At 43.0% G+C, this 72,089-nt stretch overlaps 1 protein-coding gene across 1 annotated transcript; it reads left to right on the plus strand.

The window, feature by feature from the left end:
- The first annotated feature begins 4,798 nt into the window (after positions 1–4,798).
- Positions 4,799–43,884, plus strand: LOC124616465 (cytochrome P450 6k1-like). The gene is made up of 4 exons (XM_047144774.1): positions 4,799–5,393; positions 13,913–14,149; positions 39,294–39,545; positions 43,640–43,884. The coding sequence occupies exons 1-4, from the start codon at positions 4,799–4,801 to the stop codon at positions 43,816–43,818; spliced, it is 1,263 nt and encodes a 420-aa protein (XP_047000730.1). The 3' UTR covers positions 43,819–43,884.
- The last annotated feature ends 28,205 nt before the right edge of the window (positions 43,885–72,089 follow it).

Here is a 72,089-nt window from a genome sequence, read left to right on the forward strand (position 1 = left end):
TCATTGTTTTATCTTGTATGTACAATCATTCCTAATGTACAGGGTGACACAAAAGGTCGTTAACATTTGAAAATGCAGTGATTCAAATAATGTAGGTGGACAGGCAAAAATTGACGCACATACCTGAAATGACATGAAGTTTTATTGAAACCGCGAGTGCAAAAACTGGCCAGCAGATAACTCTGGACACCAATATGTCAGTGGGGCCCCATGAGAATCGCGTTGCCGGCCGTTGTGGCCGAGCGGTACTAGGCGCCTCAGTCCGGAACCGCGTTGCTGCTACGGTCACAGGTTCGAATCCTCCCTCGGGCATGGATGTGTGTGCTGTCCTTAGGTTGGTTAGGTTTAAGTAGTTCTGAGTCTAGGGGACTGATGACCCGAGATGTTAAGTCCCATAGTGCTCAGAGCCATTTGAACCATTTGAATAGAATCGCGTATAAAATGAGCTGTAGTGAGAGAGGGAGTCAGCTGCGCCAGCAATCGCAGCGTGTTGACTGTGCCAGAAAAGATACCGTTAGTGAAGGTTTACTATCAGAACTGCAGCTTGACGACCCTGTCGCCATAAGAAGGGTATGAAGAGGTTGAAGGTCCTGTGGCAAGTGTCGCTGTGAAGAAGATGATCACGAAGTTCGAAGCCACGGGTTGTTTAGACGATCGGCTCTATAGCGGGCCACCAGACACCAAGTCCTACTACTGCTCGAACAGTTCAGGAAGAAATGGACAGCTTAGCGGTTTCATTTTCGCATGGTGAAATCAGCTCGTTAAGTCGCCCGTCGTACTGGCATTCCAAACCCTACTGTCTGGAGAGCAGTATGGTGTACCCTCCAAAACAACACGTAGAAAATCCAGTTTCACCATGAACTGTTGGCCACCGAATCTGCGAGGCGGCCTGGGCACTTCAAAAGACGGGCGAAAATGACGATTGGTTACCTAACGTATTCTGGATCGACGAAGCCCATTTCACACTCCGAGGGTGTGTCATACCCCACAATTGCAGAATTTGAGCTGCCGAAAACCCTAGAACTGTCGTGAAAACCCACTGAATGACAGAAAAATCACGGTATGGTGTGGAATTACCACGTCAGTCGTGTTCAGACCCTTTTTTTTCGAGGAAATGCGGGGAGCTGAGCTGCTTTTCACTCTGTCAGCGTGAAGTGTGCGAGGTACGCCGATATGTTACAGACTCGCATCATCCCTAGCCAGACAGAAAAACACCTCCTCGAACGTACGACTTTTATGCAGCATGGCGCTCCACCTCGTATTGCTACATTTGTCAATGTTCTCTTGTGCACATTGTTTGGTGAAGGTTGCATCCCAAGGCGCCACTTCCGCCGTGCTTGGCCTCCCAGATCCCCAGACCTCAATCCGTGGGATTTTTGGTTGTGCGTTTACCTGAAGTCACAAGTCTACCGCATACGGTAAGAAAAAAGGAATAAAAGTGAGATAGTGTTAAAACTTTCATCCTTCTTTATCTCCTCTGCATTACTGCAGGTGACGTGTCACTGAGCACATTTGTACTGTGCATGTAGTATACGTGAGGTGCCTAGGTGTTTCCACTGCCCTGTGCGGAATACATAAGCTCTTGTACACTTCACTAACCTGCTGTCTTCATGATGATGATGTCCCCAGTGCAGAAAACAGCACGCAGCTCGTAGATTCTTTTTCTTGAGGTTGAAATTAACTTCGCAAGGAACTGCTGCTACGAATAAATTATAACTCATTTGGGATGCCACTCGCGTTTTTATTGATATAGACACGAGAAACTATTCTTGATCACAACGTATTGAACATATCTTTCCACATTCATTATAACTGGCTAAAATAACATGAAATACATCCTGCCACAGACAACATGTCTGTCTACTGGAACCCTCAGAACTGGAGAATAAAATTACATGAATCAAATACTATTATTACAGACAACATGTCTGTACCTAGCGACGGTCAGAACTGTAGTAAATAAAATTGCATGAAACAAATACTGCTATAACAGAAAACATGTCTGTCTATTGGAGCGGTCAGAAATGGAGAGCCGGACTGCCCGAGACACTTCACGCGCCAAGCCAGCAAGGCGTGACCCGAACGCCACCGAAGTACATCGGCAGTAATATCGTCAGTCTTTTGTTTTAGTAATACTTTGATTTTAATAATTTTGAAATGACTGATTGATAGCTGGATGTTGAGAGATGTTTATTTAAAAAAATGAAGTAATTTGGATGACAGGTTTAATTAATAATAGCAACTACAGTTTAACGTTTTGGCGCCCTACCGCCGAACACAGCAGCCAATCACAGAGCAGCAGCATCATGCAGGCGGTCTTTCTCAATGGAATGTTACCGAATTTAACATCTGTCACCGATACCTCATCCCGCATTGCGTCATCTCTATGCTTCTTGCATCTTCACTGCCCTGGGAATAGCTTCCTGGAGCTAATATGATGGCTGAATAAGCCAGAAATATTACACGCGACCTGCCTCATTAGGGATTCTAAAAGACAACATCTGAGGCAGTTTATCACAGTACATGCCGATATGATGTACACTCCTGTTCACAACATTGTCTCTCGACTACATGTGCTGTTGATGAATTACGCCCGAAGTGCTGACCATAAGATGTAAGGAATATCGTCTTTGCTAAAAATCAATTGTTATTGTAATTAATGCTTATGTATCATATGAAGCACCATCTGTTGGTAATTTGTGCACTTTTTTGGTATCAGTAAGATCCTGTGTCATTTCAAGTATGTGCGTCAATATTTCGCTCTCCACCTTGATTATTCCGTCAAGTATTGAATTTTCAAATGGTAACGGACTTCTGGCTCATTTTGTACGTCAAGGAATAGACTCACTGAAGGAGCCACAAGTAAAATATATTTTAAATTAGTAAGTACAAATCAATATGGTTATTCAGTCACTGGAATACGACTATAGTCCTCTTCACTGTTACTACTAATAAGGAAACGTCACCAGCTCGACCTCACATGTTAAGGAGGAAAAAAGCACGCTTTCATCAGCCTCAGCAATCAATTCCGCCCGAAGATTTGGGGGCGTAATGTTAACAATACGCAGTTAAGAACTTCTGGAAGTACAACTTTTAAACTTTCACGTGGACCGGTTGTTTGTCACTCGCTCCGCCCCACTGCAACCGCCTAATTCCTGAACAACTTGTTCTGTACAGTGGAGTGAGTAACAGGTGTGCTTTGACTTTGGTAACATTGTTCATTGTATCAAAGTGCACGGTGTCTAACCCGCAGCTGGTGCCAGAGATCTCTTTGCTTTGAACATTTTCATGTTGCGACTCACAAGCACAGTGTAAATGAATTAAACGGATTAGAGTGTCATTAAAACAGTAGGGTAACGCTATTTCATTATTAACCTAGCTGTTGTGCGTCATTTTCTTAGGATTTTAAAGATGGTTCTCAGAAAGTGAAGCACATTGCGGGAGATGTGCTGTTCATAAACGTGATTTGTATGACTAAACTGTAAATCTAAAAACATTAACTCCGTTTCATAGTAATTCTTCATTTGCTTAGGTTAATTCATTTTGATTTTGAGGCGTATTTATAGCTGCAGAATATCGGTACGAGAACAATGTTAAACTAATATTGAGCATGTACTGTATAGGCGTGAGGTTGATATATTGTCTGCACATATAACTTACTGTTTTTCGCATAGAACAAGACTTCAAATCAGGTTGGGCAGGTGGCTCACCTGCCCTTATCGCATCCCTCACCGTCAACATCCCGTGAACAGGACTCCGGTTGTCACTCTGCTGCACAACACTTCGTGCGCGGGCATTAGGCGTCTGCAGCGGGGCGGAGCGAGTAACACTCAAGTAATGCTCGCAAAAGTTTAAAAGCTGTACTTTCAGAAGATCATAACTACATACTGTCAGAATTGTGGCCCAAATGTCCGCGCAGGATCGAGTGCTGGGACTGATATCTTGCAATTGTGCTTTTTTTCCTCCTTACAGTATCAGGTCAAGTTCGTAATGTTTCCTTGTAAGTTGTGGTAGACAAGTGCTTGAACACACTGGCTGGCTTATAAATGGTAATAGATTGTGATGGATATAGTCCAGTTATACTAATTTTGAAATTAATTATAAAACAATCTGGATCGCAAGGACGTTTAATAAGAGGCGACCGGTTTCGAACGTCTAATGATCATCTTCAGACCTTCAGACCAAGTATTTACAATGTCTGTGCATGGAACAGGTACTGCTAAATGACGACTGCAAATTGCAGGAGCATAGAGTAGTTGACTATCATCATTCAGCGGTTGCTGTTCCATGCAGAGTCACTGTCCTTCAATATGGTTGAAGGTTTCGAGATGACCATAACACATTGAATGTCGGTCACCTTTTAATAAACGTGCCTTGCGAGTTAGACTGTTTTACAATTAATTTCAATTATTACATTGTGATCACTCATTTCCTCCAACAATGTTTTCAAAACAGTTATACTAATTTTCCATTCCTCCTTTTTGTTTCCTTAGGAACCAAAATGGCTATCTTCTTTGACTCGTGGGTGACTGAAATGTTGGCACCCCTATCAACACTATTAGCGATACTATACGTTACATTTAAAATCAATTACTCTTACTGGAAGAAGAAAGGTCTACCATATATGGAGCCGTCTTTTCCGTTGGGAAATGTCTGGAACACGACACTAATGAGGAAATGCCCTGGCGAGGATATGAAGGACATATATTTTGCAGCAGAAGGCAAGGATGTCGTCGGTATTTACTCGCTAAACAATCCGCTTCTCGTCTTACGGGATCCAGAGCTGATCAAAACGATCATGGTGAAGGATTTCAACTACTTTCCCGACCGGGGGATCTATGTAGACGAGGAGAAAGATTACCTGTCGGCTCACCTCTTCTTACTTGGAGGCACCAAGTGGAAGTCTCTGCGCCAGAAGCTGACGCCCACGTTCACATCGGGAAAAATGCGCGCAATGTTCAGCATAGTGCGCGACTGCGCGCGCGTTCTGGCTGACGTCACTCCTGCGGGCAGTGTCGTCGAAGTCCGCGAGCTGGTTGCCCGCTACTCCACTGACGCCATCGCTTCCTGCGCCTTCGGCATCGACGTGGACAGCCAGCACAACCCTGACGCGGAGTTTCGCCAGTGGAGGCGGCGCTTCTTCAAGTCGTCGCTGCGCATTTATCTTAGTCAGGCTCTGGGGTTCTCTAATCCGAAACTGCGCACCCTGCTGCCGGTAGCCTTCACGCCAAAGGACTTCACAGAGTATTTCACACGTGTCGTCGACGAGACAGTCAAACACCGAGAGGAGACAGGCGTCATTAGGAAGGACTTCCTGCAGCTGATGATTCAGCTGAAGAACAATGGATACGTCGATGACAGCTTCTCAATCACTGGCCAGCCGAAAACTGAACGTAAGCACTGTTCTTCATTGTATATGATTTTTACAAAAGCATCAAAGGAGAAAAGAATAAAATTTTCAGTCTGCAGTGGAGTGTGTGCTGATATGAAATTTCCTGGCAGATTAAAAGTATGTGGCGGATCGAGACTCGAACGGGGCACCTTTGATTTTGACAAACAAGTGCTCTACCGATTAAGCTCCCACGGAATACTCACGACCTGCCCTCATAGCTTTACTCCCGCCGTTACCATGTGTCCTATCCTCCAAATTTCATGCAAGTTTCACTCTGCAAGGAAGTCTGCTCTGATATGTTTGGATAGTTCAGTCGGTAGAGTACTTGCTCTGGAAAAATCCCCCAGACTGTGGTTAAGCTACGTGTCCGCAATAGCCTTTCTTCCAAGAGTGTTAGTCTTGTAAGTTTCACAGGAGAGCTTCTGTGAAGTTTGGAAGGTGGGAGACGAGGATGTCAAGAGAGAGGGCGGGTCATCAATCGTGCTTGGGTAGCTCAGTTGGTAGTTCACTTGCCTGGGAAAGGCAGATGTCCCAAGTTCGAGTGTTAGTGCAGTACACGGTTTTAATCTGTCAGAAAATTTCATAGAAGTTCAAATGTTAAATGGTTCAAATGGCTCTTAGCACTATGGGACAACTTCTGAGGTCATCAGTCCCCTAGAACTTAGAACTACTTAAACCTAACTAACCTAAGGACAACACACACATCCATGTCGGAGGCAGCATTCGAACCTGCGACCGTAGCGGTAGCGCGGTTCCAGACTGCAGCGTCTAGAACCGCTCTGCCACTCCGGCCGGCCTTCAAATGTTAATTTAGGGTATTGTCTAGGGTGTCAACATTAAATGTCTCTATATTAAGATATAGTTGTTCTGGTTTCATCTTCGTGGGGGATGTAATGTTATACATAACTAAGACATTACTTATTGTACTATTCAAGTAAAACTGTAATGATTATCTCTCTTAATTTAGAAGCTGTCAATCAAATTAATTTAACCATTTACCCGTCTCTGAGATGTGGCAATACACTGGTGTGCGAGTCTTAAGGATGACAGTAACTTTCGCATGATATGTCAGTACCATGAAACCTAGCTCGATGAAACATGGACTATACATAGAAAGAACTGCTACAGTACTGGTATTGTAGAGAAGGCAACCGCAAGAAATACGCAATGAAACGAACAAAAATGGCACTTTTATTCATAGACAATATACAAAATGAAGTTACCGTGATTTATGATGGTCCTCTGGGCGTTACAAAGGGCGGGACATCGTTCTTAAAGGGTATGTATGTGATCACCATGGACAGCAATGGATGCTCATGCTAGCCACAAGATTGGTTAGATTTCTTGTGGTGGGGGGTGTTCCATTTCTCCATCAGCGTGGCTGACAACTGCTTGATGGCCGTTGGTGCATGTAGACGTGCTACAGTTAAGTCTGCTCAATGCATCCCACACGTGCTGGATGGGATTTAACTTGGGGGAACGCGCACAACTTCCATTCGCCGAATATTCTCTCGTCCCAAGAGCTTCTCCAAGTGCGCTCTTCGACGCGGTTGCACATTGTCTTCCGTAAAAAGTGAAGTCAGAGTCGAATAGACTCATGAAAAGATGCACAAGGGGAAGGTGTATAATGTCACAATAATGATGGTCGGTGAGCGATCAGTGTTTAAAGATCTGGAGGTCAGTACGCCCACGCAGCATTATGCCTCCTCACACCATAACACTTGGACAAGAAAAACGGTCATGTTCGATCATTTTCCTGGGTGCATTACGTGTTACAACCACTCCCCATATGAGGGTACATCCAGAATCACTACCCAGGAAAGCACGCGACCACGCGCTCTGTCAGGCCAACTGTTATGCTCTTGGCAGCATTGCAAATGGTGCAGTCGCTGTGCGGGTGTCAACGGAATGCTGTGTACTGGTCGTCTGGCAAAGAGACCACCCTCATGCAGTCGCCACACCGGTATGGAGCGTGAGACTAATGAGACTGCGTGCCTTGCAGTGGTGTTACATGTGGTTGCAATTGCAACCTTCTTACCTCTTGCACAATTCAGCGATCTTATGTTGCTGTAGTTGATCGTCGTAGACCACTTCCTCTCCTTTGATTTCCAAATGGTTAAAATGGCTCTGAGCACTAAGGGACTTAACATCTCAGGTCATCAGTCCCCTAGAACTTAGAACTACTTAAACTAACCTAAAGACATCACACACATCCATGCCCGAGGCAGGACTCGAACCTGCGACCGTAGCGGTGGCGCGGTTCCAGACTGAAGCGCCTCGAACCGCTCGGCCACCTGCGGCCGGCTCTCTCCTGTGGGCAGAAGTGCCTGTGGTTCGGAATAATCCCCATGCACGTGAAACAATACTGTCAGCAAAGCCAAACTATTGGATTACACTCGTCATACCTCATCCAGCTTCCCGATGATTCTTCTCCTTATGGAGCCATCAAAATGTCGTCTCTGGGTCATCTTCTGATGAAGAATACCACAACAGTGCACTGTAATCACTCGCCGATTGACAAACACTGTCTTTTCCCGGTCCTTCAGCAACCTCATGTTGCTGGGCCAGTCCCATTGGGCGCAATAATCGCGCTGACCTCATGCCACGTGACGTCCAGTTTTCCGCGCTAGAGTCACACTCGCCTATTGTCATGTGACATTCAGCTTTCTGTGCACGACTGGGAGATCTCTGGCAACATACTTTCACTCATTTGTACCCAGTCATTACTTTATCTACAGGGTGTTTCAAAAATGACCGGTATATTTGAAACGGCAATAAAAACTAAACGAGCAGCGATAGAAATATACCGTTTGTTGCAATATGCTTGGGACAACAGTACATTTTCAGGCAGACAAACTTTCGAAATTACAGTAGTTACAATTTTCAACAACAGATGGCGCTGCGGTCTGGGAAACTCTATAGTACGATATTTTCCACATATCCACCATGCGTAGCAATAATATGGCGTAGTCTCTGAATGAAATTATCCGAAACCTTTGACAACGTGTCTGGCGGAATGGCTTCACATGCAGATGAGATGTACTGCTTCAGCTGTTCAATTGTTTCTGGATTCTGGCGGTACACCTGGTCTTCTAAGTGTCTCCACAGAAAGAAGTCACAGGGGTTCATGTCTGGCGAATAGGGAGGCCAATCCACGCCGCCTCCTGTGTGTTTCGGATAGCCCAAAGCAATCACACGATCATCGAAATATTCATTCAGGAAATTAAAGACGTCGGCCGTGCGATGTGGCCGGGCACCATCTTGCATAAACCACGAGGTGTTCGCAGTGTCGTCTAAGGCAGTTTGTACCGCCACAAATTCACGAAGAATGTCCAGATAGCGTGATGCAGTAATCGTTTCGGATCTGAAAAATGGGCCAATGATTCCTTTGGAAGAAATGGCGGCCCAGACCAGTACTTTTTGAGGCTGCAGGGACGATGGGACTGCAACATGGGGCTTTTCGGTTCCCCATATGCGCCAGTTCTGTTTATTGACGAAGCCGTCCAGGTAAAAATAAGCTTCGTCAGTAAACCAAATGCTGCCCACATGCATATCGCCGTCATCAGTCCTGTGCACTATATCGTTAGCGAATGTCTCTCGTGCAGCAATGGTAGCGGCGCTGAGGGGTTGCCGCGTTTGAATTTTGTATGGATAGAGGTGTAAACTCTGGCACATGAGACGATACGTGGACGTTGGCGTCATTTGGACCGCAGCTGCAACACGGCGAACGGAAACCCGAGGCCGCTGTTGGATCACCTGCTGCACTAGCTGCGCGTTGCCCTCTGTGGTTGCCGTACGCGGTCGCCCTACCTTTCCAGCACGTTCATCCGTCACGTTCCCAGTCCGTTGAAATTTTTCAAACAGATCCTTTATTGTATCGCTTTTCGGTCCTTTGGTTACATTAAACCTCCGTTGAAAACTTCGTCTTTTTGCAACAACACTGTGTTCTAGGCGGTGGAATTCCAACACCAGAAAAATCCTCTGTTCTAAGGAATAAACCATGTTGTCTACAGCACACTTGCACGTTGTGAACAGCACACGCTTACAGCAGAAAGACGACGTACAGAATGGCGCACCCACAGACTGCGTTGTCTTCTATATCTTTCACATCACTTGCAGCGCCATCTGTTGTTGAAAATTGTAACTACTGTAATTTCGAAAGTTTGTCCGCCTGAAAATGTACTGTTGTCCCAAGCATATTGCAACAAACGGTGTATTTCTATCGCTGCTCGTTTAGTTTTTATTGCCGTTTCAAATATATCGGTCATTTTTGAAACACCCTGTATCTTGTCCTTAAGTTTTACAGCGCAGCGTAGTTTGGAAGAACATCCGTTTCTGAAATCGTCTACCAATAATCCATACTTTGAGGGTGATTTATACCAGTTGGTTGCCTTCAAGTTGTCAGGTACATCTTCACTTATCCACCCCTACACTTTCCAGTAGAAGTAAGCAGTAGGACAAATAAAATTCTTTGATAATCTCCATGTATAATCTTCTTTCATTGTCAGTTGTTGTGTGAGAAACCGGCCGCTGTGATCGAGCAATTCAACACGCTTCAGTCCGGAACTGCGCTGCTGCTACGGTCGCAGGTTCGAATCCTGCCTCGGGCATCGATGTGTGTGATGTCCTTAGGTTAGTTAGGTTTAAGTATTTCTAAGTCTAGGGGACTGATGACCTCAGATATTACGTCCCATAGTGCTTAGAGCCATTTGAACCATTTCTGTTGTGTGAGATGTCGGGCATCATGAAGCAAAGTTTTTTCCACTTATCAGTAGCTGGCATGTTATTTCCTAGAGAGCGTTGTCTTTGGAAAAAAGATTTACAGCGTCATCCATCTAACTGGTTTTGTTGCACCATTAACAGTGTCTCTTGTCTCATTCCACGCCATAATGTGGGGAGATTTTGAGATGTTACGCAGTACAGTGACACTAGCACTGTTGATAAGAGTCTTTCCAGTACCCTTGTTGATGAATTAATAGTAATCACAATTTCTGCAGTCACTAACACTAACCAAGCTCTCTCCAGGTCGAGAGTCCACATGTAAATATATCCATTAGTGACCTCAGCAATGCAGGAAGATAAAGCGTATCTTGTGAATTGTACAATGATGTTCGCAAAAGGTAATCCAAAGAGTGCACTTTGTAGTGTATGTATATGAACATTAATAGTGGTGTGGTGGCGCATTTAGCAACTATTATCGCCTCTTCTTACGGGCTGAGGCGTGGACCAAGCCTACCTATTTGACTACAGTTCTGTAACTTTTGCATCAAATGTCTTAAGTATTACTGTGTTACTAAACAAGACAGTAATGGGAGCATGGTGCCTGCAAGTTTGTGTTTGTATTACTGATGCTCATGAGAGTGGAAACATTGAACCTCAGCATGTTGAAGGGACTGTGCAATCACCTGATCTTAAAACGGCGCTCAATGTGTTTACTACTCACCCATCCCTCAGCACACCTTCTCAAAGACTGATGTGCTCAGGAGAACAAATTGGCATGCCGTCGGATTTTGTCACGTTGTTGTTAGGTCAATTCATTTGTCTCCAAAGCCACAAATCTGCAGGATAAAAGTCTGGAGTAAACCATTGTACGTATGTATGTATGTCTTAAACTGGGGACCAAGAAACGACGGAGAGGCTTCGTCCCGCCGTACCCGTCAGTGGTTGAGAACCCCACAACAGGCCACAGCAGTCCTACCACCTCACAGACGCCCCACACCGAACCCAGAGTTATTGTGCGGTTCGGCCCCCAGTGGAACCCCCCTCCCCCCCCCCCCCCCCCCCCCCAGAACGTCTCATATGAGTCGAGTGTAGCTCCATTGTTTGCATGGTAGAGTAATTATGGTGTACGCGCATACGTGGAGACAGTGTTTGCACAGCAATCGCCGACATAGTGTAACTGAGGCGAAATGAGGGGAACCAGCCCGCATTCGTCGGGGCAGATGGAAAACCGCCTTAAAAACCATCCACAGGCTGGCCGGCACACCGGACCTCGACACTCAACCGCCGGGCGGATTCATGGCGGGGCCCGACACGCCATCCCGCTGGGGACGCAGCGTGTTAGACCGCACGGCAGGCCGGGCGGGTGACCAAACCATTGCTCATTAAACGTTTCTGTTGCGTGCTGTCACAAGAGATACAGAAAACTGGGCGGTACCCCGTACGTTGTCTTGTGAAAGCCAAATGTTCTCCAACAGCGTGGGTACTTCGTCGCGCAAAAATACGCTGGTGTACACAACTTAAGGACGGAAGTAACTTTCGCGGGGTATGCCATTTACAAGTAGCAAAGCTCGCTGAAAACCGAACCATACGTAGAAAGAACAGCTACAGCGTAGTACGGGAAGAAACGGAAAAAATGAGATGCACAGAAAAGACACTTTCATTCAAAGACAGTACTTACACGGAAGTTACCAAGATTCATGAAGCCTCCTGGACGTTACAAATGGCGGGATAAGATTCTTAATAGCGTTTGTGATCACAACAGACAACAATGCACGCTTCGCAACGTGCTCCTTTGCTGGTCACAAGCACAATAGGTTCGAATGGCTCTGAGCACTATGGGACTTAATTTCTGAGGTCATCAGTCCCCTAGAACTTAGAACTACTTAAACCTAACTAACCTAAGGACATCACACACATCCGTGCCCGAGGCAGGATTCGAACCTGCGTCCGTAGCGGTCGCGCGGCTCCAGACTGTAGCGCCTAGAACCGCTCGGTCACCAGGCCGGCGCACAATAGGAAGTAACTACGGTAGGGCGCTCTATTCCCTCACTAATGCAGGTGACATCTGCTGGACGATCGTTGGTGAATGTGAACGTGCTGCAATACGTCTCTCCAACGCGTCCCACATGTCTGCAATGGGACTGAAGTAGGAGGAAGAGGCAGGTCAGTCCATTTGCCTAATATTCGTTCCGAGAGCTTCTCTACCTGTGTTGTGATCGGCCGCTCATTGTCATGTTGGACGTACCCTCATGCGGCGAGAAGTGAGAACGCGTAATGCACCTATGAACGATGTCTAACATAACAATTTTTGTGTTCCGGATGTTACAGTGTGGGGAAGCATAATAATGCACGGGCATACTTACCTCCAGTTCTTTGAAAACAGTGCACTCACCGGTCAGTGTTATTGTGACACTGTATTCCTTCCCCATCTGTGTGTTCTCAGAGATACATGCGCCCCTGACTTAATTTTTGTGGATGACAATGCGCGAGAACATCGAACGGCGAAAATTGCAAGTTGAGGAGCTCTTGGCGCGAGAGGATTTTCGGCGAATGAACTGGCCTGCCCGTTCACCCGATTTAAATCCCACGACCATGTTTGGGATTCGCTGGGGCTCGTACTACAGCACGTCCTCAGGCTTCAAGCACCACCCAGCTGGTGTCAACAGCGCTGGTGGAGGTTTGGAAATCCCTGCCACAAGAACTCCTTATGAACCTTGTTGTCAGCATGGGAGGACGCTGTAGATCGTGCACCGACGCCCGTGGTATTAAGAACAACGTCCCCCCTTTTGTAATATCCGCAGGAAAGTCGTGAATCGCAGTGACTTTAGTGTAATTACTGACTTTGAATAAAAGTATCACTTCTTTTCATCTCATTGCGCATTTCTTTCAGTTACATTCTGTACTATAATGTAGCAGTTCTTTCTATGAATGATCAAGTTTCATTTCGCTGTGTTACTTGGCAGTGATGCATCATGCAGTAGTTACTTTCGTCCTTAAGATCTGCACACCAGTCTAGGCGATAAGCACCACTTGAAAATTGCTCTGGTAGTTATGGCCTTGTGAGCCTAGTCACTCACTCCTTGTGGACACACACTGGTACAAAATGGAATGTGACGCTCTGATTCCAAGATTAGACGAAGTTATCACCTGACCACACACGATGATTGTGGTAGTTTATCAAACTATTCTGTGTGAAACTCGACTGATCTGTAAATAATAAGAAATCATTCAACTGCAGATATTCAGTACTTCGCTTCACTACTTAGTCATTCTCAACATCTGGCCATAACTGACATTAACAACACAGTCAGAGGACTACATACAGACACAATCAGCTGTAAGAAATAACCAATGAACGTCATTTTTGAAACAATTAAAATTGTCCGTAACTTAACAAGTATTTGTTTCCAGGCACAAATTTGTAGGTCTTTTTTTGTTTTTTTGTTTACACTAACCCTACCTCCTACAAGGATTTCTGACACACTGTTTTAAACAAGCTGTATAAATGAACGTGTATCAGCTTTAAGATTATGAAACATTTTTTCCATAATTATTATGAATTTAGGGGTAGTATGAGTTAGAGGTATGTTTTTTTGCAGTTATTTTTGCTATTCAGTTCTTGGTAATATAAGAACATTTTGAAAGCTTATCTTTCTCCTCTTTACTCTGACATAGTGGAAATTATTAGAAACCCTAATTTCCCACAACTCACAGCAAGAAGATAGTTCGTAACCTTAAGCTGATTCGTTTTATAAGGTATATTACAATTTGCTTAAAAACATATTTTGTCCCTGCTAGAAAAAAGCAAGACTCTGACGACCAAGGAATTGGCAGCACAGGCGTGGATGTTTTTCATCGCTGGGTTCGAAACTTCCTCTACCACCGTAAGCTTCTGCCTGTATGAGCTTGTTAGACACCCGGATATCCAGAAGAAAGTACAAGAAGAAATCGACGACGTACTGAAAAAGACCAACGGTGATGTGACATATGAAGTCATTATGACCCAGATGCCATACTTGGAAAAGGTGGTGAACGGTATGTTGTTTGCCTCTTATTGTTATTTTTCATACATTATGATAATCGAAGGTTGGTTCAGAATGCATTAACAATCATTAAGACAAGAGAACTCAATTTACTACAAAGAGTGATTGTGAGCTTTTAATTATAGCCTCATAAAATTATAATCTCATAACAGTAGTACTTTTCAGACTATATATATACTGTATCGTATCCATGCCACACCCACAAAATCACAAGTGCAGATTGTGCAGGAGAGTTGTGAGATGCACTGTAAGCAGCAACCTGACACTTTCATCTGCAAAAATTCTGCCTCATCAGTAGCTTTCATTTCTCTCTCTCTCTCTCTCTCTCTCATACACACACACACACACACACACACACACACACACACACACACACACATGCACGCACACATTTAGATCTCGCAGTCACAGCCCAGTATTTTATCACCCACTAAAATGAAACAGCTGAACAGTATATAGCCCAAGAGCCACTAACTTGGCTATGTTCATAAGTATCTGAACGATCTGCATTGGGTAAATAACGCCACATTCAAAAGTATCCAAACGAGCTGAACTGCGTAAAAGAAACAGCTAGTCAATATGTAGCCCAGAGGGACCATCTTGGCCATATTTAAAAGTGTTCAAACGACATGAATAGCGTAAATTGATGGCATATTCAAAAGTATTCGGTAGACCTGAATTATTTATAAAAAAAATACATAAAGATATTGACAATAATGATGTAACAGTATTTCCAAGTCTAAAGTGTCTGTAATATTTATCAAAAATATGTAAGCTTCATCAACAAAACACACAAGTGTCACATTGCTATTTCCAACTATAAAATATCTGTCCAAAACAAAGATATTTACAATACTAATGTAACTTATAGCAGTTCATCATCTAAAATATCTGTATCACTTATCAAACATACATAAGTTTCATTAGCAACATATTTAATGTTTATTTGAATGCCACAATGTTACTTCCATGTCTAAAATGTCTGTAACAAATTTGTAAAGAGATTGACTGGTGCAACTTACAGTATATCCACATCTAATTACTTTTGAATACATTATGGGAGTGGCAGTGATCAATGTGTTACAAATATTTACTATTAAAAACAGTCTTCATCACGATTTATATTTATTAAGGTCACCGGTTTCGACCACTGCTGCGGTCATCTTCAGACCTACAAGTAGTATACAAAGCTATAATTACAGGGCTACATACATTAAAGAAAATACATAAAGTTATAAAGCTATAAGACGATGAATTACCATTGAGTGGGAACCTCTTTCAGCTGGAGGATCACTACTGAAGAAACCAGTGCATGTCTTACTATATATAATGGAGGCTCCGCCCACTTCTGACGGCATGATGTCATTACTAACCAATGAGTTATAAGTCGAATAACAATGTAAAATTTCTTAGTTAAAAGAACATTGCCAAGAATTAAAATAAACACACACTAAACTTAGCTTATTAAACAGCTATTGTCAATTAAGAAGCGTTAAAATATTTAAATATGTAAGATAAATGAACTTCGGTTTGGCAGTACATGGGTTGCCCTCTCAAGTCCTGTTAGTGAACCATTTGGAACCACTGCTATTGTCACGCTTGTATTCTTAAATAATTTATTTATTTTATTTTTAAACCCAAAATTTATTTATTCAAACCAATAACCCACTACATATGAAATTGAAACACACAATTGGTGAATCAAATATGAAACTTCCTGGCAGATTAAAACGGTGTGCCGGACCGAGACTCAAACTCGGGACCTATGCCTTTCGCTGGCAAGTGCTCTACCAACTGAGCTACCCAAGCACGACTCACGCCCAGTCCTCACAGCTTTACTTCTGCCAGTATCTCGTCTCCTACCTTCCAAACTTTACAGAAGCTCTCCTGCGAACCTTGCAGAACTAGCACTCCTGAAAGAAAGGATATTGTGGAGACATGTCTTAGCCACAGCCTGGGGGATGTTTCCCGAATGAGTTTTTCACTCTGCAGCGGAGCGTGCACTGATATGAGTAAAGTTGGGGGGGCAGGAGACGAGATACTGGCAGAAGTAAAGCTGTGAGAACGGGGCCTGAGTCGTCCTTGAGTAGCTCAGTTGGCAGACTGCCTTCGACAGTGACACAGTGCGGACCGTGTTGCCTGCCGGCCGCGCTGTGATGCGCGCGCCTGTTTGTTTACGCCGGAGCAGCTTCGCGTGTGCGATGTTGTGAGTCTAGAACGAGATGGCACACTCGTACAGAAAAAGGACTTTGAAGTTCAGTTTTGCGACCGACTATACACGACCAAAGGCACACGAGATTGAACGTTTCTTAAGAGAAGAGGTAAAATCGATCCACAGGAAATCGTGGGAATCAATTTATCGATCGTTTCAAGCGTCGTCTATGTCAAGCTTGTTGATGAGGCTGCCTGCGAAAGACTTCTACAACGATCACCGAACGGGTATCGTTTCTGTCATGCCGACGGGAATGTTGGTGCGGTTACGGTCGATCACGCGGGAATGGGGATCCGCACTATACGAGTCTTCGAACTTCCGTTTGAGGTCCCGTCTGAACTTGTTACCGACGCCTTTCGACCATACGGTACAGTTCTATCCCATGTGGCCGAAAAATGGGCGAGTTTTACCACGTACCCCGTTTTAAATGGTGTGAGACAAATATGGATAGAACTGCGAAAGCACGTCCCCTCTTATTTGTACATAGGAGATTGTCGAGCGATTATAATCTATGATGGGCAACCTCGCACTTGCTCGGGGTGCGGGAAAGAAGGTCACGTCCGCTCGGAATGCCTCCAGGCGCCACAACAGATGACTGTCTTACCGTTGACCTATGTGGATGCCCTGAGAGGCGACGTGAGGGAGATTTCCGATGGGCCCCAGCAGCTGCCCCCTATAGAGAACATGGACACCAACGGACTGGAACTCCGACCACCGGTTCCACCACAGCAAACACAGGACACCACACAAGAGATGCAGCTGACGGCCGATCCAGGCTCATCCGTGGTGGCTGCCAGTGCTTCCACCGGGAGCGTGATAGGCCAGGCCCAAGACGGAGGATACGCAACCCAAACAGCCGATGCGGAAGCGAGGCAACGGAAACAGCGTTCGCCGAAGTGAAGAAAGAAGCGTCGACTGACTTCTGCTGACGATAGCCATAGTCCCGAGGGGACAGTTGACGACGACGGCAGTGTCGACCTGAGGCCAGTGGATTCAGCAGATACCGAGATGACGATGCAGGAATTGCACAGCGACGATAACTTGAACTCTCCTTCTGGCGACCGGAAGGCAGAAGTGGAGATGACAATTGTCCAGCATCAGAGCGGTGACAACGTTGCCTCCCATCCTTCGACCAGTTCCGGAAATATGCTGGGGGACTGGGAGCAAGAAATGGACCAACAGGAACAGAATGAAAATACGAACGCGACGATTGGGGATAGTCCTGGCCAGAGGCCGGGAGAGGTCGGGAAATGTTGAACAACTTAGTGTGGTGAAGAGCGCCAGGGGTGCAGATAGACGCTTAATGACACCGCCCTACAACTGATGAACACACGCCAGGCGTACCGCATTGCAACGATAAACATTAATGGCATTCTGACACCGCTTAAAATTCAAATGCTGAAAGATATGTTACGCCCTGCGGACGTGGATATTGTCCTCCTACAAGAAGTACGTTTCACATCGCCGCCAGAGTATTCCCGGCGGGGTCAGGGATTTTCTCTGCCTCGTGATGACTGGGTGTTGTGTGATGTCCTTAGGTTAGTTAGGTTTAAGTAGTTCTAAGTTCTAGGGGACTGATGACCATAGCTGTTAAGTCCCATAGTGCTCAGAGCCATTTGAACTATTTTTTGAACCGCCAGAGTTCTACGGCTACGAGGCACATTATTCAGTGCACGATGAAAGTGGATGCGGTGTGGCGATTCTCACCAGGGAAGGAATAGGACTGGAGGACGTCACGTCTCTCCCTTCGGCACGTGGCATAGCGATCACTGTCGACGGCGTTCGTTTCATCAATTTATACGCGCCATCTGGCTCCACAAAACGAAGAGAAAGGGCGACCTTTTACACCGAAGAGATAGCACCGTTGTTCGCTGGACGCTATGATAACTATACAGTGGGCGGCGACTTTAATTGTGTCGTCGACAAAAAGGACCAAGTACCTCATTATGTGCCATGCATGGAACTGCGTGCGTTGATTACCGAAATGGCGCTTCTGGATGCCTGGGAACTGCAGCATGGCGACAGACCGGGTTATATGTTTGTAACGGGACACTCGGCGAGTAAACTTGATAGAGTGTATGTGACACGAGCTCTACGGACGGCGATACTGGATGCCGAAATCTGGCCAGCGGCTTTTACGGATCATATGGCGTACGTCTGTACGATTTCACTAACGCGTCAGAAGATATGATGGAGTAAGGGTCACTGGAAAATGAATTGTGCACTTTTACGTGACACTGCATGTCGCCGGTCGATAGAGGCGGCCTGGGAGACCTGCGTTCGCCGCCAACGAGCATACACCTCGGTTCTCCAGTGGTGGATCAAATGCGCAAAACCAACGTTACGGAGAACGTTGATACGATACGGGCAGGACAAATCGCAGTGGAACCGCACGACGGCTGATTTTTATTTTACAGCCCTGAGGGAGCTGATGGCCCAACAACCATCACCGGAAAGGCACACGGCCATGCGCAGGATAAAAGCCAAGTTATTACAGCTGACGAGACTAAGAATGGAAGGTATAATGGTCCGGGCGAGATTGGCGGACACAGTTGCTGCCGAAACCCCCTCCATGCACCACGTAGTACGTGAACGCCAACGACGATGCAGGACATTGATCAGGGAACTAATCTCTGAAACTGGCCAGCAAGTTGTGAACCAGCTTGATATTGCGCATGTGTTCACTTTCTATTTCCGCCAGTTATATGGACCTGTACAAGTGAACCACAAGGCACTACATGATGTCATCTCGGAAATGCCAGATAGAGGACCACCTCTGGATGCAGAGACTTTCATCACAGCGATAACAGACGACGAGCTGACAGATGCAATTGCCAGGGGGGCTCCGAACAAGTCCCCAGGACAGGACGGCTTCCCAATTGAATTTTACCGCGCCTTTGCATACCTCATGGGACGGACCTGGATTCAGATGTATAACGAACTCCTGTTACCGCAGACTGAGATACCTGCCGAATTCACGGAGGGTATCATCATCCAAATACCCAAACCACGCGGTGGCAGAAGGCCAGGAGATTATAGACCACTCACTCTCTTGAACTGCGACTATAAGATTTTCGCTCGCATCCATGGGGCTCGCCTGCGGTCTTCAATTTCTGATAGACTCCTCATAGATCAAACTTGCCTCGGCGGTAAGAGTAACGTACATACGGTGCTCGGTGACTACCGAGATATCATCGCATTAGCAGCGGCATGCCGAGTGCGTGGGGCACTCGTCGCTATTGACTTCGATCATGCGTTCGACAGAGTGGATCATACCTTTTTGCATGCGGTGATGGGCAGATTGGGAATCCCACAGGCCTTCATTCTAGTGAAAATGCGACTGTTACACGGCGTGCGATCAAAGGTCTCGGTGAATGGGCGGGGCACTGACTACATCGTTATTTCAAGGTCAGTTCGTCAAGGTTACCCCCTTTCGATATTTTTGTATGCAATGGCTTTGGAACCCTGTCTATATGGTCTCCGAAGACGGTTGGAGGGAGTGCCGTTGCCACAACTGACCTTTTATTGCCGCGCTTATGCTGACGATGTGATGCTGGTGGCAAGGACAGGCGACGAAGTACGTACGGCGTTGGCATGGATACAGCGATACGGGATGGCGGCAGGAAGCGTGCTTAATGTACAGAAATCACGCTGCTTGAATGTCGGTCGAGGATTACAACCGGGGGAGGAAGGCCCGCTCATGTTAGTTAAGACCATAAAATGTCTAGGTGTTACGTTCCACACGGATGTGCAGCGGACAGCAGCGGATAACTACCGACGCATATTGAAGCTGATGCGGACAATGGTGCTGTTACAGAAATTAAGAGCGTTGGATATGATTCAGAGGGTGACCTATGTTAACGTATACCTAGCACCGAGACTCACTCACGTAGCGCATGTCCTGCCTTTAACGCGCACAATGGCATCACGGATACAAGCAACTTTCGGAACCTACGTGAGTGTGGGACACCTGTTTAAGATCCAATACACAACGCTTACGCTACCACCTGGAGAGGGTGGACTTGGTCTAGTGAACGTATATGAAAAGGCACGGGCGTTATTCGTCAGTACGATTTTCCGACAGTGGCGCGGTCAATTTCGCAATATCTCGGGTGCGTTGACCGATTTACTAGCGCCCACTTCAATGCTGCCCCCAGTCAATGTGGGTCATATTTCACCGAAGCTGTCACATGTCAAGTTGTTGTTGTTGTTGTTGTTTTTTTTTTTTTTTTTTTTTTTTTTTTGAGCTTAGCTATGTCAGAGATTCCTTCCCAACAACACGACTACCGACGACGCGAGATGTATACCAACTCTTACTACGCCGGTGCCCCAGGAATACCCTGGAAAAGAAGTACCCAGACAAGAACTGGCGACAGATATGGCGCGTTATACGGAACGTTTACCTCCCAACGTCGGTACGCTCAACATGGTATGTGGTGGTAAATAGGAAGTTCGCAACGAATCAACGGCGGCACGCGATTCATTTGGCAGACACTCCACTATGTTTAGGCTGCGCAACAGTGGACACTGATGAACATCGTTTAGCATGTAGTGGGACGGCTCCAGTGTGGCACTTGGCACAACAGATATTGGCGTTCCTGTTACGCTCCGCCCCACACACAATTTCATCAGACACACTTTTTTTCCCCCAAGAATCTTATTTTCCGGTCCAAAAACCCAGCGCAGTGACATGGGTACGGGGAATGGTGGTGGGCTACGTGTGTAACGAATCGGAAAAGAACAAAATTGATTTTTGGCACAGCATAAGAAATATGGACAAGACTTCGCTAATTACTTGCGACTTACATTTACCGACCCGCCAGCCAGATGGGGTGTGACGGGTGAGAGATGAGATAGACGAATAACCCGAGATAGACATCGATCACACTTACGGACCCTTGGTTGATTTCGAGAAGACGACTCAGTCTTACACCAACGCCTGGAGAACGAGTCGATAGATGGCTCTCTTGCTCTGTCCAACGTCGGGTCGTGAGCAGGTGTCGCCCCCGACACGAATTTCATTTCATTGCTACAGGAGCATGTTTCTTTTGTATTTGTACTATCCGCAATGTCTTCATGTCTTTCATTTGGGCATTTTCAGTTTTATTCATTTCCTTAATTAATTAATTTTCTAATTAGCCACTATTTGTCAACATATGGGCATTGTAGACACTATTTATGCGGTAGTACAACAAAATGCATGTCAGGAAAGGTGTTACCTGACATTGGAAAAAAAGTGGTAATCGCCGTAAAAAAAAAAAAGAAAAGTTGGTAGAGCACTTGTCCGCAAAAGGCAAGGTCCCGAGTTCGAGTCTCGGTCCGGCACACAGTTTTGATCTGACAGGAAGCTTCATATCAGCGCACACTCCGCTGCAGAGTGAAAATCTCATTCTGGAATTTTGAATCGCACCCATCATGGCTGCCTTTCAACTGACGGAATGTTTTCCTATTGTATAACTGAGTCTTTCATTTCATTTTCTGCACCCATCATAAACTTTACGCAAAACTGCCACTTCCTGAACTTCCTCTTCAATATACAGCAGGGTATGTTGTGCTGGAGAACGACTTCTGGTTTTATATACGTGACATAAAAGAATGTGATGAGCACAAATGTAATACAAGACATAGCAAATGTATTTTAATAAAACACTATACAGCCTACAACAGACAATGTTTCCCTTTTTTAGACATTGTTTCATTAGCATGTAAATACTGCCAGCCACTTTTGAAGCTAGCAAGGAAACTAATAGCTATACCAATTAATTCAGATTATTCTAGTGGATACAGCCGATATGTGCTGATGATTTGTTGGAGACAATTTTCCAGGCTTCAGTGTCAGCACGTCAGTGTAATTTTCGTTCTTTCCATGCTTATACATTCCCATGCTGATATGCACAATATCTTCTGTCAATAATGATTTGCCACTTTTATATATTGTAGGCTTAACGATGTTAATATACACGTAGCATCTGTTGGAAATTGTCTCCAGGAGAGATACTTTCGTTTATGAGCACTGATAGTCCTGAGAATGTCAGCTTAATTTTTAAGATCATATGTTGTCTAACCCTTTTTATTGGTTTTAATTATTTTATATATTCTCTCATTCCTGATTATCTTACATTGTGATTTATTAAATCATCTCAATCAGTATCTACCATTTAACCAGCTGTCATCCACACTCTTGCTATCTGATTGAATCTGAGTCCATATACAGTATCATTACTTTTTCTAACTTTTTTTTTAAATTATACTGCCGTCTACCTATTCTCTCTTCTATAATTTTCTTCATAACTCTTCATTCTCTTTTTCATCATCATTGTCATAATTTTTGTCATCATTGTCTTTCTGGTTATATTCATTTTCTTCTCCTCCAATGTCTCCACCTCCTTCCTTGTTTCTGACTGTAGAAATACATTGTCTTCTTTGATTTTAACATCTTCATCTTCTTCATATTGGTTTTTCTCCTTTTCCATTTCAAATAGCTGCCCTCCGTGAATCAATGTCTTTAGGGTTGAGAAATCTGTTTAAATGCTTATTTCAGTACAGACTCTATTTCAGCTTCCCACTTTTGCAGCAAAGACAGCTTTTTGCAGACGTTTCATCAAGACTTCAACGCATAACTTTTAAGACTAATCTGACATTCAATGAAATTGTGAAGCATGTTGCTGTTGTTCACAAATACAGCTCAATTAGCGTCTGAATTAATTAAAAGCAAGCATCTCAATTTATACCATAAGACATTTCCGTGATGTCTTTGCCCTTCTGTTACTCTATTAAATATCAAGATACGCATCAAAATTAATATGATAATGCCCTTCATATGATCTTTCTTATCATAGGCAATGTCATCAAAAAAATTGAAAACGGTAGCTGTTAATTGGGTGATATTACATCCTCCTTACGCGAAACTGTGGAACATCCAATATGATTCAAGTATTCTTGACTCACCACAATTTCGGATGAGAGCTCACAAGAATGATGTTAGTATATACAGCACTGTGTGTCCTAGTGATGATAGTGTTTATCAATTGAGAGAGTTAACATATTTTTCACTTGGTTGTTGTTGTTCTTCTTGTAATTCGTTTTCTTCTCTTCAGGCGTAATATTCCCATTACATTTCCTTACTTTATATCGAACAATTATTTCTTCATCATCGAAATCCACAAAATTTGCTTTTTCATCTGTGATTGATATACTTAATTGCGAATGGCATGTAAGTGGGCGGATTTGGTGATTCCACAATCTTATATCCAGGTGGTACTGCAGATCAGAACTGATGTACCATGTGCCTAGTAGCAGTGTTGTGGAATGAATCGTCAGAAGTGTTACAATTAAAGCATAAGACGTTAACTTTCTGAGAAGAGCCGGGCAATATATTACTTTCATCTACATGTGTCTCGCGAAATGATCACTTCGACAAAATTCGAAAAATTAAAGCTAATACGTAGGTTTACCGACAATAATTCATCCCAAGCGCCATTCACAAATGGAACAAAGAAGGGGGGATCAGTTAGAGGTACAAGAAGTACGCTCTGCCATACACTGTTGAGCGGCTGGTGCAGTGCTGGTGCAGATGTAGAGTTTTTATTGGATGTTATGCTGTCTTTAAGGAACGTTTTGAGTTAAATTTCTTTCAAAAACTAATACTTATCATGTATTATTATCCAGCTTAAAATAAACATATACATTACTCCTCATCTCGCATCGTTTGAGAGTTTTATTGTAACAATGGTTGCGTGTTACATAATTTTTTTTTGTTTTCCCCGCAAAATCTTCCTAATCGTTTTTGACGTTTTATTACCCTGTCGCCTACAACAAGGTGGAATTAATCTTATTACGCTCAAAAGTTCCACGTTTTAAAGTAACTCAGTCCAGAATTTCCATCTCGCCTGATTACAAAAGTAGAAATTATTTTTTCTTGGCATTACATTCACTATTGAATTATGGGTAAAGAAGTCGGGTACGGAAATTTTTGAACATATGAAAAGACAAATTCAGCGTGGTGTTAAACACAGCAGATATAATCGACTTTTTACCTAATGGACTAAAAGTTACATTGTTTTTCAAGAGCATCCATCGTGATGCTGTTAGTACGTTCAGAAAGACCATGTGGCGTGCACCGGCAAGCGCCGAGCCGAGCAGATGCACCAGCGGCGATAACAGAGCGGCAGTCGCCTGACGCACAGTAATTTAGTTTAGTTTTAGTTTTTTTTTCACGTGCTTCTGCAAAGAAGTGAACTATACTTGTGTACTTTACTTTGTACTCTAGTGGTTAGGAAATTACTGTAAGTGTTTGTTTTTGCGTAAATCTTGGTGCGTGTCCTTGTGTAAGGCGGCTTCCTAATGTAACTTTCCCCCCGTCAGACCGCCACGCCACGCCACGAAGTTCAAATCTCGTACTGTTACATAGTATGTAGTTTAGACCAGTGCATTCTAGTTTGCATACTTATCTCACGCAGTAACTTTCGGGTAAGCAGAGTTTCTCGTAACAGATAACTGTAGATACATCCACTTCAGTAGAGAAATTCATCTTTGTTTAAGAGGTTTCCGTCTCTGGGCATAGTGAGAAACCTGCAGAGCAGTTTTTAGTGTTTCCTTATTCTCTTCGTTATATTTTGCGTATGTTCAAAACTCAATAGCGCCATTTGAAATCTTATAACTATTTTTACACACTACTATATGGCTAGCGACTGTGCTTGTTGTGAGCAGACACATGGAGAATTGGCTGCTGTCCGTAAACAGGTGGAAGCAGCGTCGGCTACCGTCGCCTTGCTTCTGGCTAATGCTCGGTGTTGCGGCGACATCTGAGCTCTTAGTGACGAGACACGAGAGCTGTTACACCTCTGTGCCGTTGGAATGCCCTGGTGACACGGGTGTCGCTGCATCCTCTGATACACGACATCTGACCGATCCGTCCATACTCGAGAGTAGGTGGCAGACAGTAGTGGGTTCTTGTGGCACTGGGTGGAAGGTGAAAGAGGGAACAGACCGCGCAGCTGGCTCCCTTCGCCTTAGTAACAGGCACGAGGTGTTACCCAGTGTTGATGATAACTCTGAGTCAGCACGGGGTGCCTCTCATGTTGGTCCAGCGGACGATTTTCCTGCCCAGTCCGGACAAGTGCAGAGAATGGGAATGCTTGTCACTGGGAGATCCAACGTTAGGCGGGTGATGAAGCCGTTCAGGGAAAGAGCCTGCAAGGCGGGAAGAATGCCAATATGTACTCGGAGTGCAGCCGTGGTTTTGAGGTAGCGTCTTTGATTCATAATCAAAACGTCTTCGGACCCAGGTTCGAATCCCGCCGCTGCTTAAATTTGGATTAATAATCAGTATTGGCAGCCGAAGACTTCCGGCATAAGAAGTCACCCTCATCCTGCCAACGGCCTTGTTAAAGAGGGCGGAGGAGCAGACAGAGGTTCAGGGCACTCTTGTCCGAGGAGTGGGAAACTGCCCCTGAAGGCGGAAGAACCAACAAAGATCAACGGCATGACGATGCAGAAGGCAGTGGAAATCACTGCATTAAAGACACGTAACGTGTATTCACAGAACATGTGGCCTGTAACTGAAGAAGTGTCATGATGCTCTCTCCTTTAGCAAAAGATTCCGGAATAGTCCCCCATTCGGATCTCCGGGAGGGGACTCCCAAGGGGGAGGTAACCATGAGAGAAAGATCGAATAATCAACGAAGTAATAACATTCTACGAGTCGGGGCGTGGAGTGTCAGAAGCTTGAACGTGGTAGGTCAATTAGAAAATCTGAAAAGCGAAATGCAAAGGTTCAATCTAGATGTAGTAGGGGTCAGTGAAGTGAAGTGGAAAGAAGACAAGGATTTCTGGTCAGATGAGTATAGGGTAATATCAGCAGCAGCAGAGATTGGTAAACGGGAGTAGGATTCATGAGAGTGTGTTACTGTGAACAGTTCGGTAACAGGGTCGTTCTTATCAGAATTCACAGCAAACCAACACCGACAACGATAGTTCAGGTATACATGCCGACGTCGCAACCTGAAGATGAACAGATAGAGAAAGTGTATGAGGATATTGAAAGGGTAACACAGTATGTAAGGGGGATGAAAATATAACAGTCTTGGGGGATTGGAATGCAGTTGTAGGGGAAGGAGCAGAAGAAAAGGTTACAGGAGACTATGGGCTTGCGACAAGGAATGAGAGAGGAAAAGATTAATTGAGTTCTGTAATAAATTTCAGCTAGTAATAGCTAATACACTGTTCAAAAATCACAAGAGGAGGAGGGTCGGGTGGTACGGTAAGATTTCAGTTAGATTACATCATGGTCAGACACAGATTCCGAAATCAGATACTGGATTGTAAGGCGTACCCAGGAGCAGATATAGACTCAGATCACAATATAGTAGTGATGAAGAGTAGGCTGAAGTTCAAGTCATTAGTCAAAAAGAATCAATACGCAAAGAAGTGGGATACGGAAGTACTAAGGAATGACGTGATACGCTTGAAGTTCTCTAAGGCTGTAGATACAGCAATACAGCTCAGTAGGCAGTACAGTTGAAGAGGAATGGACATCCCTAAAAACGGAAAAACAGAACTTGTGAAGGAGAACAGAGGTAGAAAGAAGATAACTGCAAAGAAACCATGGGTAACAGAAGAAATACTTCAATTGATCGATGAACGGAGGAAGTACAAAAATGTTCCGGGAGTCTCAGGAATACAAAAAAAAAAAAAAAAAAGGTTCAAACGGCTCTGAGCACTATGGGACTTAACTACTGAGGTCATCAGTCCCCTAGAACTTAGAACTACTTAAACCTAACTAACCTAAGGATATCACACACATCCATGCCCGAGGCAGGATTCGAACCTGCGACCGTAGCGGTCACGCGGTTCCAAACTGACGCTCTTAGAACCGCACGGCCACACCGGCCGGCTCAGGAATACAGAAAGACAAGTCGCTGAGGAACGAAATAAATAGGAAGTGCAGGGAAGCTAAGACGAAATGGCTGCCTGAAAAATATGAAGAAATCGAAAAAGAAATGATTGTCGGTAGGACTGACTCAGCATACAGGAAAGTCAAAACAACCTTCGCCGACTTTAAAAGCAAGGGTGACAAGATTAAGAGTGCAACGGGAATTCCACTGTTAAATGCAGACGAGAGAGCGGACAGGTGGAAAGAATACATTGAAACCCTCTATGAGGGGGAAGATTTGTCTGATGTGATTGAAGAAGAAGCAGGAGTCGATTTAGAAGAGATATGGTACCCGGTATTAGAATCAGAATTTCAAAGAGCTTTGGAGGACTTAAGATCAAATAAGGCAGAAGCGATAGACAACATTCCATCAGAATATCTAAAATCGTTGGGGAAGGTGGCAACAAGACGACTATTCACGTTGGTGTGTAGAACGTATGAGTCTGGCGACGTACTATCTGACTTTCGGAAAAACATCATCCACACAATTCCGAAGACGACAAGAGCTGACAAGTGCGAGAAATATCGTATAATCAGCTTAGGAGCTCATGCATCCAAGTTGCTGACAAGAATAATATACAGAAGAACGGAAAAGAAAATTGAGGATGCGCTAGATGACGATGAGTTTGGCTTTAGAAAAGGCAAAGGCACGAGAGAGGCAATTCTGACGTTACGGTTAATAATGGAAGCAAGACTAAAGAAAAATCAAGACACGTTCATACGATTTGTCGACCTGGAAAAAGTGTTCGACAATTTAAAATGGTGCAAGGTGTTCGAAATTCTGAGGAAAATAGGGGTAAGCTATAGGGAGAGGCGGGTCATATACAATATGTACAACAGCCAAGGGGGAATAATAAGAGTGGATGACCAAGAACGAAGTGCTCGTTTTAAAAAGGGTGTAAGACAAAGATGTAGTCTTTCGCCCCTACTGTTCGATCTGTACACCGAGGAAGCAATGACGGAAATAAAAGAAAGGTTCAGGAGTGGAATTAACATTCAAGATGAAAGGATATCAGTGATACGATTCGCTGATGACATTGCTATCCTGAGTGAAAGTAAAGAATTATTACATGATCTGCTGAATGAAATGGACAGTTAAATGAGTACAGAGTATGGATTGAGAGTAAATCGAAGAAAGACAAAGGTAATGAGAATTAGTAGAAATGAGAACAGCGAGAAACTTAATATCAGGATCGATGGTCACGAAGTAGATGAAATTAAGGAATTCAGCTACCTAGGCAGTAAACTAACGAGTAACGGAAGGAGCAAAGAGGACATCAAAAGCAGAGTGGCAGTGGCAAAAAGGGCATTCCTGTCTAAGAGAAGTCTACTAACATCAAGTATCGGCCTTAATTTGAGGAAGAAATTTCTGAGAATTTACGTCTGGACTACAACATTGGATGGTAGTGAAACATGGACTGTGGGAAAACCGGAACAGAAGATAATCGAAGCTTTTGAGATGTGGTGCTACAGATGAAAGTCGAAAATTAGGTAGACTGATAAGGTAAGGAATGAGGAGGTTCTGTGCAGAATCGGAGAGGAACGGAACATGTGGAAAACACTGATAAGGAGAAGGATGATAGGACATCTGTTAAGACAGGAGGGAATGACTTCCCTGATACTAGAGGGCGCGATAGACGGAAAAAACTGTAGAGGAAGACAGAGGTTGAATACATCCAACAAATAAAAAGAGGACATAGGTTGCAAGTGCTACTCTGAGATGAACAGGTTTGCACAGGAGAGGAATTCGTGGCGGACCGTATCAAATCAGTCAGAAGACTGATGACCCAAAAAAAGAAAAAAAATGTGTTTGCCGGGGTCTCGTCCGTGATGTGGAAGAGGCCCTGCCGGCGGCTGTCGAGCGCACACAGGGTGCAACCGACTACACATAGTGGCACATGTCAGCACGAATGATACCTGCCGCTTGGGTTCTGAGGGCATCCTCGGTTCCTTTCGGCGGATGGCTGATTTGGTGAAGGCAACTAACATCCCACATGGGCTGGAGGCTAAGCTGTCTATTTGTAGCATCGTACCCAGTGTTGATTGCGGTCCTCTGGTTTGGAGCAGAGTGGAAGGTCTAAACCAGAGGCTCAGACGGCTCTGCGACGGTATCGGACGCGAATTTCTGCACCTCCACTATCGGGTACAGTGTTCCCCTTTATATGTGCACTACACGCAGGAAGCGGCTACTAGGGTACGGAGTATATAGAGCGTGCACATGAGGCTTTTTTAAGTTAGAGAAACCTCCCTAGGATCAAAGACGATTTGCCTGATAAATTAGCCACAATATCCACAGAGAACGTTTGTCGTCGCAGATCGCAGATAGAAAACCTTAATATAATTTTAGTAAACCGCAAGAGCAGCCAAGGAAAATTCCAAGAATTAGTATAGCTTTCTGAAGGTTACAATGCACAGATAGTATTAGGAACAGAAAGCTGGTTGAAACAAGACGTTAATGACAACGAAATATTAAGTTCATATTGGAATATTTGTCGTAAGGATAGGTTAGCCGCCAGTGGTTCAAAAATGGCTCTGAGCACCATGGGACTTAACATCTGAGGTTATCAGTCCCCAGAACTTAGAACTACTTAAACCTAACTCACCTAAGGACAGCACAGACATCCATGCCCGAGACAGGATTCGAACCTGCGACCGTAGCAGTCGCGCGGTTCCGGACTGAAGCGCCTAGAACCGCTCGGCCACCGCGGCCGGCCCGCCAATGGTGCCGCTGTGTTTATTACAGTAAAGAATTCGATAAAATCTAGTAAGGTTATCAGGGATTCCGATCGTGAATTATGTGTGAAGTTAAGTATGGAAGGTTGGTCAAAAATCGTAATCGGATGCTTTATAGACGGCCTGGGTCAGAAGCTCTAGTGGTAGAGCGCTTCAGACAGAACTTGAAAAATATCGTTAGTAATTTTCCTGACCATGCCGTTGTAATTGGGGATGACTTGAGGTTGCCGTTTATAGACTGGGAGTATCATGCTATCAAAACTGGTGCCAGAGACAGGGATTGCTGCGACACTATTCTGGATGTCTTGTCCGAAAATTACTTTGAGCATAGTTAGGGGACCAGTTCGTGACGGTAACGTCTTAAACCTCCTGGCAACAAACAGATATGAACTTATCAAATCAGTTAACGCAGGAGAACGTATGAGTGATCATAAGGCTGTGATAGCATCTATGACAATGGGTCTGACAAAAGATTTTAAGACAGCTAGGAAGATACTTTTGCTTAGAAAGAGTGAAGGGATACAGTTTTCAGAGTATCTGAGCAGTCAGTGTCAAATATTCAGTGATGAGAACGAAAATGTGGAAAACAAATGGAAAAAATCAAAGGAATCGTGCAGTATGCACTACACAAATATGTTCCGCGTAAGGCCTTAAGGGATGGGAAAGACCCACCATGGTTTAACACCCGTGTTAGAAAACTGCTGCATGACCAAAGGGAACTCCATTTCAGATTCAAGAGAAGTAAGAACTTAGCTGACAAACAAAAGCTGAACGAAGCGAAAATGAGCGTAGGGAGAGCAATGAGAGAAACGTTCAATGGCTTTGAAAGTAAAACTTTGTCAACCGGCCTGAGTTAAATCCCTAAAAGGTTTTGGTCGTATGTAAAATCAGTAAGTGGGTCAAAATCATCTATTCATTCACTCAGCGACAATACTGGCAAGGAAATGGAAGTTAACAGAGAGAAGGCTGAAATACTGAATTCGGACTTCCGAAATTATTTCACCGTCGAAAATTTAACACGGTCCCGCCTTTCAATCGTCGTACGAACGTCGAAATGGCAGATAATGAGATAACCGATCGCGGAATAGAAAAACAACTACAAACACTTAGTAGTAGAAAGGCGTCAGTACCACATAAGCTATCTGTAAGATTCTACAAAGATTATGCGAACGAAGTTGCTCCCCTTCTAGCAGTAATTTATCGTAGACAACTTGAACAACGTAGGGTACCTAGCCACTGGAAGAAAGCGCAGGTCATTCCCGTTTTTAAGGAGGGCCGTACGCAGATGCACACAATTATAGACTTATATTGTCGTCAGTCTGTTGTAAAATTATGGAACATGCTTTGAGCTCAAGAATTATGACGTTCTTGGAGAGCAAAGATCTTTTGAATAAAAATCAACATGGATTCCGCAAACAGAGATCCTGCGAAACTCAGTTCGCTCTGTTCCTCCATGAGGTCCACAGCTCCGTGAACAACGGCGCTCAGGTTAGATTAGATTAGATGCCGTGTTCCTTGATTTCAATAAGGCACTTGACACCGTCCCGCACTGTCGTTTAGAGAAAAAAATACGAGCTTATCGAGTATCGGAAAACATTTGCGACTTGATTCAAGACTTCCTTGCAGACAGAACTCAACACGTCGCTCTTAACGGAACAAAATCGACAGATGTAAAGGTGATTTCCGGTGTACCCCAAGGAACTGTGATAGGACAAAAATGGTTCAAATGACTCTGAGCACTATGGGACTTAACATCTGAGGTCATCAGTCCCCTAGAACGTGGAACTACTGAAACTAACTAACCTAAGGACATCACACACAGCCATGCCCGAGGCAGGATTCGAACCTGCGACCGTAGTGGGCTCATTCTGAATCTGAAAATGCTTAATAACTGCTTCATCAGCTATGATGTGAAGTTGTTGCCCTGATCTCCAGAATACTCAACTTTAAAAACTAATTATTTACCACTGCGCGTGCTACTGCGTCCATCTGCTGGTTTGGAATAGCAATATTTGCAATATAGCAAGAGAAAAGATCTGTAATAGCATACAACAGTTCTCCACTGATGTTCGGCTAAAAGGTACTAAAATATCCTTTCATATCATCTCAATAGGTTTAGTTGCCTCTGACAGTCTCTGTAGTAGCTGCTAATGACTTGAATCTGTTAATGTGCACATGGCACATAGTTTTTCACGTACTTATCTACATCTTACTTTAGTGTTCTCCATCAATAATGTTCATCTACTCTCTGATCTGAGGTTGTATGATCCTCATGTCTAGTTTGTTTGCTTCCCTCACTACTTCCTCTCGCAAAGGGGCAGGCAATGAACATGTAGCTCCTGTCTAATTGTCCTACATAACACCTTCCATGAACTGTGATTGTGTTTTGAAACGTTTGCAGTTTGCGTCAGCAGCTTGTGCTCTCTACCATTTCATAAGGTTATGACCCAGTGCTGATACTACAGAAATTTTTCTACTAAGCCCATCTTCATTACCATGCTTCCTACTGGGTTTGTTAATCACCTAGAAGTCAAACTTACTGCGTTTTAATGCCCATAGTGTAAATATATTTGATGGATACTTCAAACTTAACAGAACTTCAATGACGGATGATCTGTCAGTTCCTCAAATTTCTTACCATACAAATAACACTGCAAGAATGTTATGCTATTTGTCAAGCTTAACGTCTCCTTCTCAGTGTAAGAGTAATTTTTCTCAGCTTTGTTCAGTTGTCTTGAAGTGTAAGCAACTGGATGCTCCTTGCCCTGCTCTTCCTGACTTAAGACATAACCTACAGCATTGTTGCTTGCATTGCATGATTAAATAAATTCATTTTCATGATCCAGGTAGATTAACACAACACTAGCTGTTAATAATTCTCTCAGTTTTTCAAACACTTCTTGACATTCTGCTGTCCATTGGAACTTGATGCCCTTCTTCAACAAATGATTGAGTGGCTCGGAAATATCCGCAAAACCCATTACAAATTTCGTACAGTAATTAGCTAGTCCCAAAAAGGCTATAATTTCTTACTCCTCGCTGGTATGGGTATAATTTGTACCACATGCATCTATCTCAGATATGTTTTTAATCGATCTCGGCTAATCATATGTCCTAAGTAATTCTTTTTATGCAGAAAGGCACTGTTTGATGCTTAGGGCAAGGTATGCAAAATGTAACCCCTAAAAAAAACCTTCAGCTATTGCACATATACTTCCCAATCTTTTACAGCTACTACAGTATCATTGAGGTACATCATACACTGTCTCGGTTTCAGCTGCTCAAAACTCTATCCAACAGCTGTTGAAATACGGATGGTACATTTCAAAAATAAAACAGCATTTGCCAATACTGGTAATAACATCAAGGAACTCTAAATTTAGTTTTTGATTGGCCCTCTGGCACTACTTCTAATTGATGATATCCACTTTTCATATCTACTGTGAACAAGTATCTACACTGTTCCGAGTTATCTGGGGCTTCCATAGTATTCTTAATCCCAAATGCATCTGTAACTGCCCTACTATTCAAATAGCGATAGTTAAAGTAGAATCTCTGTTTCTTTGTCCCATCTGAGAATTTTCCTGCAGCGATGACGACAGTTGCACTCCATGGATTAATACTTTCCTCAATGATGCCATTGTTCAATGTTTGGTTAATGAATTCTTCCATAATTGGTTTTAAGTGATAAGATTCTCTATATTGCTTCTGGGACCAGGTGATTTATCTCTGGTTGGAATACTGGTCTGCAATAATGAAGTTACTGGTAATGGACCAGGAGGATTAAGTAAGTCCTCAAATGCTAACAATAGCTTCTTCATTGGTACTCTCTCCGCCCCTTCCAAATTTTCCACTTTCACGTGTAATGCACTTATTTCTGCGGTTTGCTTATGGCTAATGTCCTAACTTGAGCAATTTATCTCATCCTTGCCTCCAACACCTAAATTGGCAAATGAAAATCCTTGTGACAAATTTATATTATCAGAGTGACAGCCACTAGTCGCTGACTGAATGCACAGTACCGTTCACTTACATTAAACAAACTTCCATAATTTCCTGGAACTTTTTTGCTCCAACCTAAACACTTGACATCGCTGAATCTAGCGACTATACAGCATTACCCCTCATTCATGTGACCAAGAGGTCCCAGTTCACCACAGGCATGTGGGCCTCTTTATCTAATAATAAACTGTGCTCTCTACCATCTATTACTTCCATTAAGCAATACTCTGTACCTGCGTAAATCTTACTGGGAACGTCATCTGGCGGTTTTGGAGCTACTGTTGGTGTTTAACCATCGGTTATTCTTACTCTGTCACTCGATATATACCCTTTATTCCTACAGACCTGTTTTCAGTGCCTGACAACTCCACACTTTTTTCGCTGTGATTGGCAACACTCTGCATGTGACCTGAACGCCAACATCGATAACACATCACATCAGCAGAAAAGACATTCCTTCTGTCCACACTCTTGTTACTATACCTCTCCCTTCGAGTCCTGTGGCCATCCTGCTGGCGGCAACCAGGTCCTTTGAGCATTTTGCCCGCATCCTTCTTAACATATCGGGTGTCACTCTTGTTAGGAATACATGTAGGATCCTGCGTTTTGCCTCCTGTAGAATAATTTCGTTCGCTCCGTCGTTCGCTGTCAGTTCATCGAATCTGGTAATAATCTGTCGCATTCTATCCACAAAATTTTGTTCCGTCTCATTGTGCCTTCACAAAAATACAACAAGGGAACAAACGAAAACAATAACAACAAAGGAAATCGTGTAAGTACTACCAGACTCCAAAAACAATTCCAGTGCTAACATTAAACTGCTATAGATAGGTAATTAGGCTATTATAGAAGTGTGTGTGCTTTTAACTTACCACAACACTAGCGGACGAATCAGAATCGATTTTCCTCTTCTTTCTTCTTACAAACTTATCCGTAATTATAAACTATCACAGTAGCACACAACACAAAAAACAATTAACGGTAACACATTGAATTCAGCTGCAAGTAAGAACTGAGTTCATTAACAAACAACAACTGAGCTCAAGCAAGGACAACAACCGGTCTCGGCTAAAATAGGGATGGGCGATAGCCGATAGTGCTATGGATGTGTAGATAGTTTAAATCCGTGGTTGGTCTTGCTGACTATCGATAGTTTGTATCCCGTTTTCGTCGTATGACTAAAAATCAAAACATCTTAAGTTTCCCTAAACGGCGACTAGATCGTGCGTAACTTCATTTGGGTGATATGAGGCTCCGGACCCCCTGGACTCTCCGCTGGCTACATCGTTGTACTGCATGCAGGCAACCTGTGCTTCTGACGTCATGGGTGCGGTATGTTTACGGTACGACACGTCCGAGAAACTGGTAGAAGCTGACCTCAGGGTAGATCAGCTTGGATTCCGTAGAAATATTGGAACACGTGAGGCAATACTGACCTTACGACTTATCATAGAGGAAAGATTAAGGAAAGGCAAACCTACGTTTCTAGCATTTGTAGACTTAGAGAAAGTTTTTGACAATGTTGACTGGAATACTCTCTTTCAAATTCTAAGGGTGGCAGGGGTAAAATACAGGGAGTGAAAGGCTATTTACAATTTGTACAGAAACCAGGTGGCAGTTATAAGAGTGGAGGGGCATGAAAGGGAAGCAGTGGTTGGGAAGGGATTGAGACAGGGTTGTAGCCTCTCCCCGATGTTATTCAATCTGTATATTGAGCAAGCAGTAAAGGAATCAAAAGAAAAATTCGGAGTAGGAATTAAAATCCATGGAGAAGAAATAAAAACTTTGAGGTTCACCAATGACATTGTAATTCTTTCAGAGACAGCAAAGGACCTGGAAGAGCAGTTGAACGGAATGGGCAGTGTCTTGAAAGGAGGATATAAGATGAACATTAACAAATGCAAAACGAGGTAATTGAATGTAGTCGAATTAAGTTGGGTGATGCTGAGGGAATTAGATTACGAAATGAGACACTTAAAGTAGTAAAAGAGTTTTGCTATTTGGGGAGCAAAATAACTGATGATGGTCGAAGTAGAGAGGATATAAAATGTAGACTGTCAATGGCAAGGAAAGCGTTTCTGAAGAAGAGACATTTGTTAACATCGAGTATAGATTTAAGAGTCAGGAAATCGTTTCTGAAAGTATTTGTATGGAGTGTAGCCATGTAATGAAGCGAAACATGGACGATAAATCGTTTGGACAAGAAGAGAAAAGAAGCTTTCGAAATGTGGTGCTACAGAAGAATGCTGAAGATGAGATGGGTAGATCACATAACTAATGAGGAGGTATTGAATAGAATTGGGGAGAAGAGGAGTTTGTGGCACAACTTGACAAGAAGAAGGGACCGGTTGGTAGGATATGTTCTGAGGCATCAAGGGGTCACAAATTTAGCATTGAAGGGCAGCGTGGAGGGTAAAAATCGTAGAGGGAGACCAAGAGATGAATACACTGAACAGATTCAGAAGGATGTAGGTTGCAGTAGGTACTGGGAGATGAAGAAGCTTGCACAGAATAGAGTGGCATGGAGAGCTGCATCAAACCAGTCTCATGACTGAAGATCACAACAACAACGTCCGAAAAGTGGACCAGAGGCTTACAGCTACATTATTATTCGAAGCTACTGTTTTGTTTGCAGATCCTCGCCCGCAGTCCTGATAAACAAAGAAATCCCCACGCCGCTACAGTATACAGAACAAAATGAGGCAGCCCATTCCCACTTCATCAGTAGCAGGGACTATTTTGCTTTGACTCCTCTAGTGGCGTTCTGTTGTGACGAATTCACTCCGTACCGGTATTGTCGGCATACAACTGGAAAAAATAATTGTGTGACTTAATTTTTTGAGGTGATAATTAATGCTTTATAGCTACGCCTCGTAAAAATTAGGCTAAAACACTGTTGAATTACGCAACGTCCTGTATACATTCCTTGTTTACTTATTACGACATCATTCGGTACATAATAACTGTTTATTGACATTCACTTGTACTTCATACTCATATGTTCATAATATAGGCTGACGTATGATCATTGGACACAAAAGTCAAAGCATTTTACAGAAGCAATGACAATTTTACAACGGGAAAACTAAAATAGAAACAAAGATGCCAAACAATCCACAACTCTTACTTCGCCATCATCCTGTCCCAGCGTTAGAAGTTGCCTACGTGTCCAAGAATACCCTGACTCGTCGCTACCTGCATTAGCCGATTCTATTACAGATTGTTTAGGTACACACTAATCTCATACAACTGTATCCTACGTCCTACATACACGTGCGCACACACGCACCCAACCACCCGCCCACCCGCAAAGGCAGAGAGAGAGAGCCTTTTTTATTCGTGCATTTATTCAGCACCGAAGGTTTGTAACTGTTTTCCCACAAAGTGCCTTATGCACTCATGTTTTCAGCCACAGAGTACAACAAGGTTTGCTGTAACAGCACCTTAAACCACTTATCAGAACATTTTGGATCTCAGTTAACTATTATAGTTTCTAGAAGATATGGTGTACAGTTTTTTTTCCAAGTTGTTATTAATCATCTAAGGGCACACAAGTTATTACCGTGTGGGACGAGAGTGGGCAAGTTCATTATAGTGTTAAGATTAAGAAGAATTGCGTGATTGTAACAATGCATATGGATCATAAAGGGAGAATATGAAATGCTGCAAAGAGATATTAGCACCAGTTACAGTTCCTCTCCGAACTTTTATGGTTTTCATTTGAATTTCTTATTCACTCACTGCTTTTGATGAGTATCCTACTCTCTAGCAACCTTACTTCGCATCGGCTACACTGTAGTAGCATTACAGTCGCTTAGGACAGAGGTCAACAAACTCATTAGTCAGCAGAGCCAAATATCAGTAGCACAACGACTGAAATTTCTATTTAGAGTCAATTTTTTTAAACCTAAACTATATAGGCAGGTACATTGTTATCAACTTAATTAGAGGACCTCCAAGTTGTGTTTTGCTCGAAACGCCCACAATCATTGAGGTACTTTCGCTGAGGTCGACCCGTTCACTCCCCCATCTACACTCACCTTGTATATTTGTTTCGTCTGTCTCATTTCGTTCATCCTCCCTGTGTGTCTAAACCATCTCAAATAGCTCTCTCAATACTTCACAATGCACCCTAAAACAATTTAATAAACTTTGTATAATGTTTTAAGTCTCAGTTAAACTATAGGTACTTTGAATCGATCTTGACACAATACATAATAACGACGGTATTTATCGATAAAATTAAACTGTAATGCATCCATAAAATTAAATCATGACAGTGACTGACAAACACTAATGTAAACAGTGGCCTTGCATCTCCTAGGAAGTTCGTAATTTGTATTTAATTTTGGGGGAAGATTTCAGGTTCTCATCAATAAGACGATTTCTCAATTTACTCCTGATAGGGTTCACGCTTCAAAATGACTGTTTGCATAATATGTAGTCCCGAATACAAAAAGAACAGAAACTGATTACATGAGTCAGGAGTACTATTCCAGTTGTCAAGAATCTTCTCCAAGTCTTCTAAAGCAGATCCCTTGTGCGGAGAACTAAGTTCACCTTTTTTTTTCTAAACTGTTTCTGTATCAGTACAAAAACATTCAAATTTCGAGTTCCGCAATTGTTTGTTTTTCAATTCTAGCAACTGCATTTCAAAGTTGCCCATTTAAATATTAAAAGGAGAAAAACTTCATTGTGTTACAGCAGCGTTAAGAGGTTGTTATGCCACCGCACGTTTGTATTTTGTGGAAGAGCCACACCGAAGGGTTGTGCCTCGCGAGCTGCGGTTTGCCGACCACTGGCTTAGGACAATCAAATTTCTATCGCCCTTATCCATTTTCTCAGTTGCTCTATTTCCACATATATTCTCTCTCTTTTCTCATCATCAGTGTGTGATATGGACTTGAAAACTTGCTCGATAATGGCTGGTGTTGGCCCATTTTCAATACTCAGGAGAATAATTCGATCACTGTCTCGTTCATAGCGTCCCACTTGGTTAATTTCCTTGTTGATCGTTGAGAAGAAAAAACTTGTTATATCAGATATACCAAATGGTCATATACCAAATGGTCTACAAACTAGTAACTAACAGTTTTCCCTTGCTGTAGTGAGACTATCGCAATCATATATTTTCTGTGATTTAATTTCAGTCTACAAATTAACTACGGTCGCCATGAGACGATTTAAAACTTAACATGGAGCACCGTTATAGAATACTTATTAGGACATCTTTTTGACATCCGTCCTTTTTTTCAGAAACCCTTCGTATGTACCCGCCCGTTCCGGTTCTCAATCGCGAGGTGGCGCAAGATTATAAACTGTCAAGATATGACTGTGTCTTGGAGAAAGGGACTAAGGTGGTCATTCCAATTATGGGACTCCATTATGACAGAAAGTTCTTTCGGAATCCTGAAAATTTCGACCCGGAACACTTTTCCGACGAGCAGAAGGTATCAAGGCATCCCTTTTCCTATCTGCCCTTTGGGGAAGGACCACGCATCTGCATTGGTGAGTTTCTCCAAGTTTCTTCTTTATTGTTTGTTAATTTTTTTCATAATTTATATGAATATGTTGTTGCATATAGAGTAACAAATACAAAAGTATCGAAAAAGATCAGTCACGCATGTGTGCAACACGTTGGTGGATAACTACGTTTAATGTAACTCCTAATAAAATGACAAATAGTGTCAACTATGATTTTTCCAAAACATCCAGAAATGTAAGTACCTGAGATAAATATATTTAGTGCACTGGAGGTAATTGTGAAAAACTACAATACTAAATCACGCCAAATGTTCGAACACTAATACTGCTATTGTTGTTGTTAATGATGTTGATGATGATGAGTATGATAATGATGCAGCTCTCCGAGTGTCTCTGAGTATTGCTACCTACACTCATCTGATTCTGTTCACTATATTCCAGCCTCTGTCTCCCTCAACATTTTTTATCCCTGTATCCCTCATCATATACACCCGCAGTCTCCTCCATTACCTATCTGACGGTTCTTTGATGTCTCAGCATGTATTCTACTAACTGATCCTTTCTTTTAGTCAGGTTCCACCATAAATTTCTTTCTTCCCCAATTCGATTAAGTATCTCCTCATCTTTCCAGAATGAGATTTTCACTCTGCAGCGGGGTGTGCGCTGATATGAAACTTCCTGGCAGATTAAAACTGTGCCCGACCGAGACTCGAACTCGGGACCTTTGCCTTTCGCGGGCAACGAGATACTGGCAGAAGTAAAGCTGTGAGGACCGGGCGTGAGTTGTGCTTCGATAGCTCAGATGGTAGAGCACTTGCCCGCTGTTTGTTGTCCATGTCTCACTTCCATACATGGTCACACTTCAGAAAAGACTTTCTAACAATTAAATATGTACCTGATGTTATAAATTTATCTTCTTCAGAAGTGATTTTCTTTCTGTTGCCAGTCGGCCATCATCAGGTATTCTGCCGCCTAATCTAAGTCTCTCAACACTGCCTGAATTAACTCGACTACGTTCCATTACCCTTGTTCTACTTCTGCTACTGTACATCTCATAACCACTTTTCAGGACGTTATCCATTTCGTTCATCTTCTCTTCCAAGTCCCTTGCAACAGTTACAACGCCATCAACAAACTGCAAAGTGTTCATTTCTTCTCCCTGAACTTTAATTTATTTTCCAAATTTCTCATCTGTTTCGTTCACAACCGAGTCAGTGTACAGATTGAATAAAACTGAGACTATCTTCAGAGTGTTATGCACAAATAGATTAGCAACAAGTCGTCTATCAACATCTGTCATAGATAATGTTGATTTGTGCACAAAATGTTACAACTGATTCACTTGTATTAAAAAGGGGAGAAGCGCTTCTTACTGGTTAATTGGATGAAATTTACTCAGATAAACAGAATGGAATCAACGGCGATACACTAAATAAAATGGAGTAACATAAACTAAAATCTCTGAAATCAATTTAGAAATTATGAACCATCAGTGTAATGAATGTGATTCGACAAACAGAAATTTGGGCAACACTGGTGTGTTGGGAAACTGTGGATGCACATTTATTTCGTAAAAATAGAACGAACAGCGTTTTTAATCTCATTTCTTCAACTGAAAAAAAAGCTAAATTTTTCTTTATTTGTTTGTTGAAAATTTCTTTCTTTCCTGACGCTACCCACCCATGGTGTATTACTTGACAGATTTCAACCCGTCAAATGGTCATGTTTAGAACAACATGTAGCATTGTGGTCTTGTAACTCTTCCAGGAACGTCAATTGTTACTCAATGAGCGACAATAAATGCTTTTCATTGAGTCTAAGACCACAGTACTGCCTACTGTTGCTCAGATGATCATCTGACACGTTTAAAGCCAGTCATACAGGAATACGAATGTGACTGTTTAAGAAAAAACATATTTCTTCTACTTTCCTAGTTTCCAGTTTTCAGTACTCCATAAACTTCTCCACCATATTGCCATTCAGTTTCTTACATCTATGTTCTTTCTTAAGTTTGTTACGTTCACTTGGGAGACTCCTAAATTCAAACGAGTTTCTGTCTGTAATTTTAATACTTTAATGTTTCTTTCCAGTTCTTTTCTTCTTTTCGTGATTCAGGCACCGTTGACTTTGTTTTCCAGAACTACAGAATATTTATTTTGTTAACCTGACCTCTTTCCTTCGCTGAGGATGTCCAAAAATGTACTTATTTAAGGAGCCCTTCTTTTTAAGTTTCCTGTTTTGTCTTTTAAATAATGAAAATGTCTACCGAAAAATTATTGTGAGAAAAAAACGCAGAGGGTTGGCTTTTTTATTAGGGAAGACGAAAGACGGTTCAGACAGAACAGATGCTGTGCAAATAATCTCTTTCTTTTACAACAACTAATGGAGAAACTTATAGCAGTAGGAAAGGACTTACATATCGCCTTGTAGATGTAGCAAAAGCTTATGACATACTTCCTAGAGGAAAACTGTGGAAAGCAGGGAAAATTTAGACATGGATAACCATATTTTACAGATTATTGTCGAAATGTAGAGAGATTATAAGGTACAGATTAACTGTGGGAGGCTATGAAAAATATAGATGGGGATGTCCATATTTTACTCACTATTATTGAAATCTACAAAGACGTTAAGGTACAGATTAAATTAATGATGAACTAAGAGCAAGAATGAGGGCAAATATAAGAGTGATAGATGGAACTGAAACAATATCATTGCTGAGGTATGCCGAGTTGTTGAGAATGTCGGGTTATTGGTAGGGTTTGAATGGAAATCGCCTGGTATACATAAACGCCACAGAACACGATGTTCTTGGAAATAACACATCAATGAAATACTGGAGCATCGCAATGTTTGTAATGAGAATGCCCTGAACAGAGAGATGTGGCGGAAGATAACAGGAATACAGCAAAATGTTGTTATTGTCGAGCTTTGTATTAATTAATTCTGACGTGTAGTAATAATAATCAACCATACCACAGCAACTAAGCCAGATCAAAGACTTTACGTCTTGTTTCATTTTCTTTTGATTTTCTTCTTGTGTAGTAAGCCAAATTTCAACGTGAGAATCAGATCACTGCTAAGTCAATTGGTAATAGATCTATTAGAACTGATGGGTATTTGAACACAAAATTTTCATTAGGTGGAGCCATATTATAGACCTTTCATGCTTTCATTCACCTGTTTGAAACAAGCACTTTCAATACGGTTCTTGTTTGTGTGCTATTGTGTATACTTCGTTTTAGAAGATGAAAAGACCACAGATCCTCAATAGTCATCTACAACAGGAAGTAGTGGAAGTAGATTTTGAGTGGAGAAAAAAAATTAAACCATGCTCCCTATACTACTGCAATAACATTTTGCGTTGTTAACCTGACCAAGTGATCTATTTGAAATACGCTTCTTTTTCACGAATTTGTTGCTCGCATTTTGTTGATTTATTACAGTCAACTATTTTCGGTTCTGCTGAGTCATCATTATAACTAACTAGCCAGAAATAACAAAAATGCAAAATTTCTGTTACATAGAAACAGTTAAAAATGTTAAAAAGTACAAGATAAGAAGAAAAAAGCCATAAACACATACAAGGTAGCGGGTATACTTTTTTCTCTTTATCTTAACTTTTTTAATACCTTTTAATTATATTTAGTAGTAATTTTTGTTTTCTTCTGGAGTTCTAGTTCTGATGTAACTGGTAAACTGTCATAAATCCAACAAATGCAATTAAGACATTTATGAATGAAAGAAGGTCATCGTATCGCATTGTTGAACAGTATATTTTATCAAAAGCCTTACTGCAAACGATGGAATGAAAACACAAGACAGAGTGATTTTGTTACAGTTTTCGAAACAGCACTGTCCCTACAGAGAATGGATGCAAGTTTCTGTACGCCCTGAATAAATTTAAGAAGTTTTCCTGCAGGGCCTCTTTGGCCTCTCTACGACTTGATACAATTCCACAAATGTTCAATATAAGGAATTATTTCAAAATTTTTTGCAGTCTTATGTGGGTTGAATGGGATTAAGTTTCTGACTGATTCTGGAAATTCAATGTTGAAAACATGTAGCATTATCAGTCACACCTACAAAGAACGGCTGACACATCTATTTTGTTGCAGGCAGGCGTTTCGGATTCATGCTGGTGAAGTTGGCGATGATACATCTACTGTCAAAATTTGATTTTCTGCCTGTTGGAGACAAGCAGGTAGAAGTACGCATGGATTCCAACAACCTCTTGCTGAGACCAATCGGCGGAATCGATCTGAGAGTGGAACTACGACAAGTGCCTACATGCTGAAGAGCTGCAGTGGACATCTTATACCATAATAGGATGGCCGTCTTATATTGAAATAGTATAAAAGATCATGTAATCAACTGGTGACCTAATCTCGTTGTGTTAGCTGGAAGAACTTAAGTTTGTTAGTTAACAACCAGTAATTCCATTGTGGGATTCTGTGCCAAAGGAATGAAATAAAATTTACTGTGCCGCTCATAAGCAATAAAACCATATTCAAATACTCTCCCTGTATCTTTATTCAAACATTCAAGAATCAGGATCAAGAACATTTAATAAACATCATTCTCTGACATTAAATATAGATCGCACAAGTCAATATTATCAATTTGGTTGAATAATGAGTATCCACAGAGTGAGGCGTGTATTCAATACTCGCAATACACTGAGTGCAAAACCCATGCACCTCGAGTGATATTATAAACAAACCAGCCCCAAACGCGTCTACATTAGACGTCAGTTTCAAATAGCTGCGGGCTGCGGTTCTTGGCCAATCAGAAGAGCAAATTTATTGCAGGTTCATGCAATGGTGGTTTGCGAATGTGTTCAGAAAAAAAATTTACTTACTGTATGAGAAATTTGAATATGTAAAATAACGTTAATGCACAGAACGATGGGAGCACATGTGAGTACTTTCTTCGAAATAATCAGAAAAATTGTAGGGAAGGATGGGGAGCAAGCAGTATATTTACATGTTGGTACCGTTAATGCGCCCGTGTTGTCATAGATTGACAAATTACAATTTTACGACTGCCTCAATACTTTATTTTAAAGATAAAACTGGTACTGCACAATTTTTATAATTTAGAGCCGGTTTTCATGAAGCAGTATTTTTTAAAAATCTCCACTTTTATTGCACCTCACTTCGTTGCAAGATTCCATGATAGTGTAGCGACGATGACGCGCGATGCTGGTATTTAGCGAATCAGCGATTAAAATAAGGTCACCAGATCCGTTACACATCTGTCGCAGGTGTAGGACTCCAGCACACTCGCAGCCGTCGTCGTGAGCTTTAATATCGTGGGACTGAAATTCCGAAGTGTGCACCTTACAATACGCGACACGGACGTATTTATGGAATATATAATAGTTCGTGACACCCTCGAACAATTTCGGTTCCGTGACTGATATAACATAGTTCAATGCTTATTCATATGAAATTACAGTCCTTAGAGTGTTCAAACCTGAAATGTAAGCAGTGCCGAATCGTGAGTATACATTCTGGCCGTTCACAAATTTTTAGATTTAGATAAATTTGAGAGTGGAATAGAATATGTCGTAGGCCTATCACAGTTATGCGTATGAACAAATTAATACCACTGCAGCCACTGCCAATAATAATAATGGTAGTAATACTAATAATGAGCATAAATTGCCTGACAATAAAAAGAATTATGTGGAATTTTGTTGTTTTGAACGTAATTCAGTTTGGGGAAAGAGCGAAGTAATGTGTAAACTTTCGTTACTCTCTGTTTCGCATTTTTGTGTGAGTGGGAGTTTTCGTGGTTATTTGTTTTTCCAGACAAGTGTACCGGATCCTTAACGAGAATATTGCCACGGTTACAAGCGAAAGCGAACCATGAGTGACGATAGTTCGATGGCGGTCGATAAGCAGCGCAGCACAGTCCCTCAAGAGACTTACAATAATGTGAGTACCGTCGTAACCGTGACCGACAGAAACCGCCGAGGAAAGGAAGTCCACTAAGTCCACGAATTAATTTCTGGGCTGAAAATCAGACATTTTTACGTTGCACCCACACAACCATTTATGCTTATATATGAAGATGGTATCTGTTCTTTCGGACACGTGGTTTATCAAATCCTTATGTATTTGACCCATAAGGCAATTACGTCACGCCAGTGTCACATCAGCAAAATCTCATTCAAAACGTGCACAGCTGAAGGTGTGCTCGCTGCCCTGATGCCAAGTTTCAGTGAGTCTAGAAGAGTAGCAATGTAGCAGAGCACGGTAGATTAAGTGCCGTATACAACCTCTAACAATAAAGTCTGGTGAATGAAGTCAGAGCGGTCGATCGGGCAACACGGGCGACTGACAACGCTGCAACTGCGTAGCAGCCGGTGTTGACGGCTTGCCCCTATCGTAGATCAGTTGAGCATCGTGTGTGTTCCGTGTTAGACCTTTTGGACGAAGTGGTTGTTTAGTGCGTTGGTTCTGAACTGAGAACTGGACAATGAACGAGCAAAGGACCAATTTAAAGTTCTGTATTAAGCTTGGCACTGAGTGAGGTGGCGCAGTGGTCAGCATACTGGACTCGCATTCGGAAGGATGACGGCTCAAACCCGTGTCCAGCCATCCTGATTTAAGTTTTCCGTGATTTCCCTAAATCGTTTGAGGCAAATGACGGGATGTTTTCTTTGAAAGGGCAGGGCTGATTTCCTTCCCCATCGCAGAGCTCAGCAGTGCATATTTATGGGAGGTGACTATTTCGAAGGACAGTGACATAACTATAGTTCGCAGTTCATATACGTTAATGTTACAGGACTATTCCCCAAACTTTATTGTCAGAGGTTGTATTTTAGGTTACTGCATGTGTGTTAAGTTTAATAGCATTCAAGGAAAAATAACCAATAAATTTACAAGGTGCTAAAAATTAGGGTGTTCATGTGCTTCTGTGCTGTCACATGGAAGCAGCCAATGAATGTAAGCCCAGGATGGCTTGCCATGAAGGGCAACAAAACGGGGAGTAGAATATCTTTGACGTACCGCTGTGCTGCAAGAGTGCCGCGGATAACAACTAAAGGGGTCCTGCTATGGAAAGAAATGGGATCCCAGACCATCTCTCCTGGTTATAGGGCTATACGGTGGGCGACAGTCAGGTTGGTATCCTAGCACTGTCCAAAGAGTCTCCAGACACCTCTTCGGCAAGGAATATCATTAACTGTAGTAGAACTGTCTTCAGTGACGAGTCCCGCTTCGAAATAGGCCCAATGACCAGTAAAGACGTGTCTGTGAACGCCCCAGACAGCAGGAAGATATCAGCCTTACTGTCGCCCACCATACAGCCCAACAACCAGTAACGATTGTCACGGGTGCCTTTTCTTTTCATACTGGGACCCCTTCGGTTGTCATATCTGAGGCACCCTTGCAGCACAGCGATATGTCGATTATACTCTGCACCACGTCTGTTGCCCTTCATGGAAAGCCATCCGGGGCTTACATTTTCAGGAATATAATGCCTGCCTGCATATGGCAAAAGTTTATGCTGTTGTCTTTGTGCTTACCAAACCCTAACTTGGCCATCAATGTCGCCAGAACTCTTTCCAGTTGAGAACGTTTGGATTCCTATGGGTAGGGTCCCCCTAACAGCTCAGCATTTTGACGATCTATTGCACCAATCGGACATAATTTGGCAGGATATCCATCAGTAGGTTGTCCAACAATTCTATCAATCAGTGCCAAGCCAAATAACTGCTTGCATAAGGGCTAGAGGTGGACTAACACACTATTGACTTGCTCAGTTTCTCTACAATTGTAATCATTTGTTTGTCTGTACATCTGCACATTTCCATCACATTTACCAATCTCTGTCCCATTCAGATAATTCCCTCATGGCGCTTCTTTTTTTTGGCTTAGAGGGTATTTGGCTTTACACCATGAACAATGCATTTTATAAACGTCTGACTGTTCATATTTACTTCCCTGTTGCCAGCTTCATTTACCTTTCTCGGCATTATAAACAGGAAACACATACACCTAAGAGCCCTACTGTGTTCCTTTTGAAACTCGATAGTTAAATCTTTAGGATTTCCATTACTCTGTGTTCACCAAAAAGTTCTAGTGTTTTGCTGATGTATTCTTCTTCTTTAACGATCACTAACCCCCCCCCCTTTATTTGACCATGTAGCATGCTCTAAATATACAATAATGCAGATGAATAGGATAAACAATCCAGTTATGGTCGACTATAGCATTACTAGTGTTCAGCTAGAAATTAGCCATTCTTAATGTATCATTTTTGATCAATGCATGCAATGCCTATTGGTCTGGCTTCATCCATTCATTGATCAAAAAGGAGACATTGAGAATGGCTAGTTTCTAGCTGAAATCTAGATGTGCCCATAAAAATTCCAAAGGACGACTGATGGTTGAAATCTATTAATTACAAGTCAATACAACAGTTGCTGCGTGCAATAGCCTCTGAAGGGGGGGGGGGGGGGGGGGTAACCTGATTACTAGTGTACTACTTGATACCGCCACATCGGTTCAATAATTGGCATAACATTGCAAAGCAGATAGTACAGAAGGGAAATGTCTGAGTCTGACTTTTTGGAAGTTTTAGGAAAGTGTGGTTCATCTGTAAAGGAGACCACATACAGAACGCTAGTCCGACCCATTCTTGAGTACTGCTCGAATGTACGATTTCCACACCAGGTCAGATTAAAGGAAAACATCAAAGGAATACAGTCGGCCTACAGACAAAAGCACTTCTTTGATCATGTTAACTGAGTCTTCTGTCGGTTCTTGGTAGAACAACATTATAATAAATGAAAAGCACTAGTTTGCTTTTGTTCTACAGTATTACTTTTATTACACAATCATTTCTTTCATGTACAGTTGTGCCTATAAATCAGAATATCAACGAGACTGCTTTTGATAAAATTATCTTTAAAGGTGAAGACGAAAACATATTTTAATTAATTAGCAACAATGCTGGGTATTTCCAAAGTATTATTTTTCCCTCCACGATGAAACGAAACTCTGTCCTTACTGAATGAGACAGCGCAGTGGATGAGACTGCCTCGTATTTGAGGTAAGTAAGGATCATAAACAGTCCTGCAATGCTGAGTTAACACTCTTATTCGTTTCGTGGCAGTACCGTGTTGCCTCTCTCAAATACCATTGACGCCGATTTTATCTATCATGCTTGTCCATGTAAGCTTATGCTCATACGTTATGGGCATAGGGATCTCTAAAGCTACGAGAATTTTACCATGATTACGAGGTAAATTTCGCTATACAGAAATGACGAAGCATACAAAAGAATAAGTAGATGTTGAGCACTCAAACATCAAGGAATGTCGAATGCCTCGTGCATTTAGTCAGTATCAGTGTTTTCTGTTTCTGCAATTCGTCTGCGCACATGGCTAGTAGTCACCAACGACTCACAAGCACAGTATTAAATAATTGTAAACCCAAGGCGTCGTGAGTATAAGATGAATTTGTGCAAAACGTACTTCCGTGTTTCAGTTGTTGTGGCTGCTATGCGGTTGCATATCATTGCTGCCGTCTACCAATAGTGATGCTCGTGTGTTAAGTCACAACCTAATACCAGGTAGGTAAAAAAAGAAGGGAGTTGTCATTTAGTCACAGACTTGAAGCTGGCGTCCATCACCTACATAGCCCAAAACACTAGGTTTACCGCATTTATACCTCCGTGGTTCACGTTTCGACCACCTGGCATATCTGTCGACTTTCATAGTCGTATCCCAAATAGCATCTTGCGTTTTGGTTGTGTGGAGACGTAGCTGTTTCATCAAAAATTCCAGCTTGTGTCGTTCATGGGTGAGCTAATCGATCCGATCGTTATCTAAAGTTTGAAGAAATCACATTTCATTCGTAAGTGGAGCCATTCAAGTAACATTTTACGAGACCTAAGCGTTGGAGAGCATTTCCTTAATCACATTTGTAACGTTGCACAATGCTGGAAGATATTTGAAAAAATTGTTTTCTTTTTTTACCCTGTTAATTGCTATTGTTTGCCACACATTGAATGACGCATCATAGAAGATTTCAAAGTGAGACGAGGTGTAAACTGCAGTGAGATTAATGCAGTGACAAACTAATAAAACAAGAATAGTATTCTGCATGGAGTGCATGTAGGTGTACCTCTACGCAGTCTAGGTTCTCTGACATTTCAAAAATCGTTCACTTTGTTGACATGCACAAATACAGTAGCGTGCCTTGCTTCTTTCCTCATTGGTCACGTTTTTGGGCCAACGAAGAGCATGTAGGTAAGTTTCTTGCAAACGTGACTATCAAAAATGTTGAGCATACGGGCAGAAAGCAGAAAATGTGACAAAAAAGAAGCTGTACCAGTAAGCAATCATTGGTTTCGGAGTTCCAGCTTCGTTTGCTAACGATACAAATATAATAAAAGTGGAATTGATTGGATTACGAAAACAACTTTTTCACATCACATATTTCTCCTCTTGATTATTCGAAATATATTAACGAAGACAAGATACATTAACGAGGCCAAATGTGTCGTTTCACTACTGCTTTTTGGTCGTTGGATTTTCAGCTTTCAACTCGTACGCACAACATTTTTTGTGTTCACGTTTGCAAAAAACTTACCTGCGTGTTCTTCGCTAGCCCATAAACATGTGAGGAAAGAAGCAAAGCATGCATGTCAACAAAGTGAATGATTATTGAAATGTCAAAGAAACAGAACTGTATACAGGTATACCTCCACGCTGAACAGAGTTCTTGTTCTATTAGATTGTCAGCGCATTAGTCTCACTGGCTGTAGTTTAGCTATCTCCTCACTTCGAATCTTAACTATGATGCGTCATTCAGTGTGTGGCCAATAACAGCAACTTACAGAGTAAAAAAATAAATAAATAACTTTTTAAACATCTTCCACCATTGTGGTATGCTATAAATGTGATTTAGAGGATGACATCAAACGCGTAAGACCCCTTAAGGTCGATATTTTGCTTTAACATGTATATGAGTAACTTTTTAGTAATGGAAACCTAAACTGTGTAAGATGTAGGCCTACCTTCCCAACAGCAGCCTGTTTGATTCTTCTCCCGGAATATTTCTAGCCAGTAACTTCATCAGGTTTTCAGAAGTAACCAAACACAGTACAACTGGAATGTACGTCTACTTTGAGCACCTGCTCCATTTTACTTTTGAATTTCGTTTTGAGGATTTCAAAGTATATATACCATGCTCTGTGATATACCAATAGTTACTTAGTTTCATGTTACATGTATCATTTGCACGATAAATTGTAAATATGCCTCGATGTTGATCATTTATTAGTTTTTATATTTTTTAAATTAAAGACAGGCAGATGTTAGTAATTTCTACCCATAATAATTCACTCATTACAGTAATACATAATTTTATGCGGAATAGGAGGAGTTACTAAAGAGAAACGTTTTCAGTTTAGTTTCAAATTTTATTTTGCTATGTGTCAGGCATTTTATGTCAATGGGTAAGTGATCAAAACTGTTGGTTGCAGCATTGTTAACCCCTGATTGTTATAGAAATAACTTTAATCATTCTTCATTTCCGTGTCTGGTCAGCATTTCTAAAAAATAGCAGCTGCGATAGCTTTGTCGTTTTCTTCGTAAACATCTTGTATTGTGCACGGGTTGTCCAGGAGGGGGCATACAAGTAGGTGGCTTGGATCTTCTTCAGCCATGCAGTCGCAAAAGGTGTCAGCGCTCGCTGGAAGGATTCCTTATTTCTTCAAGTTGGTCTTGCATCGGGGGACGCCTACTCCTAGGAGGTTGTGGGACCTCCACACAGGGTATTGTAGGTTTGCACCACGAGCTAGTTCTTCTTTTGGTGAGACGTCTACGGGCAGTGAGCTCTTCCATGTTGCGAGACGAATTGCCTCTGGTGCTCCCTCCAGTGGCGCAGTCCTAGCAAGGAAACTCTTGCGGGATTTAAGGCGGGATGTTGCTGCCTGATGACCATGCAGAGGATGTCGGCGGCCATTCTCCTGCTTTGTTCTCTCATTGTCTGCAGCAATGGCCCTCGGGATGTTGGGTGGGTCTATTCCAACAATCGGATACAATTTCTGCACAGGTGTTGGCCTCAAGCATCCTGAGATGGTCCTTGCAGTATCGACTTGCTTAGCATGAGATGAAGCGTTCTACACAGGAGCTCCATACTCAGCGGCTGACACACAAACCGCTAGTGCAGAAGTCCTTAGGAGGTGCGGATTGGCTCCCCAGCGGCTGCCAATCAGCTCCTTAAGTATCCCATTGCGAGCAATGACTTTCTGTTTCACGTTTAGACATTGCTGCCTGTACGTTAGAGCCCTGTCCAGTGTGATACCTAGGTAGACTGATGTTGGGCAATGTTTCAGTTGCTCTCGTCGCCATGTGATGTCCAGCTTTTGCTGCGCTTCCCTGTTTCGTAAGTGGAAGTTGTTCACTTGAGTTTTACTGGAATTGGACTTCAGGTGGTTGGCATCACAGTACTTGGAGAGTTTATCCATTGCTAGAGACAGTTTTCCCTCTACTTCTTTACAGGTTGGCCCCTGAATAGCTACTGCTATGTCATAGGCATAGATGAAGAGCCTAGTACTTGCTGGTATTGGCTGATAATTTGTGTAGATATTGTACAGTGCTGGAGCGAGCACACTGCCGTGGGGAAGACCGTTCTGCGTTCGCCATTTACTCCTCTTACCCTGTTATGAAACTTACTCCCAAAGCACATATACCTGTTTGCTAAAGTTCCTATCTGTGTGCCTACTGACATGTGTCCTATCAATCTTAATCGCCTTCTACCCATGAATTTACAACAAAATAATAAAATATGATGAATGGGTTTCTGGAAAAACGTCAGTTTAAGTTAACACTGCAATTTATCTTTCTTTAAGCATATACATTGTCCCTACTTGACGTAATCACACTACTTTCGCAGTTAAATTGCTCGTTTACATATTTCTTCAGAGTTTGCCATTTCTGTTCGCCTCAATATGTTCAACAAATTATGCACTTGTAGATGGGACTTTGCACACCAATCGTGCACACGATACGCTCAGCATAGCGACCAGACTCAGACTATAAATACTCAGATATTATATTACGTCGCCAATATTAATCTTCCTACGAAACTATCTCACTTTTTAAGCGCATGCACCCAGGACCTATCCTGCAGGATCGACTGATCAACTGCCACGCCCCAAAACTATTGGTGGGCGCGAAAGGGTACCCTGAATGTAGAATAGGGCATCCCTTTCATTGAAGTTACTCCATCAGAACAAATACAAGTAAGGATAAATTCGATCTCTCAAGTACAGTGACATGTGCGGTGCTTCGATATGAATTCGAAGCATGGTATGATCTCTTTGCCTGTTTACCTAAGCAACTGTCTCCTTTGCGACCCATCTGTGCACTCTCCACTATGCCGACTTAATGGAGTTGGTCATGAGCACTTGTTCAGTCGTTTACCACCGATAACCTAAGGATGACCATCCAGGGACAAGTGGTGTAAGCCATGTGTACGCTGTGAATATTTGCCAAAGCTGAATATGACTTTGAGTGCATGTGTGATACTCTGTTTTATCAACTTACATAGCCGAGAAGCGTGTCACTTGGATTTGTTGTAGGATAGCATTGGAACTTTGTTATTTGTATCTGTATGTTTCATAGGCAAAGTGGGATTAGTGAGCTACAAACATCGGCGCTTGTTATACCATTTTTGTAGCACATTTGTGTGTAGATTGTACAAACAGTTATTCTGAGCTATCAGCCATGCTGAAGGGGTCTTTAAACTATGTGTGTTATATTGTTTTAAGTTTGAGTTAACCCTGATTTTATTTAAACAGTTTATCGGTAACTACTTGGCTAAATTACACTGCTAAAATTTCTTATGCCACAGTTAGTCAAGCCAAGTTGTCTAGTTCCTATAAATCGGGTTTGATTCCTCTTAGTAATTTATGACTACTATATTGCTGGTTATGTGTGATTTATTTTATATTCAGGACTGATAGTCCAGTTTAACTATGTGTTGTTTTAGTTTAAAACATTTGGGCTTTGTTTAAATTTTATTCATGCATTATTTTATGGAACTCGCCTGAGCTATTACCACTTAAAATGAAGCTATATACATGTGTACATTCTCACATGATGAAGATTTGCGTTCTATCTATTTCAATATTTGGATATTTGGCTCTTTGTTCCTAATCTCAGGTTCTTAAATGAGACTACCGCTAATTTTTTATGAAAGTTCAAATAATTTTACTATGATTTATGCACCATTTTCATACCTTTATAGACGTCAGACCTAATCTGATAATTTCCTTGGAGCAAAACAAAACAGTCAAGGGTGGTTTTATTAAGTGAAAATTAAAAACACATTCTATCACATGAATTACGGTATTGATGGTTCATCGATAGCAATAATAATCATTTTACTGTGCATTTAGAACAGCCTGTTACTGTACTCCCCACATCTCACACTACAGGACAATGGCTTAATCAGGTCGTCTTTGCAGTGTACATAGAGACATGAAGAACTGCTACATTTGCCAGGGAACAGCCACACAGTACACACCTTTCTGATGTGAACAAAGTGCAGGTTGTTTCCATTACCAGCATACAAGAAGTTGTTCAGAAGAAGTAAATGGTCATTCGATATAGACGCAAATATTAATTAACTTCAGCTACATCTTTACAAATACTCAGATTTACCTGGTTACATGACTCACATCACATTTTTTGTAGGATGTGCATTGGTTTTCTGGTGAAGCAGCATAATTCGCAGACAGATCGAAAGCACTTAAAGCCTTTACTTATTTCTCAACAGTTTATTACAAATGACTTGTGACCATGTCAAACAGGCAGAGGGTAGCGGGCATCGAATCCATGGTCCATAGTGCATGATGTGTGAATGAGACTTGGCCGGCAGTCACTATGCCCAACTCATCTTGACAACAGGACGACCTTGTGAGGAGTAGATGATGCATTGGTAACAAATGAGTGCAACATTGCAAAACTTGTTGATAAACATTTCATAACCCTTACTGAAAAGATGGGGTTGTGAGGTTCAGTAGATGCTGCCATGGAATGTCTCAGACTAGTAAATAGGAATAACTTCAGTAATACAGATATGATCCTCGCTACAGCAATAGAGATCACACCGCCCATATAACCATTAAAATAAAAAATTGGTGGTTATGACAGAACATCAATAAAGTTAATTAAATAGCATGCTTCTGAATTTAGTAACATATTAAGTTACTTGTGTAACCAGTCATCTATTAGAGGATCATTTCGTGAATGAAAGAAATACGAGGTGCATTCAAGTTCTAAAGCCTCCGATTTTTTTTCTCTGGACTGGAAAGAGATAGAAACATGCTCATTGTTTTAAAATGAGGCCGCGTTCATTGTCAATATGTCCCAGAGATGCCAGCACCGTACGGCAGATGGAATTTCATCGCCAGTGGCGAGAATGAGAACTGTTTTAAATACTTAAAATGGCGACGTTTTCCTTACTTGAACAGCGTGCAATCATTCGTTTTCTGAATTTGCGTGGTGTGAAACCAATTCAAATTCATCGACAGTTGAAGGAGACATGTGGTGATGGAGTTATGGATGTGTTGAAAGTGCGTTCGTGGGTACGACAGTTTAATGAAGGCAGAACATCATGTGACAACAAACCGAAACAACCTCGGGCTCGCACAAGCCGGTCTGACGACATGATCGAGAAAGTGGAGAGAATTGTTTTGGGGGATCGCCGAATGACTGTTGAACAGATCGCCTCCAGAGTTGGCGTTTCTGTTGGTTCTGTGCATACAATCCGGCATGACGACCTGAAAATGTGAAAAGTGTCATCCAGGTGGGTGCCACGAATGCTGACGGACGACCACATGGCTGCCCGTATGGCATGTTGCCAAGCAATGTTGACGCACAACGACAGCATGAATGGGACTCTCTTTTCGTTGGTTGTGACAATGGATGAGACGTGGATGCCATTTTTCAATCCAGAAACAAAAGCGCCAGTCAGCTCAATGGAAGCACACAGATTCACCGCCACCAAAAAAAATTTCGGGTAACCGCCAGCGCTGAAAAAATGATGGTGTCCATGTTCTGGGACAGCGAGGGCGTAATCCTTACCCATTGCGTTCCAAAGGGCACTACGGTAACAGGTGCATCCTACGAAAATGTTTTAAAGAACAATACCTTCCTGCACTGCAACAAAAACGTCCGGGAAGGGCTGCACTTGTGCTGTTTCACCAAGACAACGCACCCGCACATCGAGCTAACGTTACGCAACAGTTTCTTCGTGATAACAACTTTGAAGTGATTCCTCGTGCTCCCTACTCACCTGACCTGGCTCCTAGTGACTTTTGGCTTTTTCCAACAATGAAAGACACTCTCTGTGGCCGCACATTTTCCAGCCGTGCTGCTATTGCCAAGCCGGCCGAAGTGGCCGTGCGGTTAAAGGCGCTGCAGTCTGGAACCGCAAGACCGGTACGGTCGCAGGTTCGAATCCTGCCTCGGGCATGGATGTTTGTGATGTCCTTAGGTTAGTTAGGTTTAACTAGTTCTAAGTTCTAGGGGACTAATGACCTCAGCAGTTGAGTCCCATAGTGCTCAGAGCCATTTGAACCATTTTTTTGCTATTGCCTCAGCAATTTTCCAGTGGTCAAAACAGACTCCTAAAGAAGCCTTCGCCGCTGCCATGGAATCATGGCGTCAGCGTTGTGAAAAATGTGTACGTCAGCAGGGCGATTACGTCGAGAAGTAACGCCAGTTTCATCGATTTCGGGTGAGTAGTTAATTAGAAAAAAAATCGGAGGCTTTAGAACTTGAATGCTCCTCGTACATTGAATTTAAGCCAGTCTTAAACAAATGAGATAAAAAATACATGTTTTCCTCCAATTCCACCTATGTCAGAATCTCGAAAATTTAAGAAAAGGTAGTATACAGTTGGCTTCGTAAGCACCTCACAACAAATGATATAATGTGGAAGTCATAGTTTCGCTTCATAAAGGGTTCAGATATTGAGAAGGCTATCTACACAGGCACCAAGAATGTACTTAATTAATTAGACAGTAAATTACAAGCTACTCGTATATTTTGCGATCTGTCAATGGCATTTGACTGGAAATCATAACACCATATAAGTCAATTACAATTTTACAGGAAATAGGAAATGCTGCCAAATGGTTCAAACTCCATATTATCTAACAGTAAACAAAGAGTGTCATTAGAAAAGAGATGGGCATTAACTATCAGATATGTCCCAACTCAGAATTAAATACATGTAGTGTCCCATAAGGTTACATCTCAGGACCCTTACTTTTTCTTGTGTGTATCAATGATCTTTCATCTGAAACTATACCAAATTAGTTTTGATGCAGATGACGCAAACATTTCCATCAAATACAAATCAAGTATAATCTTAGAAGGCTGGGTTAATGAAATTACCATGGACATTAATAAATAATTCCTAGCTAATTCTTTGTCAAACAGCCGGCTAATGTGGCCGAGCGGTTCTAGGTGCGTCAGTCTGGAACCGCGCGACCGCTACGGTCGCAGGGTCGAATCCTGCGTCGGGCATGGATGTGTGTGATGTCCTTAAGTTAGTTAGGTTTAAGTAGTTCTAAGTTCTAGGGGACTGATGACCTTCGCTGTTAAGTCCCATAGTGCTCAGAGCCATTTGTCAAACAACTTTCAAAAAACACACTACATACAGTTTAGAACCTTCTAACAGTACCACCACTTGCAAAGTAGGTTAGAAATCAGATTAATAATGTTGCTCACGCAGCATATGTTCGCTTTATTGGGCAACAACAAAGTTATTGACTGTGGATGGTATCGTCAAAATGGAAATTATGAAGTCACTGTAAAAAAGTCATTAATTTTGGCACTTATCTTGAATGGATTCCCATGTGGATTTCGTCCATGTTGTTATGGCTCATCTTGTTGATTCTAGGGTGATTCCACTTTGACTGCTAGAAGGTCCAGATCTGTATTTTAGCAATATTTGAAGACCTAACAAATGCGTTTTTCAGGAAATTCTTAACGATCAAACAATCCCAGATCAGAACAATGGTATGGTAGAAATAATTTTTGACTTGGTGTTCACGATCCACATTTTTATTAAACTTCTTGTAAATTCACATATACTTCTTCTTAACTGTCACATCATCAAGAAAACGGTTTTGTATCAATTTTCATATATTTAATTTTCACTTTAAGCAAACACAAGACTTGACTGTTCTTTTACAAAGCGTAATAACAACTTAACTTCTGCAAAGTGAAACAAAGACTGCTCTGTGCGTATTCGCTCCAAAACGGTTACAAGTAAGTCAAAGATTATGACAGTCTCACAGAAATGAATACACACAAGAATCATATCACTGTAATAAACTCCTGGAAATTGAAATAAGAACACCGTGAATTCATTGTCCCAGGAAGGGGAAACTTTATTGACACATTCCTGGGGTCAGATACATCACATGATCACACTGACAGAACCACAGGCACATAGACACAGGCAACAGAGCATGCACAATGTCGGCACTAGTACAGTGTATATCCACCTTTCGCAGCAATGCAGGCTGCTATTCTCCCATGGAGACGATCGTAGAGTTGCTGGATGTAGTCCTGTGGAATGGCTTGCCATGCCATTTCCACCTGGCGCCTCAGTTGGACCAGCGTTCGTGCTGGACGTGCAGACCGCGTGAGACGACGCTTCATCCAGTCCCAAACATGCTCAATGGGGGACAGATCCGGAGATCTTGCTGGCCAGGGTAGTTGACTTACACCTTCTAGAGCACGTTGGGTGGCACGGGATACATGCGGACGTGCATTGTCCTGTTGGAACAGCAAGTTCCCTTGCCGGTCTAGGAATGGTAGAACGATGGGTTCGATGACGGTTTGGATGTACCGTGCACTATTCAGTGTCCCCTCGACGATCACCATTGGTGTACGGCCAGTGTAGGAGATCGCTCCCCACACCATGATGCCGGGTGTTGGCCCTGTGTGCCTCGGTCGTATGCAGTCCTGATTGTGGCGCTCACCTGCACGGCGCCAAACACGCATACGACCATCATTGGCACCAAGGCACCAAGGCAGAAGCGACTCTCATCGCTGAAGACGACACGTCTCCATTTGTCCCTCCACGATGTTGGGGCGTGAGCGGAAGACGGCCTAACGGCGTGCGGGACCGTAGCCCAGCTTCATGGAGACGGTTGCGAATGGTCCTCGCCGATACCCCAGGAGCAACAGTGTCCCTAATTTGCTGGGAAGTGGCGGTGCGGTCCCCTACGGCACTGCGTAGGATCCTACGGTCTTGGCGTGCATCCGTGCGTCGCTGCGGTCCGGTCCCAGGTCGACGGGCACGTGCACCTTCCGCCGACCACTGGCGACAACATCGATGTACTGTGGAGACCTCACGCCCCACGTGTTGAGCAATTCGGCGGTACGTCCACCCGGCCTCCCGCATGCCCACTATACGCCCTCGCTCAAAGTCCGTCAACTGCACATACGGTTCACGTCCACGCTGTCGCGGCATGCTACCAGTGTTAAAGACTGCGATGGAGCTCCGTATGCCACGGCAAACTGGCTGACACTGACGGCGGCGGTGCACAAATGCTGCGCAGCTAGCGCCATTCGACGGCCAACACCGCGGTTCCTGGTGTGTCCGCTGTGCCGTGCGTGTGATCATTGCTTGTACAGCCCTCTCGCAGTGGCCGGAGCAAGTATGGTGGGTCTGACACACCAGTGTCAATGTGTTCTTTTTTCCATTTCCAGGAGTGTATATCGATACATCGGAGTACCTATACATTAATAAAACCAAATGTGAATATTGTCACAAAAATATGTCTGTTACTTCGCAGAAAAGTAGTACAATATTACTGGTATCGAGAACTAGGGTTGGAGTGTCGTAATGGTCACATAAATAAAGAACCATTACAACCTGTAATTGGTTTTCTGCCAGTATATGTCTAAAATATGACAAACAGATAGAAGAAGTTGATAGCGTTATATTCTTGAGATTACAGCACGATAACAGATTCAAGTGGGAGGAGCGTATCACAGAACTGGTGAAGCGCCTGAACAAACTTCTATTTGCAATGTGAATGTTCTCAGACATAGGTGGTATAAAAATAGTAAAGCTGCAAACCATGCTTACTTATGTACCAAAATATCATACATGATTATTTTTCAGGGTAAATCATCAAGCCATGCTTAAGTTTTCCAAGTCTAGGAACGTGTTATAAGAATATACCGCAGAGGCCTGTTTAGGAAATTAGGGATACTAATTACTGCTTCCCAAAATATTTACCCCTTAATCAAATTTATCATTAAAAATTTATCTCTTTTCCAAACTAACAAATCAATTTATGGAATCAGTACTTGAAATGAGAATAATCTTCAAAAGGATTAAGTCCCTTACTTTTGGCCAACAAAGCTGATCAATATTCAGAACATGTTTTCAATAGCTTGCCAACAGGCATACAAAACTTAACCACAAATAAAGTCTCTTTATAAGGAGCCTAAAGGATTTATTAGTGGCCAACCCCTTCTTCTTGATTGATGAATTTTTAAGTAGAACCATCTGTTGTGTGTAAGTTACCAATAATATCAAATAATGCAAGCGCATTCTGATTGCTGTTCAAATCCAGTCAATAATGTGCTAATTGTAAACAATTGTTGTAAAATAATTTTTCTGTACTATAATGCATGGTACGTACAGCCTAAGATTATAATATACATCTTTATGTATTGAACAGTTACCTGTTTTGTGACATGTTATTGATTACCATTTAAATGAAAGTATGTGTAAGATTTTTTTTTACTTTTTTCATATCTATGAGAATTATTTCACTTGGGATCTGTGATAGGTTCATTAGAATATTTTTTTTTCTTTTTAAATATTTATTGTGTATTCATGTTTTTCTGGCATGTTCTACATCCTGGAGGATCTCATCACTATGGATCTAATGGAACGAAATCTAATCTGACTGTTTTCCTGGATGGCGATGCTGTCCTGGGTCAGCAGCTAGTGAGGTAGCTCAACCTGATTAGATTGCAGCTTAGGTGGATGGCAGACTGCCTCATTGTATGGTGAGTACCCAGCAGACTGGCTGTTGGAAGGGCCTCAGTTCGACCTTCAGCCTATCAGTACTGCACCTAGACCTCCTGCCAGGGGGTCCTATCAGGGTGGCAGTTGAGTAATGATAGTATGACAGAGTAAATCCTCACTAAAGTGGGTGCTGACTAGATAGCTTGCACGTTCGATTGCACAGCATGGCTAGGTGGCCAGTATTTGTATATGCCAGGGCAGGCTTATTGTTGAGCAGTACCCCTTGTGTCATATAGACCTCTTTCTGCTATGCTGCTAAAGCGTTCTGGGTCGTAGTAATACCACTTGTCATTGACCCAATGGTTACGCTGGTGTACTAAGGCAGGTGGGGAGGCGAAATACTGTGCCAGCTGGTTACAATAAGCAGTGTGATTACGACAATGAACCATCACCTTGACTCACGCTGTTACGCTCTTCTCCCCACTTAGAAGAGTTCAGCCCTTCAAATCCATGGTATTGGTGGAACCTGTAACTAGTCGGCTTTTCACATAGTTCATAGTGGAGAGTTTCTATTGAGTATTTAGCTCGCACTGTTTACAGGAGTTACACCATAACATTTTAGCAGCTAAGCTGCTTCCTCATGAGAGCCGCCAATATTGGTATAGACCTACACGTCAAAGCATGGTAAGATGGTAGGAGTGGGATCTGTGTGACTCTACACTTTACGTAGAAGACACCTACTATGATGAATATTAGGGGTTGAAGTGACATGGAAATTCCTAATGTAACGAGTTAACGCTAATGTTCTTTATGGTGCTGCCTTATATACCGAAAGAGTTGCTATATTGAAATCCGACCATTCTGGCTAGCATTGGCCCAGGGAGGCAAGAAAATTTGAATCCAAGGTAGCGTTCAGGTAGGTCATGGTTTCTCTAGGAAGGTTTTTGAATGGAAGATAGAGTAGCGAATAGGTGGTGTTCGCAGATGTTGTTCTAGTAATAGTTGTAGGTAACCAAAATGTGAGACCAGACAGATAGTAAAAAGTGCCATTAATTTTTAAACCATTACCCTTTAGGTTCAAATGGCTCTGAGCACTATGGGACTTAACATCTGAGGTCATCAGTCCCCTAGAACTTATAACTACTTAAACCTAACTAACCTAAGGACATCACACACATCCATGCCCGAGGCAGGATTCTAACCTGCGCCCGTAGCGGTCGCGCGGTTCCAGACTGAAGCGCCTTGAACCGCTCGTCCACTCCGGCCGGCTTATCCTTTAGGTCATACAATTGTGTGATATTTTAGTCGCCCTGGTTGTAAATTTGCAGATGGTAATCGCCAGTTTTGCCACTGAAAAGAGCCAATGGGACCCCACTTGAAAGTAATCGGCTTTATTCATAATCACTTCTTGAGGACATTCAGAGTAGGGCTTCCCTGCATGGAACAGGTTGATCTCGAAAGACCATAGAGCAGTATGTTTAAGCTTTGTTGACCGTACTGTGACTCGCTCAGCCCTACACTGTAGCAGTTCTGAGGCAGACAGCAGCACATGAAACTTCCTGCTGGTCGTGACTAGTAGTGTGTCATGCGCCCTCAACCCTACGAACTTCCCCAGAGACCGCATGGTAGAGTGTATTATCTAGACTCATTCTTTAAACATCTGGTGCTTTCGTAACTGAACCTGTAACCGAGTTCCATCCTTATTTTATCAAAGTTTTACATATGGTAATACAAGATAAGTGTCGCTGATAATTCCAGAGGAGCCAGTACACTGATGCTTGGAGAATACCACATCTGATTGTTGGTTGAAGACTACACCGCAATCCAATGGACATACCTTAAGGGCCCTCACTATCTCGTAGCTGCGAAACAGGTTCAATACCAACTCTATGGAAACACCTCACGGTCCTCTAGTTCCCCTTGACTGGTACTGGATGGCCTGAAGTGATGCTGCTATTGTCGTCCTCTGGGCTTCGCCCCGGGGTTGTTTCTGGATTACGCCCTAGAGGAATGGAAAATCTTTAGTTAGCTTGCAAAATGTGACCTTAGGGCATATGGATAGGTGGAGTAACTGCAGGGGCAATTCGCTCATTCCACCGGCCCTTACCACTCTTCCATACCATTTCCCTCCCCCTTTCAAAGGAGCTGCCATTAACTGAGGTAGGGCAATCTTAATTGTATGAATTCACCCTACATGCGGCACAGTGGCATGAATCGGTAACTGTGATTTCACATTGACTGTGAGCATCATTTGGGACTCTGGTACAACATAATGAATTTCTTTGTCTTTTCTTTCCAATCTACTACTTTTATTGTCTCATTTTCTAATCTAATTGCCTCAACATCGCCTGATTTAATTCAGCTACCAACTACGTTCAATTACTCTTATTTTACTTCTGTTGATTTTCATCTTATAACCTCTTTTCAAGTCGCTAGCCATTCCATTCAACTGCACTTCAGCCCTCTGCTATCTCTGATAGAATTACAATGTCATCGGCAAATCTCAAAGTTTGGCATGCTTCTGCAGATCTCAAAGTCTTTATTTCTTCTCTCTGAACTTTAATAGCATTTCTCCTTGATGTCTAGTACTGCTTACGCAGTGTACAGATACAACAAAATTGGGGCTAAGCTACATCTACATTTACTTCTACAGCCGTGACTCACTCCCTTGTCAACTACTACTTCCCTTTCATGTCCGACCTTTACAACTGGGGTCTGATTTCTGTACAAGTTGTGAATAAACTTTTATTCCCTGTATTTTGTCCATTGTACCTTCAGACTTCCGAAAAGTGTGGTCCAGTCAACACTGTCGAAAGTCTTTTCTGAATTTACAAGCGCTATATACATAGTCGCCCCAAGCAGAAGACGTGCTTTGTTGTGCTCCACACTCTGCATCGTTTTTATGATATATGCTGACTCTAGAGTCTTCCGTCTTGCCATGCCAGCATAAAAGGTGTCACAAAACCAGGCATAAGCAAAATCTGTGCGATTCGCAATTTTAATTTACTTGTATTTAGTTGTATAAGCCGACTTCTGGTATTTCCTTTGTGTCCGAGTAAAATCGCGAGTGTCAAACAAATACGGCTCGACACGTTAGATCCAAAAACTGACGTAAAATTTAAACGAGCTTATCGTGTCGATTGTATGAAAACCATAACGAGTGTCGTGATGTACAGCGTATTTTCGTACCTTTAGTGCAGTGAAAAAGATAGCGAATGATTCATTCCGAATTTCAGTGTATATCAACGTGAATAAACGTACATTTTTGAAATATTTCGGGAGTTACTAGCATTGTGCATAACATATTTCATAGTAAATCAATCTTTAAAATTTAGTTACTGTAGCACATATTGTAACTGACATATCGTGAACTTTTCAAAAGGAGTGTATATGTCTGCACTGATCGTAAATTAACGCTGTTTTGTATGTGTTGAGAGCATAACTCAACAGTTTCAGGAAATTACGCTGGAGTCCAAAATTAAAGCAACAAACGGAAATTTTGTTGTGGATTGGCAAGACAGCCAACCCACTATGATAGGAAGCCGAAAGGCACGCGTTTTAGCTCACGCAGGCTGGCGTGAGGTCTGGAACAGGTCAAGGAAATGAGACTAACAAAAAACGTACGTAACTGCTGGAATACTTAACTTTAATCCATAATTGGTGAACATCGCTCTTGACTGTACATGTTTTACAGCATCAATAGTAACTGGTAATGGCGCCTTGCTAGGTCGTAGCAAATGACGTAGCTGAATGCTATGCTAACTATCGTCTCGGCAAATGAGAGCGTATTTTGTCAGTGAACCATCGCTAGCAAAGTCGGCTGTAGAACTGGGGCGAGTGCTAGGAAGACCCTAGACCTGCCGTGTGCCGGCGCTCGGTCTGCAATCACTGATAGTGGCGACACGCGGGTCCGATGTATACTAACGGACCGCGGCCGATTTAAAGGCTACCACCTAGCAAGTGTGGTGTCTGGCGGTGACACCACAAATTTTGTTAGGTTGCATTTATTTTGCCACAGTATAAACACGTGATAATATTATAGAAACGATCTAAAGAAGACAGAACGTAAAAAATTACAACATGCATGACGGTAGACAAAAATGTTCTTGGTTTTTTCCAACTTGTGGATTTGCACACACATTCCGACAACTGGTTAAAGTGCTCAGATAGGATGTGACCACCTCTGGCAGTCAATACAGACCTGACAACGACAGCGCGTACTGTGAATGATGTCATCAATCTTATGCTGAGGCAATAATGCCCGTTCTTCCTGCAAAGCTGCTCGCACCTCCTCGGGGGTGGTTAGTGGATGCTGACGTGATGCAACCCGTCTCCCTAATCCATCCCAGACATGCTCTACGGGATTCAAATCAGGAGAGCGAGCAGACCACGCCGCGCGTGCAATATCCTCAGTTTCCAGGAAAACATCACCAACCCGTGCTCTACGAAGTCCAGCCTTATCGTCCATCAGTACGAAGTCTGGGCTCACAGCTTCTCGCAGCGAACGCACATGAGGTCCCTAGATCTTGTCGCGACACCTGCCACCAGTTAAATCTTGCCGATTCACCCATACAATTTCACGAAAAGCTGTTCGAGTGGTCAACGTAATCCTTGCCCAAACCATTGGGGATCCTCCTCGATATCGGTCTCCGTCTACAATGTTTGACAGGCCTGGATCTATGGAGGGGGGGGGGGGGGGGTCAACCGGTGTATCTGACCCAGGTGGTAATTTCAGGGGGCGCCAAATTCATATTCTTGAAGAAAAAAAAACTTGTTTCACAAATTGCCTAGAGTCCAGCGCACGTTAGTCTATCGATTGTTCATATGATTTTGAAACACTCTCTGTTGGTTTTTTAACCTTTTTGAGCACATTCTAAGTTGATATCTGAACGAATCATAAGTTGATTTTTGAATGTGTACATAGTGTACGTGGTGTCTGTGCCAGGGGAATCCCCATCGCATCTAGATATAAATAAAACTTCCCGCAGACAAAAGGGGACGCGGCTACACGAGCTGAGCCGAATAAACCCGAATAGGTGAATGCCAATAGCTGTTTATTTGTATGGTTGGTTGGGTGCTCGAATAATCAGCGTCATTATAATTATTAGTGAAATCTGTAGATTCGATTGCCAGAGTGGAAATAAACGAATAACAGGTAAGAAAGACCACATATTATCCTCTCGGTGTATCCAAGAAAATGAAATTTTGACAGAAAATTTTTGCCAGGTCATTACCCGACTAAGGACCAGTTCTCGGAATAGCGCAGAAAACGCGTTGTACGAGCACGTAATAACGCCTAACCGGAGAACAAACTACATGTGTTAAGTAAACCGGTAATTCTGGAAGGTTTAGTGAAGGTAGCCGGAGAATAAGTTTTGACATGGCAGGAATAGTTACAGAATTAGTGATGACAAGATTGTTTGTTAGAACAAGGAAGGAGAAGAAACGGGAATATCACACAAATTATACTGAAGAATATGACGATTACAAAATTATGCAAAAATTTCGTACCCCTACTATTTGTCGATCTCATGGAGCATATGAATGAAATGTGAAATTACTTACTAACATAAAACTACTTGCTTGTAGTAAGCCTAATATGCATGTGATATTGGTACTTCATGAATTATGTTCTGTCGTGTTATTTATGTACGTGAGGTGGATAAAAATGACAATTTGTGCCAAAATAGTCTCGGTCATTTAGCACGTGTTACAACTTCTTTAATATTAGCAAAGCCTATTTCGTTTTATCTAGCAGATAGTGACAAAACAGACGTAATGAAATCGAGACACCACACCAGTCTTGGGTACTATTCGTATTAACGGCTTTTTCAGTATTAGACAACAACATTTTGATGTTTCATGTAGCAAAACGATTGACGAACTTTGATGAAGTAATAGTTTCTTTTGCAGAAAGGAAAGCACTTCGTGTAAAGCTGTAGCACGATTAGAGAAAAAAATACTGGGAGCTAAAGATTGAAGAAATGTATACCGTCTTGCTTGTCTTTTTATTTTTAGTGCTTTTATGTTTCCTACATTTAATTTTGTGTCACACGAAAGAGAAAGTTATTAGTTAATAGGCAATAAAGAGTGGAAATTTTCTGAAGAGTTCTTATTCCCCCGGTCACACATAATCCCACCCAGTGTTAATTTTGGATTTTTTAAGGGGGTAGGATGCAAACTGGCAGATTGGGAACAGGAGAAGTACCACAGGACATTTAAATATCCATTGTCGTGAATATTGATTTGATGGCTTCCATTACAAAATATAACGTTTGAACTTCACAGATCGAAAAACAGTGACGTGCAAAAGAAGAATACTGCGTAAAGAGGCGTGGCACTGCATTTTGGCACACTTAAGACCAAATGTCTTACATTTCCTCGAACATATATTTTTTATATATTAAATTCTTCAGAAAAATGTGCACTAGAAAATGAAAATATTTTTGAAATATCGGAGTTTTTCTTTTTTTTTTTTATCTTTGACGTCCTATCTCAAACGCTCGAGGGGGGACGGGGTGGTGGCGCCATCATCAAGTTTTTTCCTCGGTTCGGATATCATAGCTCCAGGGCTGATGTTTGGATCCCGAAATCGAGTTCCAAGTTCCCTCAGATACGAAACCGTCGAGAAACATTCTCCCGACGAAATCGGGACTCACCGGTGCAAAGAACACTGGTCCACTGTTCGACTGTGCATATGGCTTGTTGACGACTCCACTCTAGACGTTCCCTCCTGCGAAGACGCATCAGAGGTACACATACAGCAGGTCTCTGACAATTACAGCCCCTCTGCCGAAGAATTCTGTACACCGTTTGCCTCGATACAGGAATCCAGTGGACGCTGCGAGTTCAAAAGCCAGCTGGCATGCAGTACTAAAGTGGCATCATCGTGCCCTTTCAGCTAAACAACAGTCCTCTCTCTCTGATGTCACACATGGTCCGCTGTGCCTGCTCTTTGGCATACAGTTCCTGCCTCTATAAATTGTCACCACATCCGAGAAACAACAGAACATTTCGCATCAAAGCATCGGTCCACATCAACTTGCGACTGTCCTGCTTCAATGCTCCCTTTTGTGTTAGCAGAAGAGCCAACACCGTGTTATGAGTGGAGACCGAAATGCATGCGTTTTAGCTCACGCAGGCTGGCGTGAGGAGGGAAGAACTATACTGACGTGAGGTCTGGAACATGACAAGGAATGAGAATTCAGAAAGCGGACGTAAGTAGTTTGATACTTAACTTTAATCCATTAATGATGAACGTCGCTCTTGACGGTACATGACTCACAATATTATCTGTTCAGAATACATTCTTGAAGATAGTAATTATAGTAACTGAATATGCCGCCTTACTAGGTGGTAGCAAATGACATAGCTGAAGGCTATGCTAAACTGTCGTCTCTGCAAATGAGAGCGTATGTAGATAGTGAACCCTCGCTAGCAAAGTCGGCTGTACAACTGGGGCGAGTGCTAGGGAGTCTCTCTAGACTAGACCTGCCGTGTGGCGGCGCTCGGTCTGCAATCACTGATAGTGGCGACACGCAGGTCCGACGTATACTAATGGACCGCGACCGATTTAAAGGCTACCACCTAGCAAGTGTGGTGTCTGGCGGTGACACCACATTCCTCCCCCGCAAATTGACGTACGGTGGTGGTGTAAGGCCTACGCCCGCTGTGGGGAGGACCCCATGTTGATGTATGCGACGAGGTGGGGAGCCTAACAACAGGTGAGGCTGTGTCACCCGCACCCTGCCATTCGGACCGCGGGGAGCTAGGGAACGCCTGAAAACCTACTCCAGGGTGCACGCCAACATGCGGTGTATGCAGCCGTAGAGAGACAGGAGGGGCCGAAGGGTCGACCTCCATCGGGCCGGGGCACCCGACGGGCGAAGACGACATATGGTCCGGAGCGGGCAAGAGTTCCATGTCGGAGGACAACTGGTCACGGGGAGCGATCGGCGGCGCGTGACGCAGGGGGGCGTGGGAGGTGGGGGGGGGGGGGGGCGCCCGGCAGCTGCAGCGAAGCGTGCACTGCGGGCGTCGCCGGTGGGAGAACAGGCGGCGGCGGCGCGTCGCCATAGGGCAAAATGGAAGGAAGCGTCGGTAACACTTGGGGCTGAGGCGAGCCTGTAGATGGGTCCCCAGGGCGCTGACCGGACGGCACCGTCGCTGAAAGCAGACGGCGAGCGCCAGATCTCGTGCGATTACAGAGGCGCAGCTGATTAGCGCGTCCGAGGCGGCGAAGAATGCGCCCCGCTAGCCAATGCCGTGAACCTCGATAGTGGCGGTAGTAGACAACGTCGCCTGGGGCAAAAGATGGTGTCTGCTGCTGCACAGGAACCTGATGCGGCGGATGTAGCAAAGACATTAAGGTTCGATGATGGCGACTGTGGAGCAACTCAGCCGGCGAGCGGTCATCTTTGGGCTGAGAGCGATACGAGGACAAAAAGAGCAATAACGCGTCCTCCCGAGAATGCGACTCTTTCAACTTCAACATTTGTGACTTGAAAATCCTGACAAATCACTCAGCGGCACCGTTTGACTGTGGCGAAAACGGCGCGGACGTCAGATGTTGAATACCAGTGGCCTTGCAGAATGACTGAAATTCTGCAGACATGAATTGTGGGCCATTGTCGGAAACAATAGTCTGTTGAAGACCTTCAATGCAAAATATAGCAGATAACGCTTGGATGGTGACAGATGATGTCATGGAAGACAGCCGGACAACAAAAGGAAAATTACTGAATGAATCTGTCACAACCAATCATCGAGCATTCCAGAATAGATCAGCAAAATCGATGTGTAAGCGTTGCCAAGGGAAAGTGGCTTTTGGCCATGCAAAGAATTTCCGCGATGGTGCTGATTGTTGTTTGGCACACACCATGCAAGAAGGGCACATATTCGTAATCGCGGCATCGATTCCAAACCAAGTACAGTGCTGACGAGCAAGTTGTCTCGTTCTCACTATACCCCAATGTCCTTGGTGGAGAAGCTTTAAGACAGAGGACTGTAACGAACGTGGGACCACGACCCTTGACTGATCATTATCAGAACGCAACAGCACAACACCACATCGAACAAAAAGTCGCTCCTTGGGAGCAAAAAATCGGCGAACCAACGAGTCCCCGATCTGTGACTTTGACAAGGGCCATTGCGTAGCAACAAAACGCCGAATGGTAGCAAGGACAGGGTCGGCAGTTGTGGCTGTAGCTACACGACGAAAATCAATCGGAAACGATTCGACCACATCATCGGCTTTCGAATCGATGAACATGCAAGAAAGTTCGGAGGAATCGAATGCCCCATCCTCAGCAATAGGCAAACGAGACAATGCATCGGCGTTTCCGTGCTTAGCAGTGGACCGATACAAGATATCGTAGCGGTACTGCGAGAGGAAAATAGGCCAGCGAATGAATTTCTGCGCTGTACGTGGAAGTACAGGCTTGTTCGGATGAAAAAGTGATGTCAAAGGTTTGTGGTCTATGATTATGGTAAAGTGATGACCATACAAGAATTCATGAAACTTTGTAACACCAAATACGAGAGCCAATGCTTCTTTCTCGATCTGTGCATAATTTCTTTGCACAGACGAGAGCAATTTGGACGCAAAGGCAATAGGGCGATCGTGCGAGCCATCTGTGTGCGCAAGCGCAGCACCGATCCCGAAATCTGATGCATCCACCATCAACAAAAGGGGCTTCTGGGGATCAAATGGCTTAAGGCAAGTATTGGAAAGTAACACCGATTTCAACCGGCGAAAGGCGCGTTCGCATTCCGTCGTCCAGACGAACGGAACACCTTTACGGCATAAGCGATGAAGTGGAGCTGAAATGGAAGAGGCATGCGGCACATATCTGTGATAACAGTTGATTTTTCCCAGCACTTTGCCGTTAATGTCCAAGTCTACAAAATGCTGCTTCAAATTCTGCGGCGAAGGCAAGTCTCGTATGGCACGGAGGTGCATGGGACTGGGATGTATGCCTTGGGCATTGAGTACATGTCCCAGGTATGGCAAGTCACTAGCAAAAAACACTCATTTGTCCTTCTGTAAGGGAAGACCATTTTGTCGCAAGACCTGAAATAATGTTCTGAGATTGGCTAAATGTTCTTCTTCCATCTTTCCGGAGATCACAGTATCGTCCAGATAGTTTGCTGCAGTAGGGACTGATGCACGAACAGTTTGTAGATATTGCTGAAACAATGCAGGTTCGGATGCACACCCTAATGGCAGTCGTTTGAATCGATACAAACCAAGATGAGTGTTAATCACCAAAACGCGCTGGGATTCTTAGTCCACCGGTATTTGCAAGTATGCATCTGCTAGGTCCAACTACGAAAAATATGTGCCTGGGCACAGTTTGTCAAAAAGTTCTTCTGGGCGGGGTAAAGGAAAAGTTGCAATCACTAGTTGTGGATTCACTGTTGCCTTGAAGTCCACACAAAGTCTCAATTTTCTCGAAGGTTTTGGCAAAATTACTAGGGTGATGCCCAGAGAGAAGCCTGCACACGTTCAATTACACCTTGTGATTCCAAATCGTGTAATGTTTTTGCGACCTCATCACGCAATGCGAGGGGAACATTGCGCACTCTGAAAAATTTCGGTTGCGTGTTTACTTTCAGTTCCAAGTGTGCTTTATAGTTCTTAGAGCAACCAAGGTCCGGTGCGAAAATGCCTGCAAATTCTTCACATAGACGAGAAACACGGTCTGAAGGCACAGTCTGGTTCACCGATAGGACCTGATTTACTATAGGCAAGTTAAACAACTGAAATGAATCTAAACCAAACAAGTTCGCTGCAGAAGAAGAACAAAGGACGTAAAATGACACAAGTTTTGTTTGTCCTTTGCATGTTGCAAGAAGGCTGCACTGTACTAACACAGGGATCTCCTGACCTGAATAGCTAGTTAACTTAATGTTTGCAGCACGTAACGGAGGTGTGCCCAGCAGTTTGTAAGTGTCTTGATTGATCAGTGAAACTGCAGCTCCAGTATCGAGCTGGAATGGTATCACTTTGCCGTTAATATCCAAGTCTACAAAATGTTTATTGTCCTGCTGGCGACAAGAGGAACTGTCTCGTGCAACGTGAACTGACACTGGTACAAAATCACTTGCGACTTGACGGGAGTTCTGGCGATGTTGATGCACACTATTTGTGGGACGAACACAGTCACTGTCAGAGAGAGTGGCACTGGCCGGAGTAGAATGAAGTTTCGTGAGCGTGTGTATCCTTGCTTCGATTCCGATTCCGGCACAAAGCAAAGGGCCTGGAAAGGTTTTGAGTTTCCGATCTGAGCTTTTTCTGGCAAACACTCTGAACATATCCTTTTTTATTGCAGAAAAACAAATATCTTGGCGTGATGGGCAATTTTCACGCGAATGTTTAGTAGCGCACCACGGGCATGATTTGAGTACTGCATTTGCTTGCCGGCCCAGCACACGTGGCTGAGAGCTTGGCGGCAGTGTCGCGGCCGGGCGCGAGGGCTGTTTACTGCTCCGTGCAGATCGCCCGGCGGGCCGGTTAACCTGACAC

This window comes from Schistocerca americana, chromosome 5, assembly GCF_021461395.2.
Source record: "Schistocerca americana isolate TAMUIC-IGC-003095 chromosome 5, iqSchAmer2.1, whole genome shotgun sequence".
Taxonomy (NCBI): domain Eukaryota; kingdom Metazoa; phylum Arthropoda; class Insecta; order Orthoptera; family Acrididae; genus Schistocerca; species Schistocerca americana.

What these genes read in the sequence shown, in the direction of transcription:
- LOC124616465 (XM_047144774.1), top strand. Translation starts at nt 4,799, where the DNA reads ATGGTGAAGGATTTCAACTACTTTCCCGACCGGGGGATCTATGTAGAC. An exon ending in TGGCCAGCCGAAAACTGAAC is followed by an intron (nt 5,394 to 13,912) that starts GTAAGCACTGTT and finishes TGTCCCTGCTAG; the next exon opens with AAAAAAGCAAGACTCTGACG. An exon ending in CTTGGAAAAGGTGGTGAACG is followed by an intron (nt 14,150 to 39,293) that starts GTATGTTGTTTG and finishes CCTTTTTTTCAG; the next exon opens with AAACCCTTCGTATGTACCCG.